At 49.3% G+C, this 70,803-nt stretch overlaps 1 protein-coding gene across 7 annotated transcripts; it reads right to left on the minus strand.

Annotated features, from left to right (window-relative positions):
• Window positions 1-1,616: 1,616 nt before the first annotated feature.
• Window positions 1,617-29,643, minus strand: TTLL1 (TTL family tubulin polyglutamylase complex subunit L1). 7 transcript variants are annotated; one of them, XM_072596346.1, is made up of 12 exons: window positions 29,542-29,639; window positions 26,364-26,430; window positions 22,804-22,890; window positions 22,261-22,377; window positions 20,010-20,218; window positions 18,869-19,049; window positions 17,993-18,127; window positions 17,589-17,697; window positions 13,224-13,367; window positions 8,617-8,703; window positions 6,711-6,874; window positions 1,804-1,930 (listed from the first exon to the last, which is right to left on the minus strand). In XM_072596346.1, the coding sequence occupies exons 3-12, from the start codon at window positions 22,836-22,838 to the stop codon at window positions 1,900-1,902; spliced, it is 1,212 nt and encodes a 403-aa protein (XP_072452447.1). In that variant the 5' UTR covers window positions 22,839-22,890; window positions 26,364-26,430; window positions 29,542-29,639; the 3' UTR covers window positions 1,804-1,899. The 7 variants fall into 7 exon arrangements, with proteins under 7 accessions (XP_072452450.1, XP_072452447.1, XP_072452442.1 ...); XM_072596341.1 differs by lacking the exon at window positions 1,804-1,930 and adding an exon at window positions 5,179-5,761; XM_072596342.1 differs by lacking the exon at window positions 1,804-1,930 and adding an exon at window positions 5,179-5,761 and having other exon boundaries at window positions 29,546-29,560.
• Window positions 29,644-70,803: the final 41,160 nt, after the last annotated feature.

Raw genomic sequence — 70,803 nt, forward strand, 5'->3', positions numbered from 1 at the left:
GAGAAGATGGGGACAAGGGAAGGGAGGGATAATAGAAGAGAGGGCAGATTGGTAATAGGGGCAATCAGAATGCTCGGTGGTTTGGGGTGGGGGGAGGGGACAAAGGGGGAGAAAATTTGGAACCCAAAATTTTGTGAAAATGAATGTTAAAAGTTAAATAAATTAATTAATTAAAAAAAAAAAGAGAGAGAGAGATCTTCCTAAGTGTGGATGTAGGCCCTAGAGAGTTCAGTCATAAAGACACTGTGAGCAAAAGAAAGGAAGCAGCTCGGTCTCCAGGCAGGGTCTAGGCTTCCTTTCACAGAATCACAGAACTTCAGCACTGGAGGAGGGCCTCAGACATAAAGAGCTGGCATCCACAGCAGGTGGTCATTCAGCCTTCTCTTAAGGACTGCCAGACATCTCAAAGCAGTTCATTTTATTTGTGGATAGTTCTAATTGTTAGGAAGGTTTTTCTTCCATCCCGCCAAGATCTGGATCTTGGTAACTTTCTCCAAGATCTCTCCCCTAACACCCCCCAAGTCAATAGCCTGCCCTCCCCCACCCACATCAAGCTCTTCTGGGGTAGGAGGAGAAAAAGTCTAATGCCTTTTCCAGATAACAGGCCGTCCCATTTGGATTCAAGTCTGTCCCCTCCTTAGTTGCTGATTCCAAAAGTGAAACATCTCCGGTTCCTTGAACTGACCCTCATCGGGTTTCCAGCCCCATCACCCTTCTCTCTGGTCGCCTTCCCTTAGACATATTTCAGCTTGTCCCGATCTCCCTACAAGGTTTTTGCCCAACTCTGAAGACAATCCTGAGGCTGTAAGGGGAGATGGCAGAGCACAGAGGAGCTGTCTCCTCCTTGGCCTTGGGTGTCTCTCAATGCCTCCTGAGATTCCACTGACCTCGCTGGTGGTTGCACTATACTGCTGATGGCTCAGCTCAGCTCGTACTGAGGTCTGTCATCTAAGGTTCTTTCTGCCTCTGATATTTTATGTCCAGAGGGAAATGAAGGGGTCGGGACTGGAATGAAAAGCTGAAGAATGACCCAGTCCTTGCCCTTAGGAGGCGGGACATACAGAGCAGAAAGAGGTTGGGCCCAGAAGGGGCCCTTTCTGCTGGGATCTGAGGTGGCTTCATGGAGCAGGAGGCACATTTCGTTCATTCAAAAGACACTTAGAAAGGGCCCCAGGTGATCATAGCCCCAGGAGCTTTACCCTCCGGAAGAGGAGAACATTCTGGGTTGGCCCGATCACATGGAAAGGACAGCAGCATCAAAGGCCCCAAATGCCAGCCTAAGGAGCTGCCAAGGGGGAGCCATGACAGACTTCTGACCAGGGTGTTTATAGGGTCAAGACTGTTTTTTTAGATATCTGACAGTAAATAATGCAAAGGACGGATCAGGAGAGGAAGAAAGTAGAGATAGGGAACCGGTGAGAAGGCTCCTGCAAGAGTTCAGAATGAAGGTAATTAGGGTTGAAACAAGGCTAGAAGCCATGGTAATAACGGCAAGGAGAGGTGATGGGTGTGGATAAATAACTGCCCAATTAGGACCAAAAGGCCTTGGGGACTGGCTGGGTGTGAGGGGTAAAGATGAGGGAGGAGGCAAGGATGACTGAGTTTCCAGCCTTGGGTAGGGGACAGAACATTTATTCTGTACAATTGGAAATTCTGGGGGAGAAATTTAGTCATTGAAATGTTGTTTCCTCACCTGGCATGTGGCCACGATCCCTATGCAGGAAGGTTTTTCAAACCTATAAGCAATGTAGATTTAAATTTGGAAATCTTGGTAAAAATGGTACTCCTTCCCAACACTGCCTCCTCTAGGAGAAGCTGCCTCCTTCAACGAGCTGTTCCTCGAGGGCACTTTATGGGATAACTTATTCTAGCTTCTGTCATGACCTCCATATACCACAGTCACATAATGAAGGAGCTGGGGATGGTAACCCTGGAGAAAAGACAATTGGGGAGTGGGAGGGAGGAGAGAGAGTGGCATAAGTAAAGGCTGTGTCCCCCCATTCTCCCCACCCCGACAGTTTTCACTCTGTACATAGGAAGAACCTGGCACTTTTTTTAGAAGTGGTCAAATGAGGAAAAGGCCCCTTCAAGGGTGTGGTGTGGTAGGTTCTCTGTCAGCAGAGGCTGGATGGTCCCTTGTTTTTGGGGGTGCTCTGGCGGCAGGGAGAGGATGCCTGCTCAGGTGTTACCATCCTCCTATATAGTCTCACAGCCTAGAGTACCTTGGGCATTCAACCTACAGTTCTTAATGCCTACCCACCATGGGCCTACATTCAAATCTTATAGTGCTGACAACATAAAAAGTCAAAAGTAACCCAGCCCCTAGCTTTCCAGAGGGCCCCACAGCTAGTGAGCTCTGAGCACAATACAAGGCAGAACGTGAGAGATAGGCAGGAGAGGGCAAGGACCAGGCAAAGGGCTGGGAGAACACTTTTAGTTAGGCAGAATCAGAGAAGTCATTGTGCCTAGGCTGGGAGTGCCCTCAACCAAAAGAGCATCTCATCTGTTTTATTTACATCAAATAATCCTTCTGCAGAAGAGTCTAAAGCCCTGCATCCATCTTATCAAAAGTATCTCATTTTGCATGAAAACCATGTGATAGAATGACTCAAGGTCTTCTTTGGCCAGACCACAAGCAGCATGGGGTGGGGAGGACTCGGTGATGCTCGAGGTGGGGAGAGAGAACTTTCAAATGCCTCTTTCCCCAAGTCAAGCTGAAGATGTTTCTTTCCCCTGGGTTAGCATCTATTATAATACATAAGGGCAGGACAGGCCTGCCTAGCTGCAGGTAGTGGGGGAAGCAGGGGAAGTACATTTTCAGAGAGCCATGGATCGAATCTCTGCTGGGGATGCTAGTGGGGGCCAGAATGCTTGGATAGGTGATGAAAGCAGGGAAGATTGTGTTTACAACTGAAAACCATGGATAAGGCATGGTAAGGTTCAGATTAAGGCACGTGGAGCAGGATGGTACAATGGAAAGAGTCTTGGACTTGGGAGTCAGGAGACTCTGAGTCAGGATTTCTTCCCAGAGCAAGTCACTGACCTGAAACTTCTTCTCCTCACCCATGATAGGGGCAAGACTTGGGGTAGCTTTCCCAGAGGGATGGTCTCTGGATCATGGGACTCAGAAAGATCATCCAGCCCAGGGCTCCTCCACTCAGGTTCCACGAGCTCATTTTGTAAATCTTTTGATAACTGTCTGTAAACGGCATTTGTTTCCCTGTGCATCAAGCAATGCAGTTGAGAGGAGTTGCTTGGTTTCCCAGACTTATTGTCCTAGCGGCCAAGGCACAGAAAAGGGCTTGAAGAAGCCTTGCTCCAATTTAAATTCAGACCCTCTTTTGGTTTCCAAATAAGGAACCCACCCCCCAGAGAAGTTAAGTGACTTCCCCAAAGTCACAGAAATAGAGAGCAGCAGCCTTGGGACTGGACAGCAAGTGTTTCAAAGAAATTACTTTGTAAATTTAAAAGGGAGAAACAAAAATGAACTTTTTCACCGAGTGACAGCTAGGATTCCTGGGAGTGGCTGAGGCCTTGGAGGCCAAAGACCAAAGTCCAAGTGCTGGCTCTTGGCCAAGCATGGGCTGTCTGACTGTGGGAAATTCCTTTCTCTCAGGGAGCTCCGAGTCCCCTTCTGTGCCGTAAGGGATTGAGGCAGGACAAAATCAGTTAATCAGACTTTATTCACTCTGAACATGGACACTTCTCAGCAGCAAAGAAGCTGAACAATGAAAGGATGAGAGGGTGTAGGAGCCCCTCGGCAGAGGAGAAGGCCTGGGGAATGACCAGAGGAAAGGACTTTGCCATCAGGGACAATTCTGGGAGGGGGCATCCTGGCAGCTCTGGGTCACTCTGCAAAACACACTGTTGACACTTGACAATTTTTTCCAGAGCCAGCTCCCAGCACTGCACACATTTCCTACCCCTGTCGGTTTTGGAAGAGCTAGAGGAAACATCTGCCTTTGCACATGACATCATTGATAGAAGGGTCAATATCTGACAAAACCTGACCTGGCAGGGTTGGGGTTTCTTTCTTCTTCAGATATTACATCCCCCACCCAGAAGTTCTTGGCACTAGGTGACCAACTCCTTGTCACCTCTCCAAAGGGAAGTTACATTTCCATCCAGTTTCAACGTCTAGAGCGAGGGAGGTGACAATATTCACACTGTCCCCTGAGCTGGTCAGATTATATTTGGTGCCCACACATGTTCAGCCCTCAGTCTTGAAGGAGAGACACCCTGAGGCCAGAGCACTGAGGGAAGAGTGGCTGCAGGACAGTGAGGGGCTGTCTCAGGAATGGCCCAAAAGACTGGGGGATGAAGACTGGGAAGAGAAAGCTGTCCTGTGAATGGGAGGACTTGTTTTGCTCTGTTTGGCCTTGGGGACAGAAGGAGGCCCAGTGGGGGAGGCTGCTCGGGCTTGCCTGAATCAAATAAACTCTCTTCAGGTATCTGGATCATGATTGGTCAGTAGAGATGCTCTCTCCCATGATGCAACTCATGGGTAACATATATTCTCAAATATAATTGTCCAGGGTACTGAGTGGTCAAAGGCCTTGCCTAGGATCACACAGCTGGACATCAGCAATGGGACCTGAACCCACAAGGGTCTTCCTGACTCCAAGGCTGGCTCATCAGCTCAGACACATTGTTTCTAAGACACCATGACTGCCAGGAGCTCCAAGAGGGGCAGTGACTTGGCCATGGGCACACCAGGGGTTGAGCCAGGACATGAAGCCTGGGCCTGAAGTTTCTCAGTATACCAATGGGCCTCCAATCTGACCTGGGCTCCTGGCTGGGCATCCTGAGCCTCACACAAACACACCACAAATTTAGTCTTTGAGTTTGTCATTTTGGTTAAATTCAGTCTGACTGGTAACAAGGAGTCATTCGATAGCCAAATGGACTGGTTTGGGGGGAGCTGGGCACAGCTGTGAGCTCTGGGCAATGCAGGGCATTCTCCTGGATGGTCTGTTAGGGATATCTGCTGGGTGGGCAAGCCTCCTGAACCATTCTGGGTTGGGAAAGGTGTCCTCTGAGGCCCCTTCTGGGGTTCTAAGGTAATTCTGGAGAACTCCTGTGAGATCATTACTTGTGTCTTTGTTCACCAAAGGGATGGTCCAAGAAAAGGAAGATTGAATCGAAGTCGTCCACAGACCAAATAGATTTCCTTCAACATAATTTTTAAAACCATGTTTTTTTTTAATTTAACTTTAAAAAACAGTGATGACATTTATTAAGTTCACTGACATGCAAAGGATGATAGATTTCTGTTGGAAAAATTAATTATGTACAATAGCAATGGAAACACAATGAAAAGGATCCAATTCATACCTTCCAATGAAAAGGACTTCTCCTAAATACTTCTGTCAGCAAAGGGGGGGGAGGGAGGAAGGCAGGGAGAAAGGAAGAAAGGAAGGAAGGAAGGAAGGAAGGAAGGAAGGAAGGAAGGAAGGAAGGAAGGAACGAAGGAAGGAAGGAAGGAAGGAACGGAGGGAGAGAGGAGGGAAAGAAGGAGGGAAGGAAGTCAGTCAGAGAGAGAGAGAAGGTGGTCCGAGGCAGTCTCTGGAAGAAGGTGGGCCTCCCCAGACTGCTGTGCTCTGACCACATGCTTTTGCTTTGGCCAGAAGGCTATTTCCACGTGGTCAGAGAAGTCTTTCCTGTGTCTCTGGTTCGACTGCCTTTAAGGCCAATGGATGGCCCAGAACGATTTCTCAGGTCTCTCTCTGCCCCATCATTCTGAGCTAATTCTTCATCATACCTAGTGACAAGAACACAGTGGGTGCATGTTGTCTCTAGAGTGGGGCCAGCCTCTGAGGCAGCTCTCAGCCACTGTGAGTGTCCCAGATCTCACCCTTCTCCCCTCCACTCCCTCTTCACAGTGGGCACCAACTGAAGACAGCCTGTCTTTGTTTCTTGGAGGCACGAGAAGGAGGCTGGCCCAGGATAGGAAACTTTCAGGGCTCTTGTTCCAGACAAGAACCACTCACTGTTAAACCCTCCTGAGGGGCCTATGAGGTGTTACAGAGAAGAGTGGGAACCTACTTACCACCCAATGCAAACTGCTGAGGGTCAGCTTTTCATTCATTTGTTTGTGTGATAAGCATTTACTAAGCACCAACTCTGGGCGAGAGACTGAGGCAAAAAGGAGGCAGTCTACATCCTCTGCAGCTCCCTCCCAGGACTGCTCTGAGAGTACAACAAGATGACATTTGTGAAGCCCTCAGCACAATGTGTGCCATCCAGCCGGAGCTCAATAAATGCCTATCCCTTTTTACTTCCCTGCTGTCCCCTCAAGGAGCTGATGCTACACTGAGGGGGAGCTTCAACACGATCAGAGAGAAATCAATTCAAGATGGTGGGAGAGGAGAACCTTGGATGAGGGCATCAGGAGAGGCTCTCTGTGGGAGGCCAGGCATGTAAAGGGAGGGGAGAGTCTGCTTTGACCTTTGACAAGGCAATTACCCTCTCTGGGCCTTCCTTTTCACATGGAAAATGAAGATTGTACTTGTCCTGCCAAACTCAGGGTGAACTGTGAGGGAACACGCTTTCTCAAGAGGAGGCAGGGCCGTGACTTATTCTCCAAGCATCCCTGAGGAGGGTCCCCAGCCCTGGCCTTGGTCAATGGCTTCCTGTGAAGCCCCACTCATCAGCTGCTTTTGGACGGGGCTGGCCCCATGTTCCCACCCCCAGCCACTCTTCTAACTTACAAAATTTCATAATTGCCAAGCACTTCCTTGGGTGGCGACTTGTTCCACTTGCAGTCTGGAATCTCGCCGTTAGGCACAGCGATGTTGAGGGTGTCATTGATCAGGTTATACTTGAGGATTCGGTCGTTGGCTGTGCTGGAGGTAAGAGATGGGGACGCATTAACCTAAAAAGACAACACAACGTGACTTTGACCAGGGACCCGGACATAGACAAACCTCATAAGGATACAATGACGGAGCAGAGCCCAGCTTAGGCCAGCCAAAACCATGCTCATTAGCTGCAGGGGCCCTGGACAATGCATCACTCAGCATCCTCCAAGGAGGACCCACTTCTCCAGGCACCTCGTCAGCTCCCTACTGTTGTACTCTAAGACATTCCTTGCTGGCTTGCTGTCCCCATTTGTCCTATCAGAGGGGATTGCTGTCATCGTCACAGCTGCTAAAGGGCCACTTTCTATGCTTCTCAGATGAGGAGCATGAATTCACTAGACAACTCGTGGCTGTCCCCTGCCTCCCACCAGAACCATGTGCCTGGTGAGAATCAGAGTGGGGAATCAATGAGGAAAGAGTGGATGAGAGAAATATGCAGAGTGGAATCACTGTGTGGTTGATGTCAGCTGTGAGAACCAAAAGGAAACCACCCAGGCTGGTGGTCGCTGCCCACTTGGCCTACGATCATTGTTCTCTCTCCACATCACCTACGCTGGGAGAACTGAGTCTGTCCCAGCAAGTGTTGGTGGGGAGGAGAGGGGGAAAGTGAGCCGAACCAGGGGAACCGTACATGCAGTGATTATGACAGTGTGAATGAAGATGACGCTGAGGCCACAGAATTCCAGCCAAAGATGAAGACCTAGCAAAGCCATCCTCCTGGATGGAGAGTAACAGCAAAAGCTGCCCCCAGAAGGCAATCATCTAGGAATCTCATTTGATCCTTGTCCTGTCTAGCTACACAGAGATAGCTATCTATAGCCTTTTACAGATGCTAAAGTCTGTGTGTGTGTGCGTGTGTGTCTGTGTGTGCATGTGCGTGTCTGTCTCTGTGTGCATGTGTGTGTGCATGTGTGTGCACATGTGTGCGTGCGCCTCTGTGTGTGCATGTGTCTGTGTGCGTGCATGTCTGTGTGCATGTGTATGTGTGTCTGTGTGCATGTGTATGTGTCTGCATGTGCGCATGTGTGTGCGTGTGTCTGTGCGTGTGTCTGTGTATGTGTCTCTGTGTGCATGTGTGTGCATGTGTGCGTGTGCATGTGTCTCTGTGTGAGTGTGTATGTGTCTGTGTGCATGTGTGTGTCTGTGTGTGTCTGTGTGTGTGTGCATGTGTGCATGTGTGTGCGTGTGTGTGTGTGCGTGTGTATGTGGTTTCCCCCTTTAGAAGGAGAGGTCCTTGAAGGCAGAAGCTGCGTTTGCTTTCTCCTTCTCTCTCCTGCACACAAATCCTTGCTGCCTGGGTGAGTGATCCCATGACACCATGTGATATAAATGCTGTAGCAATTATCCTTATTTTGTCCGTGAGGAGACTGAAGCTCAGGAAGTGAAAGGATTTACCCACAGTCACATGGCTATTCAGTGTTTTGGAGGTGGGATTTGCACCCAGGTCCCTCCTGATTCCAAGTCCAGTGCTCTCTGAGCCACAGCAGGCTGTCCATGTGGCTTCTATTTCTGCCATTTTAAAAACCTCTCTTTGGTCCTTTTCCCATCCCAGCCTGGGAAATGCCCAGCCCCTTCCAAGTCAAGCTGGGCTGTCTCCACAGCCGCCCCTTTATAGAGAAGGATGCCGTGGCTCAGGGAACAACAACTTCCGGCCGGGGGGGGGGGGGGCAACCTGCCCCAATCCCAATGTGCCCACAGTGGAAGCTCTCGAAGGAGGAGGGGGAGCAAGGCCAGTCAGGGCAGGAGGGTCAGTTACCTCAATCAGCCAGGGTTTCAGCTTATCATCGATGATGATGTCATAGCCATAGCATTCAAAGCAGTGCTTGTCATTGTTCATCACGGGCTGAAAAGAGGCAGAGACGGGGGTGAGAGACAGGTAACTGAGGGACAAAGTCAATGCACTTGTTTGCTGTCCTGGGCCCCCATCCTGGGTGTGCTATCATCCCTAGCCAGACCTAAACACCATGGCACACAGGACTTGCTCACAGGAGCTCTTGCCATCACATTCTGTCTCCTGGCATGGGAAGAGATGTGGCCTTTCAGGAGGTGAAGGAGCCTAAATCCTGCAGAGCCCACATCCTCAGCACCCCTCCGCTGGAGCTAGGTAATGCATAGCCAGGGACAGGAAGTGACTTGCTACTGTCTCAGGGTTTATCACTTGGCCCTCATCTTTGGTTCGAATTCTGTGGCCTCAGTGTCATCTTCATTCACACTGTTATAATTACTGCATCTGGGGTTCCCCTGGCTGGCCCACTTCCCCTTGCAACATTTCCTCCAAGTCCCCTCTTGTCTGTCATTCTGAATGATGCACTAACATTCCACTCCATTGCATGACCATACACATGCTCAACCATTCCCCAGCTGCATCCACGTTGTTTCCAGCTGCTTGCAATGCCAAATAATGCTGCTACAATCACTTTAGAACCTATGGTGTCTTTTGGCCTTGGCCTTCCTTGGAGGATGAATCTGGTGGCAGGAGGCTAGAGTAGCTGAACAGCCCAGGAGCTGTCTCCCATGGTGCCAAACTATTGTCCTAAATGGCCTGACCACTTCTGTCCCAGAATGAACTGCTCCTGCCTTTCCCCATCCTTGCCAGGCTGAGTAGTGTCAGGCTGCTTATAGAACTAAGTCTTAATCTGTACTCTTCTTAACAGGTGAGAGCATTTTTATGTGGCGGCTGATGGTTCACATTTCTTCCTTTGAAAACCCTTCATATACTTTGAACGCTTATCTACTAAAGAATGATGGCTTTATAAATGTACAGGTTCTGAAGGTCCTTCTTTTCAAAGACTTGTTACAGAAGGTTATAAGGCATATTTTAAAAGACTAATTGAATTCTTATTAAGAACAGTAATAATTGCTCCCAGTGACATAACACTTTAAGGTCTACAAAGCACTTTCCCCACAACAACTCACAGGAGTTATGAGAAAGTTGAGCAATTACTATTATGGTTAATTTTCAGATGGAGAAAGTGAAGCTCTGGGGACAAGTGACTAGTAAGAGGCTGCTAAGTTAAGCTACAGCACTAATGATCCTTGAAGATGAGCAGGCTGTCAGGCCAACGTGGTACAGGTGTAGTGAAACTTTGGGTCACTCATGGCCTTTTCTCTCATTCTTCCTTTACCCAAAGACAGGGAGAGGAAGGGCAGTACTCCCACAAGAGTTCTGTAACCCTATAATGCCTCCTTTCCTTGAAGGCCTCCCAGGGTCCAGACAGGCCCTTTGCTCTTGAGGGCCACGTGGGCACAATGTCAAGTCTAGTCAGTCTGATCAGGCTGGAAAGGCATCTGAGGACAGCTTAGAATTAGAAAGAATCACTGACCCAAGGTTGGCCAGAGTCACTCATGAGGAGGGTCTGCTCAAGCCTAGAACTAGGGCTGTGATTTGTGTACTTGGAAAGACTCACGACATGAAAATCACCAATCCTTGGGGAACTGAAGGATATAATTTCTCTGCTTCTATCCATTCAAGAGTCACTAAAAATTCAAGACACAGCATAAAAATCTAGTGATTGAGCTTTTCTGACTTGCTCCCAACATCTCTGAGCACCTTTCTGGGGCTTTATAGGACTGGCCCAGGGTGAGGAGATTCTGAATCAATAGGTAGGAGAGGAGCATGTACCTCACCGCTTGTCCAACCCAAAGGGTGCTGTTACTGTTTTGCCAAAAAACCCATCAGGTGAAACAACACTCTGAGGGGCTCCTTTGGTTCCAGAGGCACAAAGCTGTCCTAGTCCCCAGTCAGCTAGATGAGAAGCAGCCTGGCTCTCCCATGGAGCCAGCACTAGATCAGACTAGTGAGAGTCCCAGGCAATTAAGTGGTCAAATGCCAAGGCATTACGACAGGGTTGAGCTGTAATGTCCCATTAATGTGATGGTAAGATGACATTGGTTTAGGATAACATTACGTGTGGATGGCCTGACTACCAACTTTATGTCCTTGAACACCTTTAACAGAGATCCTTAATGACAAGTGATGAGGCACATTACACATGGCACTATTCTAAAATGCTTTCAAATGTCTTTTATGGTATAATTAGCAAAAGACTAGAAAATGCAGTTAAAGAAGACACTGGTAACTCTGTAGGCCTGACATCGATGCTTTTCAGAGCAATACTGATATGGTAGAGAGGGCATTGTTCTTATGCCTGGGGCCTGCTTCTGAATTCCGCCTCCAACATTCATGAGCTGAGTGCCCTGGATAAATCCCTGAGGAATCTCAGTTTCTTCATCTCCGTAAAATGGGGGCAATGTTCACTCTCCTTCCTTTCCTCCCAGGGCTGCTGTGAGGAAAGTTCTGGAAATATCATGGAAATAGGAATGACTGTCTGGTCATGTTCAATCCTCAGGGACCAGGGCCAGGCCTGGTTCTTCCCCAAAGTCTTTGTCAGACATTCCTGACATGATGATCCTTCCTTCCTCCTTCCACTGGCATGTCACAGACCATCTCCCTCGCTTTGGGCACAGCAATATCACTTCAGATTCATAAGATTAGAGGACCCAGAGATGCAAGATGGGAGGCCCCCAAGTCCAGTCCCCTCTGCTTACAGAAGAGGAAACTGAAAGAGGGTGGTCACCCACCATCGTTTTCTCATTTCCAATCATATCACTTTCCAATGCTCTGTATGCTGGCTACTTAACCCTTTGTTGACTCAGTCGTGCCTCCCCACAGGATTATGAACACCTGAGGGCAGATTCAAATTAAAACAACCCTCAGATATCATTTCCCACTCACAAATTTTACAAATATGGGTATAAAAGATGGAAAAACAGGGTTGGTCAGGGTGCAGGAAAACAAGTAACTAATTCACTAAGGGTGCAGCTGCAAATCAGTCTGATCATTCTGGAAAACAATTCAGAATTATGCAAGAAAAAAGAGCCAGATTCAGTCCCATTGGCCCCGAGGGTTCACTATTTGGCAGCTACCTAGAGGCAGTTAGTGATAATAAAAAGAGATCCGTCTGCATGAAAACATTCAGAGCAGCACACTTTGGTTTGTTTCTTAGGATCCAGAGCTCTATGAAACTGCCAAAAACTGGAAACAGAGGGAGTGCCCATCAAGTCAATGAGTGCCTGCAGAAATTGTGGGACAGAACCACCCAGAGCAACTCTAGTTACAGAATTCTGAGAAGCCTCAGAAGACCTGTATGAAGTGATGCAAAATGAAGAGAGCAGGCCCAGGACAACCATATACATGGCACTGTAACCAGAGAATTGAAGACAACTTCAAAGGCCACAGGATCCAGTCACAAACCCTAGCTCATGGGACCCTGGCTCTCCTTTCGTGCCCAGGATGAGTCAGGAGTCACTTTTCATTCCTATTTGACTCTGATGTTCTCAGGGATTGTCTGAGGTGGTGATTCTGTGGTGGTCACTGGCCTCCAGAGTGAGATGCTGGAACAAAAGTTATCCACATGCTTCTAACCAGGTAGGCTGCCTCGCCATCTCTCCTATTTCCCTATCGTCAAAGCAGCTTTATTTCAGCCCGCTCCCCATTTAGGCCATTAGCTGTGGCCTGGCCCCCCAGAACCTTGGCCAGGAGGCCAAGAACCCTTCGTGTCTCAGCATCTCTGGAGAGCTCCCCTGTCCCCCTACTCCAGAGAGAAAGGCAAGCCCCTCTCCAAGCCTGGGGGTCTGTGTTCCTGAATTTAAAGCTGTAATTCCCTCCTGCTCCTTTCCTCTGCTGGGAGATTCTTCCTGATGGCTAAGCTTAGTCACTCCCCAGCAGTCTGGGGCTGGTAATGGGATGGCCACAGGGCATGTGGACAAGCAGTTGGGGGAAGGAGGAAGACAGAGCTAGTCCATGTGGAGAATTTGCACAATAGAATGAGCAAGGGTCTGGGAGTCAGGACCCCTGGGTTTCAGCCCAATGTTGCCAATGAGTGATCATGGGTTCATTTCTGTTTTCTGAGCCTCAATTTCTCTATCTGAAAAATCAGGGAGCTGGACTAGATGGTTATTCCGAACAGGGATAAGCAAATTTTTTAGTATTGACATGAAATGATGTTGTGAGCCAATTTTTCTAAGGTCCATGGTTGTCATGGAATCTCAGCTTTGGGAAAGACCTTAGGGGTCAGGTTTTGCTACTAGACACCCTACTTCTGGGATGAAAGCAACTTGGCAGCGTATCACATGTTTACATGTTAGTATTCTCTTCTCAAGACTGCCTCTGTCCTTGACAGACACGTAGGAGGCAAGACTTTTAAAACAGACATTGGAACAGAAGGGAACTAGCAACACATACTTCAAAACACTTCCTACAAAACACACGCTTTTCATCCAAATGCTTTTCCCTTTCATCTCCATAACTGCTAAAAACGCAGTGCTGTGACCCAGGCTTCACACACACATAGCAGTACTCACGGCCACAGCTTTCAGGGACTGCACAATTATCCAGTGGATCTCATCAAACAGCTTGCCGGTGACCTCCTTCCCACGAGTACTCTCCAGATATAAACGCAAATTGTTCACTGTCCACTTGCCCCCGTGGATATGGTTGTAGTCATCCTGGTAACATTACAGGGAGGGAAGGGAGGGGAGAAAGGAGAGATGTCTGTTTCAGTTCACTCCATCTCCAGGAATGGGTATCACTGGCTACCTAATTCTGCATGTGTATTTCAAAAAGAGGGAGACCAGCCACCCTGAAGCAGAAGAAGGCCAGGTGCTTAATCTTTGTCTCACAGCCCTGCTGCCTGGTATACAACTTGGCACACAATATGTAATTACTATTTATTTGATTAGACTTTTTTTTTAAATAAGGAAAGAAAATGAAAGAGGAAGGGAGAGTCCAAGAAGGTAAACCTCTGGGCAGACCAAGAAGTGGAAAGAAAACAAAAGCATTTTTTGCATGTATCTGTTCTACCTGTTAAAGAGAGAAGTGTGACTTGGGGGTCAGGAGGAATTAAATCATTGGCAGGCCAGAGAAAACACTCTTGTGACTGAGCCAACAGCGTTTGGAACCTGCCTCTTCTCCCTCTTCCTCTGTCCCTCTCTCCTTTCTCACTCTTTCTCTTCCCTTCCTCTCTCTCCTGTCTTGTGTCACACGCACGCACACACAGACATGCACATGCACACACACAGATGTGTACACACACAGGCATGTACACACATGTAGACACACGCACGCACACACACACATGCACACGGACACACACACACACACACACAAACTTTATTCAACACAAAACCCAATAGTCTAAAGTAAACATTTTCTTCCCTTGGAGGCACTCTGATGGGGGCTGGATACTGATTATGTGGCCTCGGACACCTTTCTCTACCTCTCTGGGCCTCAGGTTCTTCTGTAAAATGGAGAAATAACACCAGGTGCTTCTCTAACATCCCTTCTAGTTCCTCATTGGAGGATTTTAGGTTGGAGACTCAGTCTGCAAACCCCTGAGGGGCCATTACTGCCAAAGAAGAGTGAGCCTCACTCTTTCTGGTCTCCAAGGGCAGACTCCGTGGGGCCCCTGGAGAGGCAGGCTAGGCTGCTGTTCCACGGGAGTGCTTCCCCTCGAACCCAGGCTCTCCTCCAGCTTCTTGTGGTTCCACATGCTCATGTGTGAAATGAGTGGTGGGGGAGGTGCCCGATGGCCCCCAATCCCCTGTCCCTCTAAACTCATCAGCTTCTCATGAGCAGGACTGTTGGGTTGGTACCTTTCTTTGTACCTCCAGCACTTAGCACAGTGCTGGCACATAGCAGGTGTTTAATAAAGGCTCCCTTGACTGACTAACAGATTTCCCTGCATGCCCTCTTCTTCCTTTGAGTGTCCTGAGGTCCCTACTGCCTCTAAATCCCATGATCTCAAGCTCCAAGGGCCTCACTGAGGCTCCCAGAGCCAGGAGCACTCCCCCCAGGAGGACTGGTCACAGATGAAGGGGCTCCCTGGGAGGTAGGGGGCCTCCTCTCTGAGGTTCTTTGGGGAGAGACCAGGTGACTCGTCCCTTCTGGTGACTGTGGGGTAGGGATTCTTCATGGTTCTGCATCAAATATGCAGAGCTGGAAAGCATCAATTTACAAGTCAGGCCAAAGGTTTCCTGAGTCAATTCAGCAGGAATGTGGAAGGTGGAGGTCTTGTGTGGGCCCAGGGAGACCCAGAGGCCAATGGCAGGGCCCTTGAATGTGTGTGGGTTCAATCCAAGTATTTCTCTTCTATACCAAAGCCCAGCTGTCCTCAGCCTCCCAAGCACACACATCCCCTCTCAGGCCTTTACATCTCTAGGAGTGGCTGGCAATGCTGGAGCCAGGGTCTTCAGAGGCAACTTCCACAGTGATGCAAGTGGATGTGGGGTCAGGGACTGGCATTTCTCCTTTGTCTACATCTTAAATCTAGTTCTTATTCCTGCATGAATGACTTATTATGGCTCAGCCTTGGAAAACAACAGTGAATGGTTTAGAAGACCATTCCTAAGATGCTGCAGAAGATCTTGGTCCTCCACAGGTCCCTCTTTTATACCCAATCCCTGCCTTAGATGCTAGCTCTTAACCTAACCCTGCTCATAGGCTCCCCTCAGCCACAGCAAAGAACCCTGACAGAGGGGTGTGTGCCACCCCACGCACTTACCTGTCCAGTCTCCAAATCATTCCTCTGCAAAAAGCAAGTGAAAAATGTGCTCCTAAGGTCACTACCAGAAGGCAAGGAGGGTCCCCCAGTCTTCCCCACCCCACCAAAGGGAAATGAATGTGGACAGGATTGGGGGAAACATAAGCTAGACACACCACCACCTACCTGCCTGATCATCAGATGCCAAGGGAGGTGACCACCTCAGAAGAAGATGCTCACCCCCCAAATACCCTCAGTGACTGAGCCAAGCTGACTGCAGGCCCCTCAGAGCTAACAGGACCCAGCAGAAAGTGCCTGGGGCTGGGCATCTCACTGTTAATGCAGCTGCTGAGGACATGGGCTCTGGGGTCATCCACCCAAGCTGTTCATTCCTCTTCCTCCCTTTCCAATGAGGAGAACAAGAGATGCCTTCTACGTGAAAGGTCTAAGTCTTGGACAGTAGTGTCTAAGGGTTCTGAGGGGGCCCACAATGGAAAATCATGACATAAGAAAAAAATCAAGATTGCAGGCAACTCCAGGGGCAGAGGTAAAAAAGGACATGACCAGGGACATGGAGGACAAGGAGAGGAAGCAAGCCTATCATGTGCTGAGACCCTGAAGTGGCAGTACTTGGGCTTGGCGTGTGAAGAAAAGGTTGGTCAGGTCTGCCTGGGGCCCCTGGCCACGGGCGACAGCACACACTGGTGGACGGCCATTGAGGCAATTCCAGCAGGAAGCCCATCTACCCAAGGCCAAGAGAAGCTGAAGGAGACAGCTGCAGGGATGTGCTTTCTCCACTGCCATGTCTCATGGATGTTGACAAGAAAAACATCTCTGTTCCCACAGCCCAGCTGAGACCAGGCCTTCAGCAGCAGGCCATACCAGCAGTCACACCTGCCATCTGTGTTTCAGCAAAGCTTCAATGAGAAGTGACCTCAGAGCACCTCCTGGCCCAACACTCCTGGATAAGGTACCCCATCTCCACCAGGCAAGGGAGGGGGAGGGCAAAATTCTAGGAGTCAGAGGACCTGCGGGTCCACTCTGCCTTTGCCACCAGCTTTCTAGGAAGTCATGGGCAGGAGCCCACGTTCTAGGCATTAGCTTCCTCATCTGCCAAATGAGGTGAGACAGCAGCTAACATCTCCTCTGTCTGGAGTATAACTGCTAAATGCACATGGCTACGGAAACGCCAGACCCCGGGTCCGAGCCCTGCTATGGACTGTTAACACCTTCATCAATCAGCTCACTGACTCTCTTCTGCACTGACCCTGATACACCTGGGATATCTGCAATGAGAAGTGAGTGGGGAGGAGGGGGGCCCTGACCGAGTCACTGCATTCACATATTTGAAGGAATGTTACACTTAAGGATTAGATTTGTCCTAAGAGGCCCCAAGGATGGGACCAAGCCCACGGGAGAAGTGCTCAGGAGTCAGATTTGAACCAAGGCCTTTCCTCTCTTGGAAGGAGATGTAACAAGTAAGCAGTCTGCATGAAGGTGACTGGGAGATCCTAGTGGACCTTGCAAGCCTGATGAATGTGAGTCACAAGTCAGGCTTGGTGGCCCAATGAGCTCCATGAAGAGAGGAGCTCTGCCACACGGGGTTGACCTCTGGCCTGCCTATCATGTGTGAGAAGGAGAGAGTGCGCAGGGATGGCCAAGAGAAGGAAAGGCAGGGCCAGGCTGAAGGGGGGATGGGGGGCACAAGTGCTGGAGGAGGAAGGGAGTAGATCCAAGGGCACTGGAAGCTGAAGATGAACATATTTTGGCTCGGTGTAAAGAAAACTGTCCTAAATGAGAAGAGCCATCCACAAGCAGAAGAAGCTACCTTGGGCACTAGTAGTGAGTTCTCCATCAGTGAAGGTATTTGAGCAGAGGTCACCTGACCATGTGCTCCCAATACTGAAGGAACTATTGCTCCAAGGGGAGTGAAACCCAGTGACCTCTGGGTTCCTCTCTGAGATTATAGGGTTCTAGATACAAGCTTCTTGAGGGAAGGCCTCAAGGCCTCTCAGTGCCGCCAGCACAAGCCCAGTGCTCACTGACAATGACACTGAGACATCCCAGTATCCCAGGCCTGGCTGGCCCCTTGCCTTCCTTCTGTGCCCAGGAGGCAAAGGAGGCCGGGGGCCCAGGGCAGGCAGAGGGGAGTCAGGGTGCGCAGCGGCCTGTGGCCTTGGACACTTACCCCATGCTTCTGGATGGCAACGTTGGTGAGGTGAACGAACATGTTGTCCAGTTCACTGGTGCTTGGTGTGTACTTCACGGTGCAAAACCGACAGAAGCCCAGCTTGTACCTGCAAAGATGGCAGGAGTCATTCTACAGGACCCAAGAGAGCCAGCCCCAGGGCAGAGTACCCTCTGGGTGCCAAAACACCTGGGCGGCACAGGCTCTAGGAATGATGCTCTAACAACCGAGAGAAGAAAGGAGGAGAGGGGAAGAAAGAGAGGAGAGATACAGAGGAAAGGAGAGAGAGGAGGGAGAGAGAGAAAGAGGAGAGAAGAGACAGAGACAGGAAGAGAGAGAAAGAGAAGAGACAGAGGACAGAAGACAGAGAGAGAGAAGGGAGAGGAAGGGAGTGACATCCTTACATGTAGCACCTCAGGGGCCGGTACGTCGACACTAAGACATAGAGGCGCAGGTCAAACTTCCTCCCGCCAATGAGCAGCGGATTGCTGATATAGAGAGAAATGACATAGGCTTCTTTGGATGACTGAGATACAAACCTAGAGAAAGAGAGGAAGGGTCAGTCCCAAGGCCCTGATGCTAGCCTGGCTGTGCCTCGACTCTGTCTCAGGGTGGGCAGGAGCAGGGGCCGACGTCTCTTGGTATCTCACCCAGAACCAAGCTCAGACTCAATAAATGTTTAGGGAACTGGATTTATTGGCTTGGGCATGTGACCTCACAGCTCCCTGGGTCTCAGTTTCCCATGTGTGTGATGCATGCAGATCATGGCACAGATAAAGGGCAAGCCTTGGGTTCAGGTTGGCCTCCTGGCTGTGTGGCCCTGGCCAGGTCACGTCATATCTGGGGCCCCCCTCCTAAAAAGAACAGTATCGGATGTGCACTGTGGAGGGAGTGCTGTCTCAGGAAGAATCACAGCTCTGTACCAGCTGCCCTGGTGCTCCCTCCACCAAGGGAACAGGGGGACACTTTGGGACTAAGGGCCACAGCAGCCTGAGTTCACGGGACAATGACAGTGGACTGTGGACTGCTGGGGGTGGGCAGGCCTCACAACCACTTCAGAGAGAAGGACCCTAAGGCTCCGAGAGATTTTAGGGGCCCCTGGGCCCACAGCCTAGCTGCCTCCACAGCCTGGGGCTATGGGGTAGGCTGGGCTTCTGCTCCCCTCCCTGGACCCCAGGCTCAAACTGGGAGGGACCTTCCAGGAAGTGAAGGACTCCCCACTGGTGCCAGCGTGCTGGCCACAAGGGAGGCATGAGGAGCATGTATTTATCTCCACTTACGATGATGTCTTGCTGTCCCGGGACCACTTTTTAATCTGCGAGAGTTTATTGATGAGAAATATCCCCTTTCCCTGGGCCTTCCCACAAGGCTTCATTATCCAGGTGCTAGAGGGGCTCTTCCGGAATTCCTCCACAAACAGGTTGTAGTCAGCAGGGAGCATGAAGGTGACTGGCACAAAGTCTGCAGAGCCACAGCAGAGGGCAGAGGTCAGAGCAAAGCCCAGAGCTGAAGCTCCTGAGAGCTGCCTGGCCACATCACACCGACTCACTGGCCTCAAGCACCAAAAACTTGGCCCTTTACCAGAGCTCAGCAGCTCACCTCCTCACACCACCCCAATCTGTATGTGACTGGGGGGGATACTCAGGGCAGTTCACCCCAGCTTTGGGGGCAGCAGCACTGCAGAGGTGCTATGAGCACCAGGGACTGACAGGCTGAGGGGAGGGAGATGGAGAGACCACAGGAGGTGCTTTAGCCAGGAGAGAAGCCAATCCTCAGGAACCAGAGAAAGATGATGCGTCAAGAGGGACAGGGGAGGATGAGGACTGGTGTGGTCAGGAAGGAGGTGGCAAGAGGGGAAAACAAGGCAAGAACTTGGAACCCAGCTGTGCCACTAACTGACCCTGTGACCTAGCTTAGTTAGTTCCCCATGTAGGACTGGGTTCCTGCATCAACAAGATGAAGGGGTTGGACTAAATCCCTTAGGTATCTCCCACTTTTGTTCTCAGGCCCCTCCCAGCCCTGCCATCCCCTGTTCTCAGGCCCCTCCCAGCACTGACCTTCCCTTTTCTTAGGCCCCTCCCAGCTCTGACATGCCCTGTTCTAAGGCCCTCCCAGCCCTGACATCCCCTGTTCTAAGGCCCTCCCAGCCCTGACATCCCTTGTTCTCAGGCCTCTCCCGCCCTGACATCCCCTGTTCTCAGGCCCTCCTGCCTGTGACACTGCCCTCCTGTGGCCTAGGAGGTAACGCTCATCTCTGACTTAGCTAGTTTAGGCCCAGTCTGGGAGGGCAGTGCTGTAATGTGTCTCTAGGGCTGCATCTCAAGCCTTGGCCTTGCCCTAGAACTGGCCCAGCCTTCTGAGATCCCACAAGTCTAAGGTGATGCACAGAGTAAGGTATAGATGCCCCTGGCAGATACAAACCCAGATAGATGTATTTCCCATTCTCGTCCTTCTCCGCCAGAGGACTCCCTTCTTTCTCCAGTTCTTTCCTGTATCTCTTAATGTTCTTCACCATTAAGTCCTTCCTGGTGAGTTCATAATGGTTGGGGAAATGGTTGACTATCTGATCATCAGAGAGGCGGTAACCAGCCTCGAGACTGAACACATTCCGGATTGTCTGTACACTCATCCTGAAAGGCAAACATAGGCAGGTCGCTGAGCACCTGTCTGGCCTCGATGCTGCAGGGGATCCTTCACTGCCACAGGTCAGTGTGGTCACTGAAAAAAGCCAGGGAGCCTGGATCTACTGGCCTAGAACCTGGGGGACAGCACTCCTGACCTCTCTGGGCCTCAATTTCCTCCTCTAAAAAATGAGGAGGGTGAACCAGATGGCCTCTAAGGTCCCTGCAGCTTGTCATCTCCCACCTCCTTACCTTTGCCTATGCTGTCTCCTCTGCCTAGAAAGCCCTCCCTCTTCCCCTCTCTCAGAATCCTCTTGTTTCTTTCACAGTTCAGCTCCTGTTTCTTTCACAGTTCCTTCTTACAAGAAGCCCTTTCTGAAACCTTTGGCTTCAAGGGCCTCCCTTCCCTCCCCCCTCAAAATAACGTTATATTAATACTGAGGGGCAGTGGGGCAGAGTAAATGAAGAGCTGATCGGGAGCTAGGAAGTGCTGGGTGCGAGCCCCATTTCTGGCCAATGGTGGCCAGTGAGCCTGGGCAAACTGCCTGCCGTCTCAGTGCTCCAGAGAAGGCCCGCAGCCCGTTCCTGTCCAGAGAGCCTGTGGTTGGGTTTGGCTGCTGGGTTGCAGTTCACCAACTCCTGCCTCAGACACCAACAGGAGACACTACCAAGTTACAGAGAAGGGGCTGCCCGCTTGGATGCCTGGCAGCCGGCCCCCACCCCTGTCCCTGGTCATTTTCCATATGGACTTAGTACATGCACATGCTTTTCACAATAAAGTTCCTCGAGGGCTTCAGGAGGCTGTGTGACAACCAGCATGCATGACTGGCATGGTGCCCAATGGGCATCCTGGGGGCTGCCCTGCTCCAGAAAGCAGGACGGAGGTGGAGAGGAAGAAGATGGGAGCATGTGGACAAGCATGGCAGAGGATGAGATGGGGGGACAGGCAGACACTGAGGGCATCCCGAGGCCCCTGAAATGCCAACGTGACCGTGCATGGTCTGGAAAGAACTGAGCTCCACAGCCATTAAGGCCCCACTAAGCATGAAGCAGGAGGCAATAGATGAAAGACATGGAAAGAAGACTCAGGGAGGATTCCTGTTCCTCAGGGAACTTGAGAGTTTAACGACCAGTCTAGAAACTCAAGTTGGCACAGAGGCAGGAGGAAGGATCAAAGTCCAACCTGAGAAAAGCTGGCATTCCTAGGAGCACAGCTCCCATCCCCCAGCGGCCTCCGATCCAACCTCTCTCAATCCTACCCCACGGCCAGTCCATTCTTCTGTGCCATGAGGGGTCGACCTCTGCTTTTGTGCGCTTCACGGGTGGTTCCTGGAAAAGGCCTGTTAGCTGTGGGAGGACCAGGACAGGGCACAGTAGTCCAGGCCCAGGGAACCTTCTCCTCAGAGGATGCAGTGGACTCGTTACTGCCCCTCACTGGACCTCAGTCTCCATCGCTCTAAAGTGAGGGAGGAGTTTGCACTGGGTGATCTTGTAGGGTCATTCTGATTCTAGCATTCTCTCCTTCTATTCACATCAGGATGGTCACGAATATTAGGAGATGATGCTAGTGAAAGGTTCACAGTGAGCTGCGATCAACATAAATCTAAAAGCCAAACTCGTGGTTAAAACTGCTCTTTTTTACGTTCCCCTCCACCTGCCTGCAAACACCTGCCCCATCTCCTGACCCCCACCTCAGTGCTGTCTGTGGTGTATCCACCCATGTACATTCAGTGATTGTGAGCATGCCCCCAGATTTCAGGGAAGGCTGACAGAGTGACTGTTTATCATGATTAAAGCATTAGTAATTAAAGCATTACCAAATGGCTGTGTGTGAGTGCCTTCAATTCTCTGGGAAGAAAGGCAGGCTGGGAGACCCAAAGGATGGGGAGAGGGCAGGTGGAGGGAGTGCTCCACCATTTCCGTCCCATGAGGCAGGGGACCTAATGAGCCTAGGCGGGTAAACATTTGTGAAGGGCAGAGTATGACCCTCCTGGAAATCTGCTACCAGGGTGTGTGCCAAGTAGAAAAGTAGGGAGAAGTTATCAGCTCACCAGTAAAAATTCCAGTCCTCATTCTCTGTCACTTGGACCCAGCCTCTCTTCTCAAAGTTATTGATGAGCACCGATTTCTCAATGTCTGTCACCCATTTCACTTTGCCCGCCATTATCCTGGAGAGAGACAGAGAGAGGGAGAGTGTTATCAGGGCTGCTCCCCATGCAGGATTCCCAAGGAGGGGGGCCGCCTGGCTGCCCACTCACCCCACCAGCTGAATCCTTTCTGTGTGGGAGACAGAGGGAAAGAGGCCAAAGTAGGGTCAGAAACTGTGAGATCCCCCACTTTGAGCCTCAGTGTCCTCTTCCACCAAATGGGAATAATCCTTGTCTGGTCTCTCTTCCAGACCATGCCATGGAAACACAGGCTGAATACTCTAGTCCCATCTCTGTCAATAACCAGCTGTATGCGAGCCACTACTCTAGGCCTCAGTTTACCCATCTGCAAAATGAAAAGGCTAGACAAGATGACCTTTAGGGGAGACCCTGTGATTCTTGGAAAAGAAGAAAGTCCTTTCCCTGGAGAATAAGTGTAAACATCACCTGATTCTGGAGTGTGAGTCTGGAGAAGTGGCCATCCACAGCAGAGTCCAGCAGGAGCCCCAGCAGAGGAGGCTGGCCCACACACAACTATTCCCAGGGGAGAGACAAGGGCTGAAGTGACTGGCACTAGTGGATCACCCAATTTCACAAAACCACTGAGAAAGGAGACCAGAAGGATCATCCCACCCTCTTGTTGTTGTTCTTGTTCGGTCATATCAGACTCTCTGTGACCCCATTTGGAGCTTTCTTGGCAAAGATACTGGAGTGGCTTTGACACTTCTTTTTCTGGCTCATTTTATAGATGAGGAAACTGAGGTAAACAAGACCAAGTGACTTGCCCAAGGTCTCACAGCTAGGAAGTGTCTGAGGCCAGATTTGAACTCAGGTTTTCCTGACTCCAGGCCTGGTGCTTTATCCACTGCACTGCCCCACCCACTTACTTTAGAGATGGGGAAACTGAGGCCTGTGTCACCCTAAACCTCAATTTTATACGCTCCAGTGGCACCTTATCCCCTCCAGGATCAAATGCAAAATCCTGTCTGATATTCAAAGCCCTTCATCACCACCCGGTCTCCTTCTCTCTCCTCCCTGCTTCCCATACTCTCACACCCACCAAGACTCTCAAAAGATCCAGGGTCTCCATGCTGTTCCTGACATATGATCATCCATGTTGGGCCACTGGGTATTCTCATGGGCTGTCCCCCAGGCTTGGACTTCTTTGCTTCCTCAACTCCTTCTTCTGGCTTCTGTGTCCCAGCCAAAATCCCTTCTACTAAAAGGATCTTCCTTAAACCTAGCGCCTTCCCTGTGAGGTGACCCCCAGTGTCACCTCTTGGCTTGAGATCTCCATTAGACTGAGGGCAGGGACTGTCTTCCACCTCTCCCTGTACTCCTTGCTATCACCACAGTGCCTAGCACAGTAGGCACTTAATCAATGTCTCCTCACTGACTGATTCTCTGGGGTTCCATTTCCTCAGATGTAGAGCCAGGGAGTCCTATCAGAAGGTCCCTTCCAGCTCTCCTGATCTGGTGAGTCTGGACTAAAGGATTGTTAGTCCAGTCACTTGAGTTTGAAGGTCATATCATTTAGGGACAAATCTTGCGGACATCCTGCCGCCTAGTGTCCACTGGGATGGTTAAGGTTCCAGTATACGCTGGTCCCCACGCAGGAAGACTTGGTCAAATCAACTATCCAAATCAAAAGAATTTCTAGGATGAGTCAAAGCTAATGCTCCTGGAAGGCAACAGTAAGCAACATGCTGTTGTTTTTAAAAACTCCAAACAGAAATGGAAGGGGATGGAACCTCTGACTTCCTTCCAATTCAGAGGAAATTAAAGTATTAGTCACTGCGAGGACTGGCTCGGCTCTGCAGCCATCACTGTGCTAGACAGGCTGTGCTCCCTCACAGCAAATGCCATCTCCTCCTCTGAGGCCACCAGGCATTACTTTTGGAAGTTTCTTTTGAAACAAAAACCACTCTTTCTAAGCTTAATTAAAAAAACCAATAAGCTTAGTTACAAAGAGAAATTATATTATATTCCAGGAAAAAGGCAAATGCAAGGTAAAAGAACAAACTGTTCTTTAAATAAGCATTTCTTGGGCTCTGACTCAGACTTTAAAACCTTGCTGTTCATAGTAACTTTTTTCAAAACACTTTCAAACCTATGAAATCAAATCATCCTGCTATGAACTCTGTGGGACAAATGGGCCAGATCATAGATGTGGAAACATAGGCCTGAGAAACAATATGATTTGTCTCATAGCCCGGCCAGCAAACGACAAAATGTGGCCTCAGGAACTATTAGCTAATCGAGACACTGGTTCCCAGGCCAGCTTGGAGCTCTGTGCCCCCACGAGGGGCAGGAGGGGCCTTAGTGCCAGACTAGTCTAGACTGAAAAGAATTTCACTGATATCTTTTGTCTCTCTCTAGAGATTACACTGATTGCTTTAGTATGTATACCACATTATGCACGTACCTGCATGTATACACATGTATACACACACACCCCTAGACTAATCCCCCCAAACTCCTTGTCACAAAGGGAAAAACTTATGTACTATAAGTGTGTGTATGTATATTTTCTTTATCATATCTATCTGTACATGTATGTGCATGTTTATAAATGTAATATGTATATGTGTATGTATATATGTACACATATGTCATGAGACCTGCTCCTTTCTTTCATTCCAGAAGAGAGATTGGGAAAGACAAGGACAAAGCATCATATTTGCTATAAATGGATACAGATAGACAGATAGATAGATGGATGGATGGATGGATGGATGAACACACACGCTCATCTATAAAATGAGCTGGAGAAGGAAATGACAAACCATTCTAGTATTTTTGCCAAGAAAATCTCAAATGGGGTCACAGAGTAGGACGTGACCGAAAACAGTTGAACAACTCTGTGTGTGTATGTGTGCGCACATGCACAGACACACTCTTCTGTCCTGTATTGAAGCAAGGCAGAAATCTCCTTGGTGAGCTTTCCGGCTGCTGAGGGGAAGGGGGTTGGGGAGGGGAGTGGTCCCTGTGTGTCTGCCCAGACATCAGACAAGCCTTTCCAGGTTTCTCTGACTTTCCCCAGTTGTCATTTCTCACTTCACAGAGAGAGCTCTTTGGAGGCTTCTACTCCAAAGGGGGCTGCCAGGAACCTCTGGTATATCCCAGACCTTCTCTCCTTGACTTCCCAGTAGTGGGAGTCCCAGTTCTCCCTGGGGGTGGAGGGGAGGAAACTTAGGCCTAGGCTGTACAAGGATTTGTTTCCTGAAATTAAAGTTGGATGGGGAGAAGATCTCAGACTGGCCCAAGGCCTGGAGAAATTTTGAAATCCCCGGAAGGTAAGGACTGCTTGTCTCATAAGATTTTCATACTGACTCTTTGAGGAGACCTGTTTTCAAGATGAGAGCCAGCTGGTTTGTGGGTCTGCCTGCCCGTCCTCATTCACACTCACTGATTTCCCCTCCCTAGACAGTGCTGTCTCAGTGTGGCACTGGTGGCACGCTGGTCCATTCCTCCTCTCTCGGTCACTAAAAAGCTTTTGGGATAGCTCCAGGCTTTCTTCTGAACCCATTGCTGACTCCCAGACATTGGGCTCCCAGGCCCTCCTACGACTGAACACTGTACCCTTCAGGTCACTAACAGTGACTCAACCGATTTTCCAGCCTTCCTTTCTCTGCCCCTGCAAAGACCCTGGAGAGACCCCAGGCCCACTCCACTTTAGGCAAGGCCCTCCCGATCCTTTGGTTCTCTTGCCTGATGGGGCTCTTCCCTTCCCCCACTCTCTCCATCCTTCTGCTGACCCCATTGCTGCTATCCCACTGTCCAAAGGGCTCCCTCCATAGCAACTGTGCTCTGTATCATTCATACAGCAATCAATCCCATCCTGCCCTGTGACTTTTCTGATTAGTGAATGTACAGTCTGTCTTCTCCCTGCAAGCTCCCTGGGAGCAGGCCCGGTGGCTTTCCCCTTGGTCTCCCAGGGAATAGACTCTCATTGTTCAGGTGGGCTCTGGGTGACAGGACAGAGTCTCTAAGGTACCCCAACATACCATTTAAGTGGCTACTTGAATAAATTGCTGGTTGTTGGTGGGTTGCTTTCTTGTCCACGGACTCCACCTAAAAAAAGAAAGCAGAAAAAACAACAGGGTAGGGCTTAGAGCTAATTGGAATACAAAGAACTTGATAGCCCATAGACCAAAACTAGACATAGGCCTCCCAGGCAAACTGACTGTAAGGGAGGGCCCCCAGATGACTCTCTAGGTGGCTAGATGGCTGCCAATCTGCACTGACCTTCCTGCACTAATGAAGTCACAGGTCACCTGCCCCCTTCACCCCCAAAAAGTAGTAAAGCAAAATTTGCAATTACAGAGGGAAACTGAGGCACAGGGAAGAAGAACTAACTGGCCCAAGGTTAGATAGCAGTGAGGGACAAGATTCCTGAGAAAGGCATCATGGGATAGGTCTGAACCCAGATTCTAGTCCCAGCTGGTCGTGTGACTATAAGTGAGTTACACAAGACATCACCACTGTAGCACACAGGGTCTGTTGTCCTGATACCATCACCATCATTGTTGCTGCTGTTTCTATAGACTTTTGAGGTTGGCAAAGGACTTTATACATATTATCTCACTGGTGGCCATGTGGTTTGAAGCCCGAGCAGAAGCCACACCTCCTGATCCCATCTCCAAAGTTCTCACCAGTCCTACTGGGGATCTCAGAGGAGGCAAAATGAGCAAGTCTTCGAGGATATATTAAAATTCTTTCTTCAGTTCAGAATGCTGTGGGCTACGAATGACACTACTGGGTGAGTCTGAGCACATGCGGCACTTGCAGCTTACACCAATCATGCTCTCATGCTCTCTCCAGACACAGTTTGGAGCTGGGAATCGATAACATCCAATGGCTTTCTGCCTGCAGGTGTTAGCATGCACCAGACTGTTATGTTGGAATAACAGCCATGAGTAACTAAGAAAAACTGAAGGGCTATAATAATACAATGATACAAACTAATATGCCTAGTCTAGTAGGGGGAGTAGTATAAAACGAATCACAGGTCATCCATGTTGGAGCAGGGATTAGAATATTTCATCGCAATAGTCAGCCAATAAGTATTTATCAAGCATTTGGGATGTGTAGGATGTTTGGGGAGGATCAGCACCTCCACTGTGTTCGGGGCTGCTCATCTGTGTTCATCTGGCATTCAAAGAAGCTGTGGCCTGTGCAGCAGCCACACCCTTGTAAAACCTTCTCAAAGTCAGGCTAAACCAGGCTGAGGGTAATTGACAGGTCTCATACCTGTCTGTGAGATAGTGCAGAATGGGGGAATGAGAACAATTTGTTCTAAGGGCCATGAGGGCGACCGAAGCAGGAGCTGAGGCTGAAGCGGCATGAGGGGGACAAGTAAAGATGGGGGAAGACGTGGTCACCCCTGAGGGAGGCTAAGATTGCTGCTCACCACCATCATCACCATCATCATCACCACCACCACCACCATCACCACCATCACCATCATCATCACCACCACCACCACCATCACCACCATCACCATCATCATCACCATCACCACCATCATCACCATCACCATCATCACCATCACCATCATCACCATCACTACCACCATCACCACCACTGTCATCATCACCACCATCATCACCATCACTACCACCATCATCATCATCACCACCACCACCACCATCATCACCACCATCATCATCACCACAACCATCATCATCACCACCACCACCATCACCACCACCACCACCATCATCACCATCACTACCACTGTCATCATCACCATCACCACCATCATCACCATCACCACCATCATCACCATCACCATCACCATCATCACCATCACTACCATCATCACCACCACCACCACTGTCATCATCACCACCATCATCACCATCACTACCACTATCATCATCATCATCACCACCACCACCATCATCACCACCATCATCATCACCACCACCACCACCATCACCACCATCATCATCACCACCACCACCACCATCACCATCATCACCATCACCACCATCACCACCATCATCATCACCACCACTATCACCATCATCATCACCACCACCATCATCACCATCACCATCACCATCATCACCATCACCATCACTACCACCGCCATCATCACCACCATCACCACCATCACCATCATCACCACCACCACCACCATCACCACCATCATCACCACCACCACCATCATCACCACCATCACCATCACCACCACCACCACCATCACCATCACCACCATCATCATCACCACCACTATCACCATCATCATCACCATCACCACCACCATCATCACCATCACCATCACCATCATCACCATCACCATCACTACCACCCCCATCATCATCACCACCATCATCATCACCACCATCATCACCATCACCACCATCATCATCATCACCACCGCCATCATCATCACCACCATCATCATCACCACCATCATCACCACAACCATCATCATCATCACCACCACCACCACCACCACCACCACCGTCATCACCACCACCGCCACCACAGTACAAGGGGGAATTTCGGCAGAGACTTGAAGTGAGCCAGAGAAGCCAGGGGCAGGGAGGGAATCGTAAGCCCGGTCCTTCCCCGCCCCCAGACTCTGCAGAGCCTCCCCATCTGTTCTCCAGGAGGCTCGGCCCGTCTACGTGCACTCTCACGGGTTCCAGAACCAAGAAAGGGTAGTGACCTGTGAGGGTTCCTGGACCTGAGCTCCTGGCACCGAGCCGCTCCTCAATGGTGTGCCTGTAGCTCAGCCCGGGGCTCTGGCCCTGGGACCAAGCAAGGCTTCATGGGGGGAGGAGACCCCCGAGGGGGCGGAGCCTCTGGGAGGGGGCGGAGCCTCGGGGCGGGGGAGGAGGGAGAACTTGAACCCAGTCTCTGGACACAGTCTCAGTTTCCTCATCTGTAACACGGGCACGCCCACGGCGCCTCCCCCGTAAGAGACTGAGCCCTGCGCCCCCACCCCCAAGCGGGTTGGAACCAGAGCCGTGACCCGGTGATGGGCCGGGAGGCTTCCGGTTCCGAAGTCACCACCACCCTGCGATTCTTTATAGGACAACGGTCCACCCTCAGCCCGGCATTCAAGGCTCCCCGCCCCGGAGGTTGGGGGTCGAAGGTTGTGGGGGGAGGGGAGGGACACACAGGGGCAGGGACAGTGGAGGGGGCGGGGGCGGGGGGTGGGGCCCTCACCTGCCTCTCCTCCCGGCTCCGCTCCCGCCCTGGGCTCCGCCCGGCGCCCTCCGGAGCCGCAGCCCGGAATTAGGGGCTAGCCGCGCCCCGCCTTCTGCTTCCGGGTCGGTGTCCTGGAAACGGGAAGCGTAGCGCAGGCGCCTTCCGGCCTCCTTAGAACTGCTTCCGGGGGACTCTGACTCAGCCCCGCCCCTCCAGCCAGCTCCACCGCCAGGGGGCGCGTTGGGTTCGCTGGGTTTTCTTGGACCTCAGCTGGCCCATCCGTGAAATGGGAAAAGGAGGATTTTTTTTTTAATAAAAATGGGGTTTTTTTGGCTATCATTCAGTCGTGTCTGACTCTCTGCGACCCCGCTACCCGAGCGGTTTGCCACGTGCTTCTCTGGGTCACTGTACGGAGGAGGAGACCGAGGCAGACCGGGATGAGGGGCTTGGCCAGGGTCACACAGCGAGGAAGCGTCCGAGGCCGGACCCGGATTACGAGGAGTCCGCCCGGTGCTCCAGCCATCGAGCCGCCCGGCTGCTGCCTCCTGCCTCCTTCTACCCGGCTCCCAGGGTCGCTGGGACACAGAACGTTACGTCATGCATTACGTCACACGGCCCGTGATGGCGGATCGACCCCCTGCCGGGCACCGGGCTAGGTGGTGCGATACCGAGCGGTATAATGTGATGGTGTTACACCGAGCGGCGTGGAAGCGAAGCTGAAAAATGGGCCCACAAAGCTGGAGAGTCAGAAGCCCCAGGTTCAAATCCTGCCTCGGCGACTTTCCGGTTTCAAGAGCCGGCACTTAATCCCTCGATCCCTCTGTTCCTGTCTCTAAGGCTTTGCAAACCTGCGGACTCTCCAAGGTGCTCCCTGGCTATGGTCACCGTCCCCGTCGCCGCGGCCCCTGCAGGGCGGCTGCTTCGGGCCGGGTCTCAGCCCAGCTGGTTGTCCGGTGGTCGGGCTGGGGATTGCTGGACCACGGCGAGCGAGTCCGGACTCCGTGCCGGGCCTCGGCAGGTCCCCCCAGCCTCCCCGCAGGTCTGCGCAGGGATAGCGGGGGCCTGGGGATGCTGGCGGCCTCTGGCCCCCCGGGCTGTAGCCTCCGGGCACTGCCCCTGCTGAGCCCAGCTGTGGGAGGCTTCAGGTCTGGGCTCTGCCCACCCTGACTCTTCACCTCTTTTGGCTCCGGGGACGTCCACACAGCCGCGGAGCGCGCTGACTCTCAGACTTGAACCCTGATCTGCAGGGCTCCCCGCTCCTCTGGGGCCAGGCGGCCATGCCGGCGGTCGGCAAGCTCGCTTCCCAGGCGAAGCCCGAGGAAAGCCTGTGGCTGTGACCCGAGGGACCCTCCGCCCCAGGGTCCGTCTGTCACAGCCAGAGGAATTGTTTTGGCCACAAGGTCTGAGGAAGCTCTCCTGGGCTCGGAGCGGGCAGTGGGGACAGAGGCTCCACCCCTCTGACTCGCACGCGGGACACGTACCAGGTGTGGGACTGGGGGCGAGCCTTGGTTACTTCATCTGTGTGATGAGAGGCTCCAGTGGGTGAGCTTCGAGGTCTGCAAAAGCTCCACAGCCGTGATCCGAAGCCATGCTGGCACCTTGAGTCTCAGTTTCCTCCTCTGTAATATGGGCATAACAATCCTTTCTATCCCTCTTCTTCTGGGGTGCTCAGGGACAGGCACTTTGGAAACCTTGGAACAGACATGGCAGCAGCTTGTCTGTTTATTGGGGACATCCGAGAGTGCCCCGAAGGTACCACACCATGTGTCATTCAGTGGTGTCTGGTGGGGGAGAGGGGGGGAGGGAGAGAGAGAGACAGAGAGAGACAGAGACAGAGAGAGGAAACAGAGAGAGAGAGACAGAGAGAGAAAGGAGGGAGAGAGAGAGACAGACAGAGACAGAGAGGAGAGAGAGACAGAGACAGAGAGAGGAAACAGAGAGAGAGAAAGGAGGGAGAGAGACAGAGAGACAGACAGAGACAGAGAGGAGAGAGAGACAGAGAGGAGAGAGAGAGAGACAGAAAGAGACAGAGACAGAGAGAGGAAACAGAGAGAGAGAGAAAGGAGGGAGAGAGACAGACAGAGAGAGGAAACAGAGAGAGAGAGAAAGGAGGGAGAGAGACAGAGGAGAGAGAGAGACAGAGAGAGAGAGACGGAGGCAGAGAGTAGGACAGGTTGGGGGCATGTGACAAAGAGCTTGGAGAAATCTTTCTGGCTTCTCCTTACAATGGCCTCTTTCAACATCTTGGCTTCTCAGCTACCAGTTCCCTTTCCACAATCCTTGTTTGATCCACCTTTCACCTGAAGACCTCATGTCCTACTCTGCCCATCTCTCTATCTGCAAGTCTCCTCAACGTCCAGCAGATGGCCTTTATTTTCTCTCTCTCTCTCTCTCTCTCTCTCTCTCTCTCTCTCTTTCTCTTTCCCTCCCTCCCTCCTCCCTCTCTCCCCTCTCTCCCCTCCCTCCCTCCCTCCCTCCCTTCCTTCCTTCCTTCCTTCCTTCCTTCCTTCCTTCCTTCCTTCCTTCCTTCCTTCCTTCCTTCCTCCCTTCCTTCCTCCCTTCCTTCCTTCCTCCCTTCCTTCCTCCCTTCCTCCCTTCCTTCCTTCCTTCCTTCCTTCCTCACTTCCTTCCTCCCTTCCTTCCTTCCTTTCTTCCTTCCTTCCTTCCTTCCTTCCTTCCTTCCTTCCTTCCTTCCTTCCTTCCTTCCTTCCTTCCTTCCTTTCCTTCTTTCTTTCTTACTGAATTTAAGGAGACAGGGACAGATAGAGATAGATAAAAAAAGACAGAAGCAGAGAGAAAAAAAGCACCCCACCAAGACTGTCAGGACAGCCTGTATTTTTTACTTTGTAAAGCAATGTGAAATGAGGAGTATTACTTGAGTTACTTTCACCATTCTGTACTTTTGGAATAAACAGGTGGTTTGGTTTTACCGTAGAGAGCACAGGTGGAAGGGCTGGAGTCAGCCGCTGAGGGGTCCCTGGCATCCAGAAAGCCCTCGTCCCCAAGTTTCAGTCTCGTATATTTGGGGCATGGCCCAGGCTGGTGGCGGTCCTGGCGAGGACAAGCGCCTTGCCTTTCCATTGAGTCCCTTGAGTCCCAGCTGTCACCCACAGAGTGTGTTCTGGACGTTGTTGCAGTGACTTAGTTTTCGTTCTCATTAATGGACTTGAATATGTTTGATTTTGTTTAAAGCTAGTAAAAAGCTTAGGAATGGTGGCAAGGACTAATTGTGAAACCAAGTGTCCACGTGCCACCTGACCTGTGGCCTTGGTTCCTCTGGTATGGGCCCGGCCTGTGATGGCCTAAAGACCCGATTTTGAGTTCTGGTTCTGAAACCCAAGAGCAGCTAGAGAGTGCAGTGGATAAAGCGCCAGGCCTGGGGCCAGGAGGACCCAAATTCAAATCCAGCCTCCGACACTTACATGCTGTGTGACCCTGGGCAAGTCATTTCACCCTGCTTACCTCAGTTTCCTCATCTGTAAAATGAGCTAGAGAAGAAAATGGGAAACCCCTTCAGTGTCTTGGCCAAGGAAACCCCCAATGGGGTCACAAAGATTCAGACGCAACTGAAAGACAAGAAACACAAAAGATCCCTCCCAGGCTGAAAAGATAAGGAGGTGGTGGATGACGATGGCTAAGTTGGGCCCCGGGTGGGTGCGGGGAGGACAAGCTCACCCCGTGTCAGTGACTCAGTCAGACTACAGTGACACATGAGCTGCGTTGTGTCAGCACCGCCGCTGTCAGTCTGCGCCTCCCCTCCTCCCCTCTCTGTTCACCAAAGTAGCTTCTCAATCAATGAACAAACATTTACCGAGAGAGAGAGAGAGAGAGAGAGAGAGAGAGAGAGAGATGTGGGCAGCCCTGGCCCAGGGCCTAGAGCCCAAAGGAGGCTGGGGCAGAGCCCCTGACCTCAAGGCAAGGCCCCTGCTAACTGAAAGGTGCCACTGGAGTCGAAGCTAGGCTACGTATTATTAAATATACTTTTCTTTATTTTGTTCAGTATCTCCCAGTCATATGGAAAAAAATTTAACATTCATTTTGTAAAATACTGAGTTCCAAAATCTCTCACCTGCCCTGCCCTCCCCTCCCCACACCCTTTGAGAAGGCAAGCAGTATGATATCAATTATTCACGATTATACGTATGAAGTCATACAGAATGTATTTCTATATTGCAGGATTAGGAACATTTCCAAAACCATGATTTCGCCTTTCTTTGTATCCTTAGCATACAGTGGGTGCTTAATAAATGCAGATTGATGATGATGGTGATGGTGGTGATGACAATGATGGTGGTGGTGATGATGGTGATGGTGGTGGTGGTGATGGTGATGGTGGTGGTGATGATGGTGATGGTGGTGGTGGTGGTGGTGATGACAATGATGGTGGTGGTGATGATGGTGATGGTGGTGGTGATGATGGTGATGGTGGTGGTGGTGATGATGGTGATGGTGGTGGTGGTGGTGGTGATGATGATGATGATGACCTCCACATTCACATACCAGGCAGGTGGTGGCTAAGCCCATATGTGGGGGCTTCCAGGAATGAGGACCCATAAGAAACTTGCACATCTACATCTCCCCCAACAAACAGAACAGATGCAATCCCTCTCCCCCAAGACAAAGCCTTCAAATGCCTGGAGGCATCTAGAATCCCCTCCAGGCTAAATGTTCCCAGTTCCTTCACTGGATCTCCAAGGTGATTCACTTTCTTCTAATCATTGACTCCTCATGACAATCCTTGTATCAGCTATGTGGGGGGACCCTAGACCCAGTGGGTGTGAGGCTGAGCCACCGAGCTGGAGCCCTTTGGGGTCAGCATCAAGCCTGGGTCAATGTAAGCTGAGTCCCAGGGTGGTCAGTACCTACTGTGGGGAGAGGGAAACTCACAAAATTCTGCAGAGATTTTCCTCATCACTTCTGCTACAACAGATGAGAAAGTGAGGCACAGAGAAGCTGAAGAACATTCTAAGGAGTGTTCATTTTAAGGCTAGAAGATGAGATGAAGTGATTAGCCCCAAACCACACCATGGGATTTTTGGCTCCAAACACCTCCCCCCACCCAAACAGACGCAGGCCGCAAACTGAGGCTCCTCCTGTAGCCCCCCAACTCTGCCCTTCTGGGGTTTGGAGGATCAGGACTCAGTGAAAGGAACATGTTGTCCCGAACCCCTGATTGGAATGGAAATTGCTCCCCGTGGAAGAGATTAAAACCAACCCAACCAGACACACACCTACACGACCTGAAACCCTTCACAGTTTTTGTTAGATTGTCTCCTGGATGTGGGGAAAGGGGGGAAAGGGGAAAATGAAATCCTCTGTTCATTGCCATGACTCAGCTGTTGCCAGGCATTGGTGCAGGGCTGGCCAGAAATGAGTCTTCTCCAGGTCAGGGCCCTTTTTAGCTTGGTGCCACCCAACCCTGCCTCAGGGCCCCGGATTGCCCTTTGCACCCTCCCACACTCCAGCAGTACTAGAGCAGGACATGCTGTCTCCAACATGCACTGGGTTTTCTGACCCCAGTGCTTTTGTTCAGGCAGTTACCTGAACCTGGATGCCCTCCCTATGCATCTTCAATCTAATGAATTCCTAGTTGTCCCAATGGATAAAGCACCAGGCCTATCTGGTCTCAGACATGCACTAGCTGTGTGACCCTGGGCAAGTCACTTCATCCTGTTTGCCTCAGTTTCCCCATCTGTAAAATGAGCTGGAGAAGGTAATAGAAAACCACTCCAGAATCTCTGCCAAGAAAACCCCAAATGGGGCCATGGAGAATCAGACATGATTTAAAAGACTGAACACTTGTCCTTTAAAGCCCCCCTCAAAAGCCTTCAGAGGCTCCTGTGACCTTTAAGATAAAACCCAAAGTCTTCAGGTTAGCATTGAAGGCCCTCCATAACCTGAGTTGGCCTTCTTTTTCATGTTCCCCAGAGGCCATCCAACTGGATTGTTTGCTGGTTCCCAGACCTGGCCTTCTGTCTCCCAATGCAGCGCATTCCAAAGGCCTTCGATGCCCTCTTTCCCATCTTTGCCTCTCAGCATTCTGCTCAATCTTTAGGGCTCAGCTCAGGGGACACCTCCTCCAGGCAGCCTCCCCAGATCCCTCCAGCTGATTTTCCTCAGGCACCTAGTCAGGCTCTTTCCTCCTCCCATCTTTTACCACTCCCTGAATCCTGTGTCCCTGTGCTATCTCCCCAGGAGAATGGAAAGTCCTTGAGGGCAGGAGGAGAGGAAGACCTTGCTTTTGTCTCAATCCCCAGTTTCTAGAACAGTGTCTGGCATACAACACACTTGCCTAGTTGATGTAGCTGAACTTGGATTGGAACCTGATCCTCTGTTTCTGAATCTAGGGTGTAGGCGCTCCTCGCCTGAGCTGCTCAGCAGGGGTTGGGCCATTCTTACTACAAAGGACTTTGTTCTCCGCCCCCCCTTTTTTATTGCCATATAATATCTGTGATATGGAAGGCAAACAATTGGCCAGAACCCCCTCCTGTGCCAGTCCCATGAGACAGATAGGAAACTAGCTAAAAACCCTAAGTAAACACTGGGCACATTACCTGAAAGGCCCACATGGAGGGATGGCAAGACTGAGCTATTAGGAGGAGTTTCTGTCAGGTGACTGAAATGATTTTCTGCTGCTGGGATGATATTGAGATTTGTCATATTTACAAGGGCTCTAGGCAGAATGGAAAGAGAACTGGGCTCTGGGCCACTTTTTAGCTAGGTGGCCTGGAGAGAACTACTTGCCCTGACGCTGTCCAGGGCCTTGTTTTCATCTTCTGAGAATGTGACAAATTCCCACTCATCTCTGATGTGTGGAGTTCAGGGCTCCTCTCAGGTGAGGGCTAACCCAGGCTTGGAAAGGGGAGAAGATGGAGCTGGGAGACCTATGAACAACTAGGTTTGGGGGCAGTACTTCATGAACCCCCACACATGTTTTTCATTTACTAGAGTAACCAGAGGACACACTATTTCAAAGTGAAAGTCATATAATGCAACTGCATGGCAAAGTAAATGATGAAGGAAATCTACTCCATAAACATGCGAGTATAAAAGAGAAACCATGGGTGCCCAGGGGATAGGTATCAAGAGGAATTACCTATGGGAAAGATGTATGGAGATGGCCAAGGTGCAGGGATGACTGTGACTGGGTTTGTTGGGTACTTAGGGAAACTCATGCTTCTAGGGGAGTGTTGGATCACCTTCCTTGCCTAAGATGCTGCTACGTATTTTGGAGGTGCTGATGTAATCTCTTGGTTGTATGACATCACAGCTGCTTTCTCTGCTGATCCATGCTTGTGCAGTCTTCTGATTGAATCTTCCCTCTGTGGCGCTGCCACCTTATGGTTCTCTCCTGAATTTCAGCTGCCTTAACTCCGGGGGTGGGGGGGTTGGGGGGTGTGGAGTGGGGGTGGAGAGTGGGGTTGGGATCTCTAGGCTCCTTTAGCTTGAGGTACCATTTCTGTTCTTTGGTATGTCAGACCCATGGTAGCCAGCCACTGTGGAAAGCTTTTTTGTCACTAAGTCTCTTAGCCGGGGCGGAGCCAAGATGGCGGAGTAGAAAGATGCACATACACTACCTCTGAACCCACTGCCCATAAAATATCTGTAAAAAAAGAACCACCGGCGAATTCTGGAGCAGCAGAAGCCACAGAACAACAGAGCGGAGGAGATTTCTGCTCCAGAGAGCCTGAAAACCTCTCGCAAAAGGTCCCTTGTGCCCCGGACCCGGAGCAGAGCCCAACCCTGCCTCGGGGGCACAGTGTGGAAAGCAGCGGATCCGAGTGGGTCTCCGAGTGGGCCTCAGGGACGGAATCTCCAGCGGCCATGTGGGTCCCTCCACCCACAGGTAACAAGGGTCGGTAAGAGGGTCTCTTTGGCGGGTTGAGAGGGGAGTGGGGTGCCCCCATAACTCAGGCCCCCTCGGGAGACAGCAGCAGAAGTGGGAGCAGACCGGGGTTCCCCAAGCAGGCAGGAGCCGGGATCCATTGTTGAAGGTCTCTGCATAAACCCCCTGAGGGAACGGAGCCTGTGAGGCGGCCCTGCCTGCACCTGAGCAGCTGAACTTAATCTCACACTGAATAGCAGCCCTGCCCCAGCCCAAAGCCCTGAGGCTGGGAAGCAGCATTTGAATCTCAGACCCTAAGTGCTGGCTGGGCGGATCTGGAGGCAAGGTGGGGGTGGAGAGGACACTCAGAAGTCAAGTCACTGGCTGGGAAAATGCCTAGAAAAGGGAAAAAAAATAAGACTATAGAAGGTTACTTTCTTAGTGAACAGGCATTTCCTCCCTTCCTTTCTGATGAGGAAGAACAATGCTTACCATCAGGGAAAGACACAGAAATCAAGGCTTCTGTATCCCAGCCCACTCAATGGGCTCAGGCCATGGAAGAGCTCAAAAAGGATTTTGAAAATCAAGTTAGAGAGGTGAAGGAAAAACTGGGAAGAGAAATGAGTGACATGCAGTCAAAGCATGAACAGCAGGTCAGCACCCTAATAAAGGAGACCCAAAAAAATGCTGAAGAAAACAACACCTTGAAAAATAGGCTAACTCAATTGGCAAAAGAGGTTCAAAAAGCCAATGAGGAGAAGAATGCTTTCAAAAGCAGAATTAGCCAAATGGAAAAGGAGGTTCCAAAGCTCACTGAAGAAAATAGTTCTTTCAAAATTAAAATGGCACAGATGGAGGCTAATGACTTTATGAGAAAGCACGATATCACAGAACAAAGAGAGAAGAATGGAAAAATGGAAGATAATGTGAAATATCTCATTGGAAAAACAACTGACCTGGAGAATAGATCCAGGAGAGACAATTTAAAAATTATGGGCCTACCTGAAAGTCATGATCAAAAAAAGAGCCTAGACATCATCTTTCATGAAATTATCAAGGAAAACTGCCCTGAGATTCTAGAACCAGAGGGCAAAATAAGTATTCAAGGAATCCACAGATCACCACCTGAAAGAGATCCAAAAAGAGAAACTCCTGGGAACATTGTGGCCAAATTCCAGAGTTCCCAGGTCAAGGAGAAAATATTGCAAGCAGCTAGAAAGAAACAATTCAAGTATTGTGGAAATACAATCAGGATAACACAAGATCTAGCAGCTTCTACATTAAGGGATTGAAGGGCATGGAATAGGATATTCCAGAAGTCAAAGGAACTAGGACTAAACCAAGAATCACCTACCCAGCAAAACAGTATAATACTTCAGGGGAAAAATTGGTCTTTCAATGAAATAGAGGACTTTCAAGCGTTCTTGATGAAAAGACCAGAGCTGAAAAGAAAATTTGATTTTCAAACACAAGAATGAAGAGAAGCATGAAAAAGTAAATAGGAAAGAGAAGTCATAAGGAACTTTACAAAAGTTGAACTGTTTACATTCCTACATGGAAAGACAATATTTGTAACTCTTGAAACTATTCAGTATCTGGGTACTGGGTGGGATTACACACACACACATGCACACACACACGCACACACACATAGAGACAGTGCACAGAGTGAATTGAAGAGGATGGGATCATATCTTAAAAAAATGAAATCAAGCACTGAGAGAGAAATATATTGGGAGGAGAAAGGGAGAAATGGAATGGGGCAAATTATCTCTCATAAAAGAGGCAAGCAAAAGACTTATTGGTGGAGGGATAAAGAGGGGAGGTGAGAGAAAAACATGAAGTTTACTCTCATCACATTCCACTAAAGGAAGGAATAAAATGCACACTCATTTTGGTATGAAAACCTATCTTACAATACAGGAAAGTGGGGGATAAGGGGATAAGCAGGGTGGGGGGGATGATGGAAGGGAGGGCATGGGGAGGAGGGAGCAATTTGAGGTCAACACTCATGGGGAGGGACAGGATCAAAAGAGAGAACAGAAGTAATGGGGGACAGGATAGGATAGAGGGAAATATAATTAGTTCTTACACAACACTACTATTATGGAAGTCATTTGCAAAACTACACAGATTTGGCCTATATTGAATTGCTTGCCTTCCAAAGGGAAGGGGTGGGGAGGGAGGGAGGAAGAGAAGTTGGAACTCAAAGTTTTAGGAACAACTGTTGAGTACTGTTCTTGCCACTAGGAAATAAGAAATACAGGCAAAGGGCTGTAGGATGGAGACAAGGGCAGAGAGGGATGATAGAAGAGAGGGCAGATTGGCAGACAGGGGCAATTAGAACGATCGGTGTTTTGGGGTGGGGGGAGGGGACAAAAGGGGAGAAAATTTGGAACCCAAAATTTTGTGAAAATGAATGTTAAAAGTTAAATAAATAAATAAATGAAAAAAAAAAGAAAAATAGGACTAACACATACACACAAAAACAAACAAACAAATAAAAAAACTAAGTCTCTTAGCCATTTATTACATCTGTTCCTGAATTCTGAGTCGTCTGCTTTTGCTTCTGTTCTTTGAACCCGGTCTATTCCTAGGCTAGGCCAGCTACAGGTCCAGCTTGGCTAGAACATAGAATGTATGAAATAAACAGGAAAGGAAGACTGGAATCAGATTTTGGAGGGCCTGGCCGAGAAGGGAGCCACTGTGGAGCTTTGATCAGAGGAATGGTATTATTAGACCTGGGTCTTACAAAGATGATTGTGATAGCTGAGTGGGAAATGGTGCAGAAGTGGAAAGGATGGAGGCTAGGAGACTAATGGAAAGGTAACAGCTACAGTCTAGGGATGGATGGTGAGGGACTAATAAGGGGTGTGGAGAGAAGGGGACAGACAGATGGGGTTTGGGTTGTTGGGGGTCTAGTCACCTGCTTTCACAAACACTGGCACCTGAGCTCTTCCTGTCTCTCAGTTTTTCCCCAGCTATGGACACTACGAGGAGCTCAGCTGGACCCCTTGGTATATACACCTGCTTGGCTCTGCCATCACTAGCTCCTAACACTGGAATGATGACTCACACTCAGACCACACAGACTCTTTGAAGCAGTATGTGGGCAGGGATCACTGCTTCTGCCTCAACCATAACCTAGCCTCCCCATTTCCAGGCTCACTCATTCATTCTGAGTTCAGAATGAGTCTAATACCTCTGCCCATCACTTTGGGAGGCCTGAAGAGTGTAGGAAGAGGAGGGATGTGTAAGGAAACTGGAAAGAGGGGCTGGGTCAGGTTGTGAAAGGCTTTTAGTGCCAAACCAAAGCAACCTGAGGTTAAAAATGTATTATTACATATAAAAGTGTTTGTCAAATTCTGACTCACAGTTGGTGTGAGCCCAGGCTAGTCATCTAACTTGTAAGCTCTTTGAGAGTAGGAAGGAAGGCTTTTGGTTTTGTTCATATCCCCCAAAGTAGGCAATGAATGCTTGTTGACTTGACTCAGTTTCCTCATCAGTAAAATGAAGATGATGATAGCACTCACCTCCTGGGGTTGTCTTGGGGATCACGTGAGAGAGTATTTGTAAGTGATCTGCAAACCTAAGATACCGTGTAAGTGTTAGAGTAGGAACGTCCCACTGGACACTACTGCACTGTAAGCAGTCACTGGGATTTCTAGGGGTTGTGTGTTGTTCAGAGAGGCTGGACCTGGAGTCGGTACCCTTGGGCTCCCTCCTGCCTCAGACACTCACTAGCTATGTCCTTCAGTCTTGGAGCCTCAGGAAACTCTCTAAAACCCTCAGGGGGAGCAGGTCAGAATTGAGCCAGAGTAATCCCAGCCAGGGAGTTTCCAATCAGGAGTTAAGCCACTGGTCCTTGAGACATTCAAGTTCATGGTTACAAAGGCCTTAATGCTAACCCACATGATCTCACTTAATCCTCCCAGTACCATGGGGAGGCTGATAGCACAAGCATCTCCTCTCCACTTTTCAGATGAGAAACTGAGGCAGAGAGGTCTTTTTTTTCTCTCAGAGGTATATTTTAGGAGGAAGGGAGGCTAGGGCTCCCCAGGTTTAGGAGAACGGAAGCCAGGTGAAGGTCTCTCTCCTACTTTTCTTGCCACTTCAGTGTCATGAGAGAGGAGAGAGGAGGCTGTCAGACTCATTGTCTCTGTTTCCCTGAAACATGATTCCTTCTTGTTTGCCTTTGGCAGCAACCTCTCTTATGATAGGGAGAGGCCCTGGGGAAAACCTTCTGAGGGCAGGGTCTCTGCTGTCCGGACAACAGACTTTGTATTCCAGAAGACAAGAGCTGTGATTTGATAACAGCCTCTCCAACCTAGGTGTGGCCATCCAGAGTTTGAAGGGACCTTAGAGTTCTAGGCTAGCCCTTCTTTTACAGATGAAGAAAATGAAGCCAAGGGAGTGAAGTGACTTGCTGAAGATCACTTGGGTAATAAATGATAAAGGTAGAATTTGAACTCAGGTCCTCTGACTCTAGACACAGGGTTCTTTTATCTATACGCCACTGGTGCCTTGGTGCACTTGCTCACAGTCATCTTCTGGTCCTGGAAGAGAAGGAAAGACCCATTCAGCCTTTCTTGGAACTGTTCAAGGTTATAGGACCTTTGTGATCAACTACTTGAGTTGTACAGGTGAGGGGAATCTAGGACCAGATAGATTAACCCCCTTACCTGACAGACACAAGCCCAAGCTGAGACTTTTGTCTCTTGACCCAGGAGAATTTTGGTCCCATTTGTCTAGGGGGCCCTGGAGAGCTTCACCTTGAGGGCTCTTTGGATTCCCCTTATTTGATCTAGCATTCTCTTGAGGTCCATATGGATATTCCCCACCCCTGATCCTATCAAAATCCTGTTCTCCAGGCTAGTGGCCACTGCCATCAAGATTCTCCCTCAGCATAGCATGACTATAGTGAAAATATACTCAATAGGAAAGTATATGTAGAATCTATACAGAATTGTATGCAGTCGTGGGGAGGGGGGGGGGGAGTGGGGGGTAGGTGGGGGGGATAAAATCACAATTGTATGGCAGTGATTGTTAAACATTACAAAATAAAAAAAAAAAAAGATTCTCCCTCAGACCTTCTCTATCAAGACCATCCATGGAGCCCCAGACTGCTTGGTGACACTTGGATTCTTCCCTCAGTCTTTCTTTATATAAGACCCTTCTTGTCCCCATGAAGGTGCTCAGATTCAGTCCAGCTCAGACTCTGCCTAGCTGAGATTCTGTCTGGCTCACTGGTCAATACATGCATCACAAATGCTCAGGCTCCTTAAGAGTCAACCCAATATGGCGAATCTTTAATAAACTTTGTATTGCTTTGGCTGAAAGAAGGCTTGGGTTGAATTCATCCAAGCAGGACCCGGTGTGTAGGTATTTTGGGGTCCCCATCACCCCAAAGTTCAACATTACCTGAGGTCAAACATGCAGTAAGAAGCAGCACCAGGATTTGAATCCAGGTCTCTAGCTCCCAATATGGCATCCACCACATGACCTTGCCTCAAAGTCCCTACAGGGTAGTTAGTAATGATCCATTAAGACCTCCAACTCAGCTCTCCCATTGACAAATCCAGTATTCCCTCTTTGGCCCTGGCCCTCCACTGTCTCTCCCAGAGTCCTGCCTGCTGGACACACAATCACAGAGCCGGGAGATGACCACAGCAATTAACAAGGGCCACAAAGACCTATTAGTGTGGTTCTTTTTAATCCTTTTTAGCATTTACTGAGCCCTTTGAGATTTGTAAAGTAGGTTAAGTGACTGCCCAGAGTTACAGATTAGTAAATCTGGGAGGCAGGATTTGAATCCTGGACTTCTATGCTCAAAGTCACCTAGCTGCCTCATGAAATAAGAAGTGGTCCCTGCCATCTTTCAGTCAGCTAAGAAACATTGATTAGGTGCCTCCTGGGTGTACTCTGAACTTTGTGGAGAGCCCTAGGAAAGAACAAATTTTTTTTAGGGGGAAAAGCAAGGCAATTGGGGTTAAGTGACTTGCCCAAGGTCACACAGCTCAAGTATCTGAGGCAGGATTTGAACTCAGATCCTCCTGATTCCAGGGCCAGTGCTGTATTCACTATAACACCTAGCTGCCCCAAGAACAAAACTTTTGATGAAGTCCCAGCCTCCTACAGCTCCTGGGTCAGGAGGAATCATATTTTGTGCATCAATACATCATCTACACAGAAAACTACCCTAGAAACTCCTAAGTACATGGTCGGGGCTTGATCGAGGTGCAAAGAGCTCTGTCAGGTCTAAAGGTGAGTGGCCATTGCTAACAGGGGTAATGATGGAAGGCTTCAAGGAGGAGGTGACTCCTGAGCTGCCAGTCATCCTGAGGAATATCTGGTCACTGGACCCAGATGGCTCAGGAGGAGAAAGTGAGGCTGGTGACCTTGTACAGCCCTCCCTCACTCAAAACAAAGTTAACTTCTAGTCATGTCATCATTTCTCTGATGTCATGGTCTTCTTTGAAAACGAAGGATGAAAATGACCCCTGAGCTAGACTCTCAAGAATCCTCAAGGGGAAGGGGAGGCCAGACAGTGGATAAGGAGACAGTAGTTATGTGAGCAAATGTAGAGACAGGGTAGAGAAAGCAGTGGAGGGTGGAGAGGGATCCAATCTGACTGAAGGGAATCACAGAAGGAGAGAAGTGAGAGGAGGCTGGCACACAGTAAGTGCTTCGCAGATATTTGTGGACTGAAGATCTGCACTCCAGGCTATAGGTTTTGGACCCAATTCTGGAGGCAATCGTGAGCCATTGGGAAGTTCTGAGCAAGTTCCGAGTGCTCTCCCTGTCCCCGACCCCCCCGCCCCCCACTCCACACACGCTCCACCATTGGGAAGGCAAGCAGTAAGGCGCTTCATTTTTTAAAGATCACTGAGTCACTGGAAGAGGTGTGTGTGGAGCATCTCCTCTGATACCAGATCTGGATGTTCACGGAAACTCATATCAAGGCCGTAGACTTGACCCATAAACTGTCCCTGGGGTGACTGGGTATGTGTGAACTTGGGCTAGCCACTCTCATCCCAGGGCTTCAGCTTGTTTGTCTGTGAAATGAGAAGATTTGACTCTTCAGCTGTGTAATTCGATGTCACCAGAAGGATCCTCCGAGCTCTGACGTTCTCTGTCCTCAGGGCCACTTTAGCTCTGCCATTCCATCTTCTAGATTCCAAGGACCCATCCTGTCCTGCCGTTCTCTGCTTTTCATCCCAAAGTTCCTTCCAGCCTTGACTTTGCACGTTGCCTCCCAGAGCTCCTGAGCTGGCGGGCGCGGGAAGAGGCAGGGGCGGGGTAGGGGCGTGGTGGGGGCGGGTCCCCTGGCCCCAAGTCCTGCCTCTGGGCCCTGAGAGTCCCCCAAGCAGCCGCAGACAATAAACCCCAGTTACGAGTGACCCTGCGGTGAGTGGCTCCCTCTCTCTGGCCCTGGGCTCCCAGTCCCCCGTTCCCGGGCTCTGGGGGCTCTCACACCTGACCCTCCCTCCCCTATTTTCCTCTCCCCAGGGCAGCGGTCGCTTTGCACCCCAACCCCAAGGCGAAGGCTCCGGCAGGTAAAGCAGACGTGGAGGGGGGAGAGCGATATTTGGGGATCTCAGCATCTGGGTCGATCGGGGATGGGGGTCCTGTTTGATTTTAGTAACTGAGGGACCTCCTCTGGAGGGCTGGAGTTGGGTCTTTAAATGGGGAGGGGGCGCGGCAGAGAGTCTCCGCAGCCCAGAGCGATCGTCTTGCTCTCTCTAGTGCCTCGAGTTTGGGGAACCCCCTTCCGTCCTGGTCTCTTCATTTCCCCCATGTCTGTTAAATACCCCGCCCCGCAGCCCCTAACTCTGCTCCTCTCTCCTCGCCCGCTCCCCAATGTTCCCTTCTTCCTTCTGACTCCCTCCCACCCCCACCCCCGGCCCGCTTCCGCAGGTTCCCAGAGATCTAATTGCCTAGGGACGCTCCTACACTTGACGAAGCCCAGGATGGCGGGGAATTGGAGGAGGGCGCTTCAGTGGAGCGCAGGGGGCTCTTCTCGGGTAGGGGTGGTGCTGGAGGTGGCTTTCTCTTGGACCTGAACAGTCAACGTCACGTTCGCTTTCCCAGCCTGGAGAGGGAGGGGTTAATCACCTGGCATGGAGATCCGACCCCCGCCCCTTACAGACCCCCCTACCTCCACCTGTGGAGTTCTGGAGTCTCCTGGGCCTGGGGTGCGGAGGTTGGGGTCCCTCGGCACCAGCCCTCCCCTCCCTCCGCTGTCCTGCTCTACCCTCCCCCAGCTCCCTCTACGCTGGGGCAGCTGGGGTGGTGGGGGGTGGGGCTGTACAGCCACTGGCTGCGATCTGGTATCGCCGGGTGTCCTTGAGAGTACTAGAACCCCCAAATCCATTTTGCAATATAATGATCCCCAGGGACTACGTAACCACGCTATCACCTAGCTAGCAAGTGAAGACTCCAGAATTCGAGGTCTGCCAGAACTTCAGACCTAGACCCGACCCTTGGTAATCAACTCCTCGAATCACATTGTAGCCTAGAGAGGCAGAAACTGCTCTCTTTGGTCAGATTCCCTCCGGGAAGGCGGGCGGGGACACTGAGGGATGAGGAAGGGGCTGGAGCTCACCTAGATCTTGTCCTAAAAGTACTTTCCCTACGCCCTCCCTGGGAGGGAAGTTAGACCCGTGAGATTACCCGACTTTTGCAGCTGAGAAAACTGAGGCTCTGACAGTTTCCTAGAAAGAGAGCCGGGTTGGGCTGGAAGCCCGAGACCAGACTCAGGTCTCTTCCTGAGCACTGTGATGTGTGGGGCAGGGGGTGGGGGTGGGGGGCGCTGCCTGGATCCTGTGGTCTTCGAGGCCAGAGCCGGGCTGGGGTGGCCCTGACAGCAGCCTGAGGCACTTGATGGAGAACTTGCAGACCCACTGGGCCCAAAACCCCAGAGCCACACACACCTGCTGCCCTTCTTCCGGGGAAAAGGGACTGCTCCTGCTCCCAGGGTTGGGGCAGCAGGCTGCCTATGGGCTCCTGGATAAGACATGGGACTAGGCTTCCCCGGCAGGGAAAGGGCAGGGTCCTGCCAGGTTTGCCACCAAGGAGGAGCCAATCAATCTTCTGGCGGTTCCTAATACTATGGGGAGGGATTTCGAGGAAGCCCGAGCTGCCTAGCTTTTGTTTGGATCTACAACCAGGAAGCAAAATAGAAAGCCTTAGGACACTGGTGGCCCTTGGAGAGGCTGGGGCCAAGCCTGCTTTGTCCTCAGATCATTTGTCATCCTGTGTTCAGCGGCAGAAACTGAGGCCCTCCCTGCTGGAGGACTGGCAAAGACCAGGGCTGGGAAAGGCTATGGGATTCTGTGGAACAAGGCTAGGTTGCCTTTATCCTCTGGATCTGCAATTTGTACCGGGCTTTTCTCACAGCCACACCCCAGCCCCAGTCCAGATTTCAGTGAGTGGGGAACTGACGCTTTGAGGGAGGTTAAGGGACTTATTCCCCACCTTCAGGCATTGAGCTAGGAAATGAGGGAGATGAAAGCCAAGGGCTTAACCTAGACCCCTGGAACATTAGAGCTGGGAAGGCCTTTAGAACACAAGATATCAGAGCTGCTGAGGAAGAGAAGTACTTAGAAAAGAGAATGTCAAAGCTCAGAGGGACCTCAGAACAGGGGATGTCAGGGCTGGACCAGATTATGGGACAGACATCAGAGCTGGGACTGTCATAGGATTTTATAACTGGAAGGAACCTCATAGCTGGAAGGAATTTTTGAGATCCTCCAGCTTGATGATCTCCCTTTATGGAAGATCCTCCATGCTCTGTCTACTACTTGTCAAGGGATTTACAGTTTGGTGGTGGAGGGCAAGAACACAGATCCTGAGAATTAGAATGTGGTAGGTACTTCAGAGGAAGAGAAAGAAAACTCTTTGGAGCATCCTCAGGGGGAATGGACAGACGTGTATGAACCTGGACTGTGATAATAGCTTGCTGTGTGACTTTGGGCATCTGTTTGCCCATCTGTAAAATGGGGATAATCAGACTTTCAGCACCCAGCTCTATGATTATTGGGAAGACAACAAAGGCTTGAGAAACGGGAGCCAAATGCCTGCCTTCCTTCCTTCTTTTCTTTTCCTTCCTTCCTTCCTTTCCTTCCTTCCTTCCTCTCCTTCCTTCCTTCCTTTCCTTCCTTCCTTCCTTTCCTTCCTTCCTTCCTTTCCTTCCTTCCTTCCTTTCCTTCCTTCCTTCCTTTCCTTCCTTCCTTTCCTTCCTTCCTTCCTTCCTTCCTTCCTTCCTTCCTTCCTTCCCTTCCTTCCTTCCTTCCTTCCTCCCTTCCTTCCTTCCTTCCTTCCTTCCTTTATTTCTTCCTTCTTTCTTCATTTCCTTGTTTTCAGCAGTTACTTTTATAAGATTTTGAGTTTTAAATTTTCTTTCTCTCTTTCCCTCCCCTCTCTCCATGACAGCCTGCCATCTGATATAGGCCATGCATGTACAATCATATTAAACATGTTTAGCCAGATAGATACCCTTATGTGGCTTCTACCTCTTCACCTATCCAACGGAGACATTCCTGTCTGGGGGCTGTCAGGAGTTTTTGAGGGACTCATGCTCCTCATTCTAGGTACTATTACTCTGATCTGAGAAGGGGAGGCTTCTGGGAGAAGGAAGATGGAGGCTGGAGGCTGACAGGGTAGGTCACATCCCTGGAGTCAGTGTGACAACCCAAAACACAGGACAGAGGGAGCTGAGGCCCAGCAAACCTGTTTTTCTGGGATTTGGAGTTGAAGGATAAATATTAGTGACTGGCTGAAGCTTAATTAGATTTTTGACAGGAAGTGCTTTGAGCAGGTGATGAGGTCGCTGCTGCTGGTTTAATGACTTAGAGCCAGCATCGGTATGATGGGCCCCTCTTTTGTTAGCTGCAATCACCCTGTGACCTAAGGGTCTTGGGTATCAGGGCCCCATTTTACTGAGGATCATGAGGTGATGTGACCGACCCAAGGTCACATGGCCAGAAAGTGTTGGCAGCAGGAGCCCAGCTGCCTCCAGATAGCATCCTTTCCCCTATACTGGGCACAGCATGGTGGCAGGTGGAGACCTGGATTCAAGTCCTGGCTGCTACTCATTCATCATCTCCTCTTCTCTGCACCTCACTTCCCCTTCCTCCTACAAACTACAAGGCTTTTAAAGACTTAACAGTGATAATTTTCAAGAGGAAATCAGATTATTCACTCTATGCTACCCTTTGCCCAGAACTTCTTTGCTCAGAAATGATTTTTCTTTTCAGAAAAATAACAGTGACTTTTTCTGTAAAGTATCTGCCCTCAGTGTCCCTGTGAATGGGCTTCAGCCCATATAGGCAGCTTCCCTGGGTGTTTCTGGCCATGCTGTTTCAACATCAGGTGAATAAGTACCTTGACTTTGGTCTGTACCATCCCAGGAGTCAGAGGCGTTACCTCAGTGATTATCAAGTCACAGGCCCTCACTTTCAAATTTGCCCATCTTATCTGCTTTAAGGGTTCACTGAAGCCTCCTGTTTTTATACCACAGTGTTGTTCAGTCGTTTTCAGTTGTGTCCAACCCTTTGAGACCCCATTTGGGGTTTCCTTGGCAGAGATACTGGAGTGTTTGCCATTGTCTTCTCCAGCTCATCTGACGGATGAGGAAACTGAGGCAAACGGGGTGACATGACTTGCCCAGGGTGACACGGCTAGTAAGTGCCTGAGGTTGGATTTGAACTCAGGAAGATGAGCCTTTCTGACTCCAGGCCTGGCACTCTGTGCACTATGGCACCCCCTATCAGGACTTATACCGTAGTAATTGCCCGATAGATCCCCTCCCTGCTAACTGCTCTCTGATAACAAAGAAAATAAGAAAGTAAATCTGATGGAGAAAACTATGTCTGTGTTTCATCATCTGTCCAACTCCCCCATTTTACAGATGAGGAAACTGGGACCCAGAGAGGTTGAAGGATTTCCCAAGGCCACACAGCTAATAAATAGAAGAGTCAGACACTGAACCCAGGTACTCCAGTCAGAACCCCAGTGTTCTACCCAATAAGCCATGCTGGCTTCTTTCTTGATGCTAATGTTGTCAAAAAAAGAGGAGTTATCTGAGGAATGGGACAGATTCTACAGGAATTTATCATTTCTGTCTCTAGTAATTTAGCCCATCCACAATGCCATCATTATGAGGTTAATGGTGAGATATGGTGATGCTAAGATTAACCTTCCCACAGATTGAGGTTCTCCAGGGTGAATTCACCCTTGATCCCACAGTAAAGGTGTCCAAGGTAGGATTTGAACCCAGGACTTCAACCTCTAAGTTCAGTTCTCTAGACCTCATATCATGCTACCTCTCATGGAACAGAGCTGGGAGGGCCTTAGAACAGGGGATGTCAGAGCTGAAAGGGGCCTTAGAACAGGGAATATGAGAGCTGAGAGGAGCCTTAGAACAGGGAAGGTAAGAGCTGGAAAGAGTGGCCTTAGAGCAGGGAATGTGAGAGCTGAGAAGGGCCTTAGAACAGTAGATGTCAGGGCTGGGAAGGGCCTTAGAACAGGGGATGTCAGGGCTGGGAGAGGCCTTAGAACAGGGGGTGTCAGAACGGGGAGGGGCCTTAGAGCTCATCTAGTCCAACCCTTTTTTTTACTGAAGAGGAAAAAAGTCAAGAAAGGGAAAGGGATTTGCCCAGGGTCGCATCAGGGAGTTCATTGGTAGAAGTCAGGACCACATTGCAGATTTCCGTCCTTTCTTCTTTTGGCCTGACTGGCAGAGCTGGCCAGTACCAGAACAATTGGGATTGGGTGTGACTCAGCACAGGGGCTGGACCAGGGTGAAATTGAGAAGTTTCTTCACTATGATTTCTGCTTTCTCAACTGACGTGTGAACTTTTCACTTCCTGTTTCATGAATTCCTTTCTCCTCTGGAAATTAATTAATTAATAGATGTGGCCGCCCCAATAGGTAAGGCCGAAGGAAGTCCCCTGCTTTGACCACCCGTTTGCTTTCCAGAGACTAGCCAAAGATCATGGGGATAGGTCAGGGTGAGGAGCCCTTGGGGGCATTGGCTGCCAGGCCTTGGGACACCTGAGTCTTGGTTCTTGCTCTCCTGATGATTTGCTGTGTGACTAATCTAGGTGCACTCCCTCTCTGCGCCCTTAAGATAGTGGCTCCCATCCTAGGAGCTCCAAGTTAAGTGACCCTTTCACTTGACAAATCTTTTTCCCCACATTAGTCCGGGAATGCCACCAGGGTTATTATTCCAGTTTTACAGATAAGCAAACTGAGGCACTGAGAAGTAAAGGGACTTGCCTGAAGTTGTGCTGCCAATTACATTTTGGGCTCAAACCAAGGTCCTGGCATTCCTGTACATCGTTCTTGGGACTCCTCTCTGATCGACAATGCCTGAGACTCAGGCCAGGCTTTAATGATTGTGACTGAGGAGAAAGGGCTCCAGATTTTGGGTCAGAGGATGTGGGTTTGAACCCCAGCTCTCTCAAACCCACTTACTTGACTTTGGGTAAATTCCTTCTTTTTTCTCAGGGTCTTGGTTTCCTTAACTGTGAAATGACAGTTCACTAGATCTCTGAGGCCTCCTTCAGGCCTGACATTCCCTGTTGAAGATGGATGGGGATGTGGACTTGGAGTCAGGAGAGATCTGGGTTCAAACCTGACTGAGTGACTTTCTCCCTCTCTCATCTTGGGCAAGTCCCTTCTCTCTGGGCTCCAGTTTCTTCTAATGTAAGAGGAAAGGGCTTGATAAATCTCTCCAGCCCTTGCCAGCTTTAACTCCTATAAGCTCAAAAGGACAGGGTATTTGGGAGCGAGAGTGTCTCATTTGGTTCTCCTGAATTTTCTTATGCTCAGTCAGCGCTTGGAGTGATAAAGGGAGAGCCCTATGAGAAGAGAAGGCAAGAAGGCTGGGAATTTCCTGGGGTGGGGGGGAAGCAGCTCTTGGTATGATCTCCTGAGTCACTGCCCCCAGCCTCCAGTTTACTTTCCACAACCTCCAGACAGGATGTGTCAGAGGAGAGACTCGAACCCACAGCTTGCTGGCTCTCTAGCCAGCTCCAACATTCATTATCCCGCTGAATTCTCCCAATGGCCCTGGGGTGGGGAGCAGAGCAGGTAGAATGATTCCTAGTCTGCAGAGGAAGAAACAGGCCTAGAAAGCTAGGCTGGAAGCTGCTTGAGAGAAGGGTCTGGTTGGATTTTTTGTCCTCTTGTTTCCAGTGCCAGGCACATAATGAATAGATGGTTTTTAAGGTAACTTAGAGAGTGAAAAGGTGGAATAACTTACCCAAGATCCCCCTAGAAAGAGTCATCACAGGGACTCAAACTCGGGCCTCCTGTCTCCACTACGCCACCCAAAGTATAGAGAGAAGGTTGACTGAGGTCAGGTCTCTTCTGGTCATCTCAGTCACGGAGGGAGTGGGAGGCCATCTTCAGTGTTTCAAAATACTGCCACATGGAGGATGGTTGGTTCTTCCTAACCTTAGATTTGGCAGAGGCAGCTGCAGAAGGGCAGATATTGGCAGCAGCAGGAAATCCTTCCAGGCAATCTCCGCTATCCAAAGTGGAAGGGACTGCCTCAGGGAGAAGTGAGTCTCTCATTCCCAGAGACCTAAAAAGAATGGGTGGACAGCCAGCTGCCCAGCTGCCAGGATGCTATGGAAGGTAGGGCTCCTGATCAGAGTTGGGTTGGGCTCTTTGCCCTCCCAAGACCTCTCCAGCTCCCAGATCCCCATGCCTCCTGACCCAGAATCTTATGTTCCTTCAGTTGCTACTGTCAGCCTCTGAGAGATGCCATGTGAGGAGGGATCAGAAGCCTAATAGTACTGGGGCATTTATCCTGGAGAAGAAAAGGCTCAGGGGACCCTGAACACTATGTCATGGGAAAGGTGGATTAGCCTCCTTCTGCCTGACCAGGGCAGTGGGCAGAGAGGCAGATCTAACTTTGACATCAGTGTAATGGCAATCAAGTCTGTCTCAAGGGCCCGCCTTGGGGATGATGTGAATCTGGAGGCTGCAGGATTTAATAACCGAGAGAAAACATATGCACAACACACTTTTAGGTTTCATAGGCATTTTATTCAATTCCTGAAGTCTAGATCATCAAGAAATCAAGCCCTGATCTGCAGCACTGGTCAGTTTCTAAAGTGCAGATTCTCACAACCATGTGAGAACCATCATGAGCTGGCCACTGTCATGAGCGCAGTCCTGTGTCAGTTGGGCTTGATGCTCAGTATGCTCATCTGATCTGAGATTCAGAGACTCTGCTTCAATCCAGTTGGGCCCAACATAACTGTGAAGGGCTGCCTCAGTGGGAAAGGGCATGGGTGCCCTGTATCCACCTAAGAAAGCTGTCTGGTGTCTGGTATTGAAGATGTATTTTGCCTAGGAGCATCAGAGATCTAAGAATGGGAATGTCGGAGCTGGGACCTTCCAACATGGAATGCTAGAATTGAGAGGGGCCTTAGAGCATAGAATGTCAGAGCCAGGAAGGACTTAGGACTCACCTTTTCTGAGGAGGAAATGGGCCCAGGGAGGCTCCTCAAGGTCACACAGCTGGTTCCTGGCAGAGGAACCACAGCCCAATCTTGACATCAAAGTTCACAGCTTGGGAGTGCTGGGGTGATGGGCAGGGACGCCAAAGTCTGGCCTTTTCTCTTTCTAATTTCTGCCTTGGTGAGTAGGCGGGCTGAAGGGGACTTTCTGTGACACACTATGTGGGGTAGGGGCTCCCCTCAGGGCAGCTGTTCCATTTGCATGGGGCCTTGGGCAATTACTCAGTGGCTACAATGCCGTTGCAGAGGAAAGGTAAAAATAGAGCTCCTGGTGGGTTATTTGTTTTTCCCCTCAAGGAAGGGTGTGGGTGGCCATCGTGGGGAGGGGGTGTGTGGGTGTACAACTAAGGTTTTGGTCCAGATGTGCACATAGCAGACAACTTCAAAGAATGTCATTCCCTTCTCTTTACAAGTCAGTGAAGTCAGTCCACAAGCATTTATTCAATCCTTATGTTCCTGGAACTGTGTGCTTAGCACTGGGGGACACAGAAAGGCAAGAAGGTGACCCCTGCTTACAGTCTAGTAAGGGAGAGTGTGTGCAAACAACCTTGTCCATATAAGATACATACAGATGGAAGAGCATCTCAGAAAGAAGGCTCTGGGTGGTGGTGAGGAGCGGGAAAGGCCTCTTGCAGAAGTTGGGTTTTGAGCTAAATCTTAAAGGATGCCAGGTGGCAGAGGTGAGGAAGGAAGGCATTCCAGGCAGGGGTGACAGCCAGGGCAAAGGCAAGGAGGTGAGAGAGAGAGAGAACATATAAGAGTAATGGTGAGAAGTCATTGCCAGATCCTAAAGGGACTGGTGGGGAATAAAGACTAGGAGGATGGGAAAGGCTTTATGTGCCCAACAGGAGGTTTTGTTTGATCCTGAAGGAAGTCACTGAAGCTTATTGACTATGGGGAGAATCCAAGAGAGAGTAACTGAGAGTCAGAGTCTGCAGAAGGCTAAAGGGAGGATGGGGAACGGTCATTAGATGAGGCATAGAAGAGCCCACTGGTGACGCTGGAGACAGCAGCTTCTGATGATCAAGGAGGTCTGAAGCCAGACTGAAAAGGGCTTAAAGCTAAGTAAGAGAAGAGGAAATGAAGGCACCAAGTCTAGACCATTTTCAAGCCAAGTTTAGCCAAGAAGGGGAAGAGAGAGAGAGGGCAATTTGTAGAGTTGAGATGACCTAAGTGAGGAAGGTATGGGCATGTTTGGAGGCATCAGGGAAGGAGCCATTAGGTAGGGAGAGACTGGAGATTAGGGACAGTGGAGCTGAGAATGGATGAAGTCTGCTGGAGAAGACAGAATGGATAGATTCAAAGGTGCGTGTAGGAGAAAGGCTATCTCATCATGTAAGACAGGTGGGAGGGAGAGAGGAGAGAGTGGGGGAAGATGTCCGAATGATGTGAATTGAGGAGGAGGAAAGAGGAAAGGACTCTCGGTGAACAGCTGCCATTTTTACCAGGTGGGGTCCTCAGCTGGGGTGGGGGGAGCTGAAGCTTGGGAAATGAAGAGGACAGGTTTGGAGGAGTTGCCTTGGTGAGGGGGAGACTGAGTCCACAAGGAAGGTGTGACAGGATTGACTGGCTGCAATGAGGGTCCAGTTGAGATTATGTATCACAAATTTGAGGGGCCCCAGTCAGCCCTGTTTTTCATTTTTTCTGCTCTAGCAGCACATGAGCAGGAGAGAAAGCAGCAGATGATGGCAACGATCCAGGACTGGGGTTTGGCAAGTGATTCTTCTGTAGAACAAGGAGGACAAGGCCTGCATGGCCTGAGGATAGTGTCAAGATGATCAGGGAAACAAATAGGCAGAGATGCTCAAGAGGGAAAACAGGCCAGAGCAGGGGTGCTGGCCTACAACAGCTGCAGGGAGATCAGAGACTAACAGCTTGAGAGAGCCAAGGCACAGGGAACCCTGGAAAGGTAGAAGGTTGTGGGGAGTTACACGGATGTCAGAATCCTGGACTACAGAAGGAGGATGTTTATAGATAATGGCAAGATTAAGCAACTCACTAGTGTCTGAACCATTTTTCACAATTTTCAGTGAAAATCCTGAGTACTGAAGGCTCTAAAGTTCCTCTCTGGATCTCTCTTGATCGTCCCTTCAGGATATTTCTTGGCTGGGGGTGGGGGTGGGGAGTGGGGAGTGGTGGCTTCAAGCAACATCGTAGCCATCCCTCCCAGCCCAAACACGAGTCCTACTGATTTGAAAGGCCAAGGGAGAGTTGCAAGGAACCAACACCTGTCCTCCTGGAAACCGAGAAATCTACCTGGGCGTGGCTCCCTCCTCACTGTTCTTCTGTAAGTGATTATCCATCCATTTGCTTCAAGAGAGCTAGGTTTCAGTTGAGGACAGCCTAGTATGGTGGAGAGAGCTCTGTATTTTTGACCAGAAGACTTGGTTTGACTCCTGGCTCTGCCACTGTCTAGCTAGCTGTATGACTGGCCAGGCTGCTTGCTGAATCTCAGTTTCCTTGTTTGTAAAATGAGACTAGGCTGTTGGGAAGAGAGAATGGGGCACCAACTTGCTGGGTGCCTTTGGTCAGGTTCTATTCTTTCTCTGGGCCTCAGAGTTTCTTCCTTTGTCAAAGGAAGAGGTTGAGCTAGATGATAACAAAGGTCTCTTTTCCCCTTTTCAATCTAGGGCTTCTAACCATTGCTTTAAAAAAAAGTAATTTGTTAGGAACTTAACTTTGGGTAAGAGCAAAGCCAATTCAACATATTAAAGTTGCTTCTTTTTCTCTTTTTTATTGTTTGGTACCAAGAAACAAACACTGTGAGGGAAAGGGAGTAAGCATAGATATTTTCAAAAGTTACAGTTATTTATTTTTAGTTTTCAACTTTTACTTCCATAAGATTTTGAGTTTTAGATTTTCTCCTTTTCTTCCTCCCCCCTCCCCAAGATGGTGTGCAATATGATAGGGCTCTACTTGTGCATTCATGTTAAACATAGTTTTATATTAGTCATGATGTAAAGAAGAATTAGAACTAACAGGAGGAACCCAGAGAAAGAAGGAATATAACAATACAAAACAAAACAGCAAAAGAAAAGGAGAGGAAATAGTCTGCTTCCATCTGCATTCAGACTCCAGATTCTTCCTCTGGATGGAGATGGCGTTTTCCTTCCTTCATGAGCCTTTTGGAGTTGTCTTAGATCATTGCACTGTGGAGAAAAGCTCAGTCTATCAAAGTTAGTCATCGCACACTGTGGTTGTTACTGTGTACAGTGTTCTCCTGGTTCTTCTCACTTCACTCAGTATCAGTTCAGATAAGTCTTTCCAGGTTTTTCTGAAGTCCACTTGCTCATCATTTCTTTTTTTTTTTTTAAATTAATTTGTTTTCAGTTTGCAACAATCACTTTCATAAGTCTTAAATTTTCTCCCCCTCCCTTTCCCTTCCCTCCCTCTCCCCTCACTCCCCAAGACGGCATGCAGTCTTATGAGTTCTACACATACATTCTTATTAAATACATTTTCACATTAGTCATGTTGCATAGAAGAATTAAAACAAATGAGAGAAACCATGAGAACAAAACACAAGAGAAAAATCTGCTTCATTCTGCGTTCTGATTCCATAGTACTTTCTGTAGATATGGATGACATTTTGTCTTGAGTCCTTTGGGAATGTTTTAGGTCCTTGCTTTGCTGTGAAGGGCTAAATCTATCAGAAACAGTCCTCGCACACTGTGGCTGTTACTATGTAGAATGTTCTCCTGCTTCTGCTCCTTTCACTAAGCATAAGTTCATATAAGTCCTTCCAGGCCTCTCTGAAGTCTTCCTGTTCATCATTTCTTACAGCACAATAGTATTTCATTACATTCAGATACCACAATTTATTCAGCCATTCCCCAGTTGAGGGGCATCCCCTTGATTTCCAGTTCTTGGCCACCACAAAGAGGGCTGCTATAAATATTTTTGTACATGTGGGACCCTTTCCCATTTTACAATCTCTTGGGGATACAGTCCTAGAAACAATATTGCTGGGTCAAAGAGTATGTACATTTTTGTAGCCCTTTGGACGTAGTTCCAAATTGCTCTCCACAATGGTTGGATCAGCTCACGGTTCCACCAACAATGAATTAGTGTTCCAACTCTCCCACATCTTCTCCAACATTTATCATCTTCCTGTTCTGTCATGTTTGCCAATCTGATAGGTGGGATGTGGTAACCTCAGAGTTGTTTTGATTTGCATCTCTAATCAATAATGATTTAGAGCATTTTTTATATGACTATAGATAGCTTTAATTTCTTCCTCTGAAAACTGCCTGTTCATATCCTTTGACCATTTATCAATTAGGGAATGTCTTACATTCTTATAAATTTGACTCAGTTCTCTATATATTTTAGAAATGAGGCTTCATTTCTGAACTGAGCAATTTGGAACTAAGCCCAAAGGGCTACAAAAATGTGCATACCCTTTGACCCAGCAATATCGCTACTAGGACTGTATCCCCAAGAGATCATAAAAATGGGAAAGGGTCCCACATGTACAAAAATATTTATAGCAGCCCTCTTTGTGGTGCCCAAAAACTGGAAGTCAAGGGGATGCCCATCAACTGGAGAATGGCTGAACAAGTTGCGGTATATGAGTGTAATGGAGTACTATTGTGCTGTGAGAAATGATGAACAGAAAGACTTCAGAGAAGCCTGGAAAGACTTATATGAACTGATGCTGAGTGAAAGGAGTAGAAGCAGGAGAACATTCTACATAGTTATAGCCAGAGTGTGCGAGGACTGTTTCTGATAGACTTAACCCTTCAAAGCAATGCAAGGTCCTAAAACATTTCCAAAGGACTCGATGCAAAATGCCTTCCACATCCAGAGAAAGAACTTATGCAATTGTATGGAATGCAGAATGAAGCAGACTATTTTCTCTTATGCTATGTTTTCTTTTGTTCTCATGGTTTCTCCCACTTGTTTTAATTCTTCTATGCAATATGACTAATGTGAAAATGTGTGTAATAAGAATGTATGTGCAGAATTTATAAGATTGCATATCATCTTGGAGAGGGAGACGAGAGGGAGAAAATTTAAAACTTACAGAAGCGATAAAAGCTGAAAACAAATAAATTAATAAAAAAAGAAATGAAGCCTTTAGTAGAGATACTGGTTGTAAAAATTCTTTCCCAGTTTTCTGTTTTTCTCTTAATCTTGGTTGAACTGGCTTTGTTTGTGCAAAAACTTTTCAATTTAATGTAATCAAAACCATCCATTTTGCATTTCACAATGTTCTCTATCTCTTGTTTGGTAACAAATTCCCACTTCTTCATAGATCTGATAGGGAAACTATTCGTGAGCAAGGATATATTTAGGAATGAAAGTGCCATAAAAACAAAAGACATCAAATGAAATGTTTTTAAAGTCAGATTTGAAGACCTGGGTGTGTATGTGTCTGTATGTATGTATATTGCATGCACATGCACCAGGAAGACCCATATTCTGCAGCGTCTAGCTCAGCCTACTGGATTCTGATGTCAACCCTGTGAGGCAGGTAGTGAAGAGCTTGTGTTTCATTTGAGGAAAGAGTCTCATTGAAGTGGAAGGCTTTTAGCAGGGTCCCACGTCTCTGGCCAGTATCCCAGGCCAGACTCAGACACTGACCATACTGTGTCTCTGAGTGGAATGCAAGCTTCCTGACTCAGGGCCTGTTTTGCTTCTGTCTCCAAAGCTGACCTTTAGCAAGTAACGTCCCCCTCTCTGAGTCTTAGTGTTCTCATCTACAAAAAGAATAATTGCATGAACCTTGTCTCCCTCCCTAGAATCAATCAATCCATAGGCATGTATGAAGGACCTACTATATGTCAGATGCTGTGGGAGGCACTGGGGGCCTGAAGAACACAGCACTGCCTCTTACTGGCTCCAGGCTCAAGTATCTCCTGCTGTGGGGTGGTCATGGAAGTGGAAAGGAAGATGGGGAGTCTGGGGCTATCCAGACTCAATGGGACTGGACTCAGCTGTCAGACTGTTGTCCTCCTTAGTAGGCAGGAAGTGCAGGGACTGCTTAGGAAGCCCCACGTCTGGGTGATTATTTGTGCTCGGTTTTATTATTTTAAACCTAACTGAATTCTTCCTCCAGCCTCTGATTGGCTTCCACCCCAGAAAAGGACAGCAGTTATTGATTCAATAAACAGGTCTTTGGGCGCAAATTGTTGAAGGATGTGCATCCCCCTGGTTGTTGGGAGGCTGGAGCATAAACCTTGGGCAGCAGCTCCAGGGATCTTCTCAGGTTTCGGAGTCACACAACTAGAGCTGCAAGGGACCTCCAGCCGTGATGGAGTGAGAGGGCCACAGATGTCACCGTCATTAGCTTTTATGTGGCACTTGAAGGTTTGCATATTTGATCTCCACGATAACCCTGCGAAGTATGTGCTTTTGTCCTTACATTATTCAGATGAGAGAATGGAGGCTGTGTGGCTTGCCAAGCTCACCTTGCCAGTCTGAAGCAGGCATTGAACTCAGGACTCCCTGTGGCCAGCATTTTATCAGCTGTGCCACTGGTGGGCCCAGGAAGGGCCCTGCAAATCATCTTGTCCAAAGTTCTCATTTTATAGAAGAAACAAAGTCCAGAGAAGTGAATGGGCACATGGCAGGATTTCAGGGGAATGACAATTCTGATCATCCTTCTTCCTCTGGCTGGTCTAGCGGCTCCTGGTCAGCTGCCAAAAGGCAGACTCCGACTGGCCAGGGTGTCTGCCGGCTCCCCTGGGTGGTAGAAGATGCAAATTCCCCTGGTTCGGCCCCCTGTTTTCCCTTGTAAATTTGTATTTGCTTCCCCTGGCAGATGGCAGACTCCCAGCCCTTAGGGCAGCTGCAGATTTCTGGGTGTGAATCAGGTCAGGAGGTTTAGGGTCTGGCCTAGGGCTGCCTGGGGGGATGTGGGGGACCACCTTTAGGGGCTAATCAAGCCATCTACAAGCACATAGTAAGGGGCTAAACGTAACAGGTTAGAGCCGAGGGGCCTGGGGTTGCTGAGGGGGAAGTCAGATGGTTGTTTTATTGATTTGAAGTCAGAGCGCCTGGGTGCAGGTCTGAGCCCTGATGTTTACTGTCTTCACCTTTCATCTTCACATCCCTTCGGTGCCTCAGTTTCCTCATCTGTAAAATAAGTCAGAGACGGAAGTGGCAGACCACTCCAGTATCTTTGCCAAGAAAACTCAAATGGGGTCACGAAGAGTCAGACTTGACTGACATGAGAAATCCCCAGAAGTAGGATGTGAAGGATCAGAGTTTCCAGAACTGTTCTCTTCCCTGGGGTTGGGTTTATTCTGCCTCAGAGCATAGCTCAGATGGTGTCTCCTCCCTGCTGTGGACCAAGGAGAATGGCAGCCTCTGGGCTCTGCTCTCCTTTACCCTTAAGAACCCTGTCTCTCACTCTTCCCTTCTGGTCCCCAAGGGAAATGGGAGCCCATCCTGAATGTCTCCTCTTTGGAGGCACAGCAGCCAGAGGCAGTCTCTGCCCTCTCACTCTTCTAGGCAGTAGAGAGTCCCAGTTGCTTCCTCTCCAGTTCTGCCCATCTGGCTTTGGGAGACCAATCGAGGAATAACAGAGCCCTGTGTCTTTTCAGGACTTTTCCCAAGCACTTTCTTTTCCTCAGGGAGGTCAGTTCTGTTAGATCCACATGTCAGTTATCAAACTGAGAACTTCCCTGCCAGCCTCGCTGCACAGGTAAAACATGTCACAACATGCATGCAGGAAAGCTCATATATGTGCCTTGCTAGCCTCAGGCCCCCAGTTTGGACTTTGACTGTTAAATGACAGAATCACATATTCTACGAGAGAGAAAGGACTTTAGAGTCATCTCATCCAGTCCTTGATTTCCTAGGATGACACACAATTCTTAGCATCTTGGTTATCTGGCCACAAAGTCTTTGGGTTAATAATGCCAGTTATGGACATTGGCAGATCTAACTCAGATGCCTGGTCTTAGCATGGAGGCAGCCCTGGGTTTGTGACCATCAGAGGGCGAACTGGGCCAGGTCCTGCCAAGCCGGGAGGATTTCATGTACAGAATATAGGTGTACATGGACATCAGTCACTCATCTGAGTGCCAACCACACTAAACGCAGGAAGTGTCCAAAGCCCATGCTGGGGAGCCTGGTTGGGAGAGAGCTGGCCTTACAACTAGGAAGACTTGGGCTCACCTGGAGTATATACTAGATGTGTGGCACTGAGTAAGTGACTTTGTGGGGGCAGTGTTAACCTGGAGTTGGTGAGCTTGTGTTTTAAAAAAATATATTGAGAATTGCATTTCATTATACTTGGTTTCCTTTGTAATCTGATATATTTGATTTTATGCCTTTAAAAGCACAATTCTGAGGCATCCAATGAGGACCCTAAGTTTCACCCAAGGAAGGGCCCTGCTGTAAGAGAGCGCTGCCCTGCACTGGGGAGCACAGCCTTCCCCCGTTATCTTCCCCATGAGAAGATCTCCAACAGGCCCCATCTCTCCTGTACAGACAGACTTGTTTGCATTTGTCTCCCCATGAAACTTGAGAATGTGATTTTGCTGCTTCTCCATCTCCAGAGCAAACCACAGTGTTGTGTGTGGTACACAGTAGGCTTAATAAATACCTGTTAGCTTGGCTGACTGATTTGACAGGAGTTTCCTTCCATGGGAATTCCCCAGGCCAAGTTCAGTCATAGATCAGTCAGGGTGGGCCATAAGCTCTTACTGAGGGCTTGCTATGTGCCAGGCATTGTGCTCCGTACTGGGGACGCAAATGTTCCTGCCCTCCAGAAGCTTACACTTAAGTAGGGTGGTAGCAGGGGTGGGGTTGGGGGTGGGACAGTGATGTTGGGAGAGTCAAAGCAGAACCAGGAGGGAAGGACCAAGGATGACAGGCTTGGAGGGCCCTTCCTCAAAGCCGAGGCTCCCTGAGGAAGACACCCATGGAACTCAGAGGTAGAGGGATGTGTCAGGGTGGGCAGGGGTTTGGAGCAGAGCCAAGAGACTCCTGTCCAGTCTGGAGGCCTCTCCTTTCCTTGCTAGTGCTCAGAGGGTCACAGAGCCACAAGTGACCAGGGCAGGCTCGTTATACCCAGCAGGACATTGAACTCCAAAGCAGGAACTTGGTCCCCTCCTGGCTGTGTGAGCTCAGTCTAGTTGCTGCCTGACTCTGAGCCTCAGTGTCCCTTTTTGTAAAATGAGAGGGGTAACCCAGCTCATCTCATAATAAGTCATCAGATTCTGACCATCATCTGCTAAGTCCGGAGGTAGGTGCCAGGAAGCAGCAGCAGCAGCCGGGGCTGGCTGGCCTCTCTCCTAGGGCATGACTGCATCCTCTGCTGTACGGCTGGATGGTCAACAGGATGACTGGTTGTCAGAGGAATGACCTCCAGCCAAGCACATTCCCACAGGCACGTTCTCTCCTAACAAACAGGCACAATGAGCCAGCTTCTCACAACAGAAATGTCTTCTGTAATCTGTCCTCGCGTGAATTTTAGAGGCAGTGGGGTGCAATGGAGAGAGAGCTCAGGTGTTGTGGCCAGGACCCCTGAGTCTGAGATCTGGACTGGCTGCTCTTCTTGGGGCCTCAGTTTCCTCATCTACCAAATGGGTACAGTGATATCTGAATGACCTGCTGCACGGGTCTTTGCAAACTGCAGAATGTGACACATACATGTTTACATGTGTGTACATTAATATATTCGTCTATTTATTTATATGTCAAAAGTAGCATAGGATAGTGGGAGGAGCCTTAGGTTTGGCAGGAAAGGGCTGGACTCAGTGGCCTCTGGAGTCCCCCCACAGTGTGAACATTCTGGGATCTTTCTGTCTGAACAGCCTTTGACATCTGTGGGGCGATCGTTGCATTAAAGGATGAACGTTGGGTAACTTTCCCCACTTAGTTTCCAGTTGTTTTCCAGAATGGTCAGACAAACTCGTAGTCCTAACAGGGGTGAGTTCGCATGCCCTGTTCCACACTGCTAACTTGTCTAAGCACAAGCCCCTTTCCTTCTTTGTGACTTAGCAAACCTTAGAGGCCCTGAGGGATGGGGGTTTTGTTTTTTGGGGTGATGTGGGGAGGATGATGGACGACTTCCAGGCCCCAGGGTTCACTCTTGACTTAATGATTGCAGACCCTGTCAGACTGGGCCTCAGAAAGCAGGTCACAAGAAGGCTGGTGAGACCTTGTTGGCAAATGTGGATGCTCTCGGGGCCCAGATGGATTAGAACAGGTGCAGTGGGTACAGGCTGGGGCCTTCTTAAGTTTCTCCCAGTCAAGCTCCAAATTCGTCTACACTCCAGGGCGGGGCCCCTTCCTGGGCAGGGTGGTAACTGTGCAGACTGGCCACCCTTCCAGCCAGTGTCTCCATGTCTGGGCCTTAGAGAGTCCGCCTCACCAAGTGTGGTTATCAATGCCCCTTTTGTTCACATGCCCCTGGCCCTGGCTTTCAGACAGGCTGGGCTGGTCCAGAGGAGAAAGGGGGAGCTAAAGTGGGGGTGGGGCGGTGCTGGGAGACTCAGATGCTCATGAGCTCATATGTGACGGTTTCTTTTTTAGCTTGTGGGAGGAAGGTATTATCCAAACAGGTGTGAGGTAGCATCTGTCAGCCTTCAGGCCTTTGTCCTGGCACTGGGCGCCGAGGGGAGTTTGTTGACACGTCTGGTTCAGCCGACCCAGGGTCTCATATGTTCATTGTCTTTCTGTGTTCAGTGTTCCTGGGGGGCAGATGCAGGCCTGGCTCCTGGATAGCTCCTGGGGACCTGCCACGGCTCCTCCTGTTTTTGAGATGGAAAACTCCCTTCCCCTGAGAAGAGGCTCCCAGCGGGCCTTCTCTCCAGCCATCCTGAGGTCCCCCCACGCTCATGTGTCCCTGGTGCTTCTGAGCTCTGAGCTGGGGAGGTGGAAGCAGCATCTAGGGCTATGCTTTCTTTTAATGGGAGAGGATCTGGCGCTAAGAGTGGGGGAGGTGGGACCTGCGATGTCACCAGTACAGGGAACTCTCAGATGAAAAACTCCCTTCACCAATGCAGATTGGCACCTCATCTGTAACTTACAGTCTGAGAGAGCTACTCTGGGGGCCCCAAGATTTACCCCTGGTCATACAGCTGGGATGCCTCAAGCTAGAGACCTGGGCCCAGGGTTTCTGGGGGTTCTTCACCAGTGCTCCACCCCCTACGCTGGTACAAAAACAGGCAGTATAATTTTTGGGCACAGTTTAGGGTCATAGGATTAGTACTGGGGAAGCCCCAGGAGACCCTCCAGTCCAGGGAGGGAGCTGAGGTCCCAGAGGTCATCCAGAGAGTCACTATTCATGGGGAGGATTCTGGGAGGAGGGGGCAGGGGAGCTGGGCTCCAGTTCCACCCTGCAAGGGTGACTTGGGAAAGAGCCCTTAGTTTACTCATCTATGAAGTCAGGTGTTGACCTCACTAGCTCCCTAACTGCACAGACTGTTGATTAGGAGAAAGCTGGGGCAGCCCAGGCCCCTTGGGCCAGGAAGTTTTTCCAGACATCTAGCTCAGAGCATGTTGGATCCCCCTTCCATCCAAGAGCCTTTCAGTCCCTTGAGCTCTGCTCTGGTCCCCCAGCTTTAGGTGTTTTACCCTTCTGGGTCTGTTTCCCCACATGTTAAAGCTCTTCCTAACGTGTCCAGAGCTGAGAACTTGGCTCCTGGAATGGTCCAGCCAGGGCAGAGGGCCCTTTCTTCTTCCTGGTCACTCTGCCTGGCTCAGTGCAGCCCAAGGTCCCATGAACTTTCCTGGCTACTACATTCCACTGCTGACTCACAGTGAGCTTGCTTGTGATTCACTCAAACCCTAAGATCTTTTTCAGGAAAGCTGTTATTTAACCAGGCTTTCCCATCTTGCACTTGGGAAGTTGATTTTTTAAAACTCAAAGGGTAAAATTTTATATTAGCTGATAACTAGATTTAATCCTGTCAGATTCAGTCCAGTGTTCTTTCCTGTCTAGGTCACTGTGGGCTCTGACTCTCTCGCCCAGTGTCATTCTGTAGGAAAGGAAATGGCAAAGATGGGCCAAGGTGATGGTGAAGGGGCTGTGGGAAGCTTTGTCCAACTGCTCTGAAAAACATTTTGGAATTATGGGAGAAAAGTTATATGGGGATCCTCAAACTGGCTTTATGCCCTAGGGAGGTCAAAATCAGGAAGAAAGAGCCCATATGTGTCAAAGTCTACATAGGATCACAGACATGAATCAAATCACAGGAATCTGTGACTGTGATCCCAGAGGCAGAAGGGTCTTTAGGTCATTGAGTCCAATCCCCTCGTTTCACAGATGAAGAAACTGAGGCACTGAGTAGTGACCTGCCCAAGATCACCCAGCAAGTAAGTGTCTGAGGGAGGATCTGAACTCAGATCTTCTTGATTCTAAGTCCAGGGGTCTGTCTGCTAATAACAAAAAGCAGGAAAGAAGATATGTTCCTGATTGGGGAATGGGAGAACAAAATCATAGTACATCAAGGGCATGAGAAATGTTGGTTATGAGGAATATGGAGAGAAGTGACCAGTGCAAGGCAGGACGAGCTGAGAGGATAATGTCCACACAGGTTTGGGGCTCAGGCCTGATACAGTGGGCTGGGTAGGGGCCAAATGGCTGCCTGATGCTAGATCACATTTCCTTCCTTTCTGTTGGCAAACAGTAAACTATTTAAAAAAGAAAGAGAAGAAAAGAAATGCATCTCTGCAGTCAGGCACCATCACAAGATAAGACATCTGTGCCCTGTTGTTGCTATCTGATTTGGTGATTAGTCTCAAGCTTGATCCCCGCTGTCGCTGCTCCCCTAGACTGTGTGGGCAAGTGAGATGTAAGCCTGGAAAGTCACGGTGAAAGCGCCTTTTTATATGCCTTCCCTGGCCCAGGGGAAGCAAGCTCATGTTGTTTTGGGAATCATTAGAGTTCTTTTGGAGCTCAGTGGAACCTGCCAGTCCTCGGGCCTTGCTAGAATGACCCCTCCCCATTGTGAGTAAGAAGTAGAGGAGGACTTGGTGACAGACTACACAGAAAGTGTGAGGTGGGGATTTATAGGGTAAACACTTCATAAGTGCTTGTTGGATGATGGACCAACTTTCCTCACAACAATGCAGGGAGGTCAGTAGTGCAAACATGTCAGTATACCCATTTTATAGATGAAGAAAGTAAGGTTCAGAGTGGAGAGGAGGGGGGCGTCCTCTCAAGCAGAGGCCAGATGGCCACGGATTAGGGATGTTCTCGGGCAGAGGGGATTCCTGCTCAGGTAGAGATGGGACAAGAGTTGGTTCTGGGATGCTATGGTCTCTGATGACCTCACAGAGCTCAGCATGGATAAATGTCTGTCGAATTGACTTGACACTTGATTGGATGGGGGGAGGGAGGGAGAAGGTGGAGGGAGGGAGAAGGGGGAGCCAGTGACCTCTCTTTCCTACCTCTACACACACACACACACACACACACACACACACACACACACACACACTCTCACTACTCTCATTCACACCTTCATCCCCTCTCACCTGGACCACAGAGGCAGTATCCTAGCTGACCTCTCTGCTTCCAGATGCTCCCATCTCCACTCCATCTCAGCTACCTGAACGTTGCCCCTAAAATATAGACCAGACCATGTCAGAACCCTCAGTAGCTCCTTATGACTCATGGGATAAGCTATAGTCTCCCTATCTGGACTCTCATAAACATGCCCCACTATCTGGCTGCTGCTAACCTTTGCTGTCCTACTTTCACACAACACCCCTGACAAACTAGACACTAGCTCTTCCCTGATCTTGGCCAGTCATCTGCAGCCTCTGGGGCTTCCCACAGATTCTCCCCACACCCTCGTATTTTCTCCTTGGTGAAATATTTCTTTCTCTTATTGCCCAATTCAGACACCTGCCTCCTGCTACAAACTTTCCCAGATTCTTCCAGCTGAAAACAATCTCTCCTTTTGACCTAGACCCTCAGTTTTCCTGGAGAATTCTGTCTAGACTCCTTTGCCCATCAACTCTCTTTTCTACCATCTTTCTTTTCACATATCTTGTATCTCCACAACCACAACCACAACCACAACCACAACCACAAACAATTCTCAGTAGATCATAAGCTCCATGAGGGCAGGCACTAAAAGCACAAAGAACAAGGCTTAGAACCCAGGAGATGTTTGTGGAGAACATTTGGACTGGGCTGAATTAAATGGTGACTCCAAGGAGTTCTGAGCTTTGGCAGTTTGAGGTGCCCTGTGTAGTGAGTGCAGGGAATAAATGTTGTGTCTTTTTCTCCCCTAGAGAAGAAATGTCTCAGGCAAGAGCCTTCTCCCGACACTGGGTTCCTCCCAGCTATGGACAGAGAGTGACGGTGGCCATGGCACCAGAGGGAGATCCTCATTATGAACCACTAACTTCAAGGCTTCCTGGTGCCACAGAACAAACAGAGTTCAATACCAGGTACTCCTTTGCACAGTCTCCTTCTTATACCTGACCTGCTGCATTTCCCTTCTTTTCTTTTAAAAATTTATTTTCTTTCACTATCATCATCTTGGTAAGGCACTTAGTACTTCTGTGATTTTGCTGGTGTGGGTTCCCCTGCCCCCTACCTCACTGGACAGCTTTTCCTGAGCTTCAGTGGCTGAGAAAATAGGCAGCCAGACCTGGGATGACCCCTTCCATACTTATTTAGGCTGGTCCTTGAACAACAGGCCATTTCCAGCTCCTCCTTAACGTCTCCCCAGCTACAGTTTGGGCTTTGTTAGGACATCCTTGAAGGAACCAGAATCACCTTTATCAGTCAGTCAACAAGTATTATGAATCACCTACTCTCTGCTGGACAGTGGCCAAAGGAAAAAAAGTCAGCCAATCCTTGCCCTCAGGAGCTTACATTCTATGTGAGAATCTTTCAGTTGCAAATTTGACAAATACCAGTCATCAAGTAAACAAATATAGTTAGAAACAGAATCTCAAATGAAACCACAGACTACAGATTTTCAATGTCAATAAAAAATGCAGAGATAAACTGTAGGAAACCAAAACCAATAGCAGCTCTTACGTTCTCTAAGGATCTCTGTTCTATTCATGGACTTTGGAAGGTTCCCTACATCATGATGACTCTTAGGTGGAAGTGTGGGCTGGCAAGGCAGCAGAAGGGCCCTGAACTTCCCATCACAGAATCACAAAGTCATGGAATTGTAGAATCTCAAGAGCTAGAAAGGAGTCGGCCTTCCAGGCCATCCAGGCCAAACTCTGGTTGATGGAGAACCCTCTCTACCCTGTCCTTCACAAGTGGCCATCCAACCTCTGCTTGAAGATTACAGGTGAGGAGACTTCGATTACCTTCTGGGACCCACTCAGCATTAGGAGGCTTCTCTTTATTGAGAGCCAGCATCTTCCTTTATTCACTTATTCCTGATCGCTCCTAATTCTGTCCTCTGGAGCCAAGCAAAACATGTCTACCCCCCTTAGGCTGGTGACAGTCCTTCAGATACCTGAAGACAACTACCATGTCCTCCCTGAGCCTTCCATCTATCCATCCATCTGTCCATCCATTCACTTATCCATCCATCTCTCCATTTATCCATCCATCCATCCACCCACCCACCCACCCATTCATTCATTTGCCCTTTCACTTATCCATCCATCCATCCATCCCCAGTTCCTTCAACTAAAACTCCTGTGGTAAAATCTTGAGATCTCTCACCATCTTGGATGACCTCTGGATGCTTTCCAGATTATCAGTGTCTTTCCAAAAGATATGGTACTCCAGAAAGGGTCTGATAAGGGCAGAGGGCAACAAGACTCTTAACTCCCCAGTAATTCTGAATGTTACCCTTTCATAGGAGCAGCTAGATGACACAGTGGATAGAGTGCCAGGCTTAGAATCAGGAAGACTCATCTTCTGAAGTTCAATCTGGCCTCAGACACTTACTAGCTGTGTGACCCTAGGCAAGTCACTCCACCCTGGTTGCCTCAGTTTTCTCATCTGTAAAATGAGCTGGAGAAGGAAATGCCAAAGTACTCCAGTATCTCTGCCAGGAAAACCCCTAATCGGGTCACAAAGAGTCAGACACTATTGAACAACAAAAACAACCCCCTCTCGTAATTAATAGAATATAAGTTCACTGAGAGAAGGGATTGTACTTGTGGCCCCCAGGATGTCTACTACACTACCCGGCACGTTAGGTGTCTAATAAATACTTGTTGATTGACTGACTGATTGATAACACTATCCAAGACTGCAGAAGTTTTTTTGGCCGCCATGTCATACTTTTGACTTCCTGCCTATACTTTTGCCTATCTTCTATTTGTGAAACTGAGTTTTTGAACCCAAGGATAAGACTTTACATTTATCCTTGCATAAAAATTTTAATTGTCACCCAACAAGATTTCATGTCAAGATCTCTTTGGATCCTCTCATCCAACATGTTAATTCTCCTTCCTAGCTTTATAACATCTGCATATTTGACAAGAAAACCAATAATGTGCCTTGATGCAAATCTTTGAAAAAAATGTCTTAAATGTTTTAAAAAGGACAAGGCCACAGCAGGTTCCTCTACTAGAGAGGTTCTGAGCAGACACCAAATCATTAGTGACTGCCTGAGTCTGGCCATTTATCTAGTCTAACTAAATGGGCTCTTCTCCAACCCATGTCTTTCCATCTGGTTCAAAAAATAGCATGAGAAAGTCTGTTAGATGCTTTATCAAAATCAAGGTGACCAACATATAGCTACAGTATTCTCCCAAACTACCAGTGATCCAGTAACCTTACCTCAAAAAGGGAAATATGGTTAGGTGGCTAGAGGAAGTGTCTCTAACTGCTACAGATAATCACTGACCATCTCAGCAGTGACACAGTGCAGAAGTTTGCTAGGATTGAAGGGCAAATGCCCAGGTCTAGAGTCTGTAAACTCCATATCCTTTTTTAAAATTTCATTTAAAAAATTCTGAACTTAAACACCAAATAAAATGAGCACATCCATATATATAGTAAAACAACAACAAAAAGAATTGTATGTGACATAGCAGATCTCTCTTATGTATAGCTTGCTTTTCTTTTAGGTTTATAATAATAAATTGAACATATGACCTTTAGAACTGTCTTGCTTTTCTATGATTCCTTCTGATCTTCCCTTCTGTGCATTTTAAAAATGCTTAAATGACTCCCTTCCTTTCCCCTTTTCTTTTCCTTTCCCTTCCCTCCCCTCCTTTCCCTTCCCCTTTCCTTTCCCTCTCTCCCTTTCCCTTCCCTTTCCTTTTGTTCTGAGATTTAGCTGGTCTTGACACTTTTCTTACACAATAAAGCTTTACTTTTTATTTCATCACATTCTGTTTTAACCCTCTGATACTCAACCATGCTTCATCTCTGCTAATGTCTTTTGGAAATCTAAGTTGGTTAGTGAGCTCCCTGTGCATCCACATCAGTCTCTTTAGATGAGCTCCTTCCTGCTTGGCTTCTCCTGTAGAACTCTAGTCCAGGGTTATCTCACCTATCCTTTCTCTGAATCATTTGAAATTTGTCATGAAAATCTAGCATTTTCTCCTTTGTGAAATGAGGGTGTTGGATCAGAGGATCTGCGAGGATCCTGTGACTGGATGGTCTCTAGCTCTAAATTCTATGATGATGAGAGGACTTGAACTGGGTCTAGTGGGCAGGAGCATAGCAATATAAGGTTTATTTCTGTTAAGTAACTTTTTTCAATTACCCACATTTTTCTCTCCCCCCTTCCTCACTGAAAATAAAAATAAAGCTCATTACAAATGGGCACAGTCAAGCAATGCAAAACTCCCCCTTGGCTATGTCCAGGCAGTGGGCAGTCCACTCTGGAATCATCCATCACTAGTCAGGACAATGGTGAGAGTTGGGTCTGACGCACTGTTAGTCTTTCTTTTGGCCACCTAAAGTTGAGGGCATCAGGTCTAACCTTTCCATTTTACAAATAAGGAAGCTGAGCTCAGGTGACTTATCCCCTGGGATTTGATCTGGGTATGGAGACTCTAGGAGACTGGTTC

Source organism: Notamacropus eugenii, chromosome 3 (genome assembly GCF_028372415.1).
Source record: "Notamacropus eugenii isolate mMacEug1 chromosome 3, mMacEug1.pri_v2, whole genome shotgun sequence".
Classification (NCBI taxonomy): domain Eukaryota; kingdom Metazoa; phylum Chordata; class Mammalia; order Diprotodontia; family Macropodidae; genus Notamacropus; species Notamacropus eugenii.

Excerpts from the sequence above, each read along its gene's own strand:
- TTLL1 (XM_072596341.1), bottom strand. The coding sequence starts at position 22,838 with ATGGCCACTTCTCCAGACTCACACTCCAGAATCAG. Across the intron at positions 22,378-22,803 it reads GACTCACACTCCAGAATCAG|GATAATGGCGGGCAAAGTGA; the intron begins GTGATGTTTACA and ends GTCTCTCTCCAG. Across the intron at positions 18,128-18,868 it reads CGGGACAGCAAGACATCATC|GTTTGTATCTCAGTCATCCA; the intron begins GTAAGTGGAGAT and ends CTCTTTCTCTAG.